This window comes from Rhea pennata, chromosome 9, assembly GCF_028389875.1.
Source record: "Rhea pennata isolate bPtePen1 chromosome 9, bPtePen1.pri, whole genome shotgun sequence".
In the NCBI taxonomy this organism is placed as follows: Eukaryota; Metazoa; Chordata; class Aves; order Rheiformes; family Rheidae; genus Rhea; species Rhea pennata.
Genome location: NC_084671.1, coordinates 17,108,496 through 17,169,443, shown reverse-complemented (window position 1 = coordinate 17,169,443; position 60,948 = coordinate 17,108,496). Strand labels below are relative to the sequence as shown.

The window sequence follows — 60,948 nt, the reverse complement described above, 5'->3', positions numbered from 1 at the left end:
GACTATTGGAACAGAAGCCTCAATTATATAGTCCTCCTGGAAAGGGTTTCATGGGAAGAAAACTTCATAGCTATTGACTTCAATTACAATAAAAAATCGTAAGTATTCATAATAAAGATATTGTCTGAAACTGAATTACTGGAAAATCTTTTAATTTTTTGAACACAACAAAACGGCATAGAACTGACTTATGTTATTATTTGTGCAGTAATTTTTCACTGAGCAAATTCACATTAAAGCTAAGGCTTTAGCTAATCTTCAACAATTGTAACATAACAAAATACTTAGTAGGATTCCTCTGCAAAGGGAAAGCAAACTTGCATATGATAAAATGAAAAAAGCCTCCACATTTCTGATAAATGGAGGTATAATAATAAATCAAATATTTTAAATAAATAAAAGATACTAATATAGTCCGAGATTGAGTCTCACCTTACAAATACTGATGCACATAATTTTATGCAATGAAAAATCCATTTGCAATTGGTGGGACTCCTTATGTAGGTATAGCAGAACTTATATATATGCAGCCTGCTAGATCTTGTTATGGAAACAGAACGTTGTTTATTTTGCTTCTTGTGTGTGAGTGTGTATATAAATATATATTAATTTACAACTCCAATAATATTTTATACACAAAATAAATTAACATGGGAGTATACCGCAGAATACTTGCTTGATTAGTTCTAGTCTGAATACAAAATAAAAATACAGGTTAGCTTTTAAAATTGTTAAGACTCAGAATATTAAGTATCTGTTACCTGATTTGTTTATAGATGTAATATTTTGAGTACTGCACAGATTCCAGTCATATTTTGAAGTAACCTAAACCATTAAAGAAAACTTTTGATGCGTTTCATTGAACTGTAGAATATGAAAGACTAGAGAAACTAGCCCACAGATTGACTTCATTTGATGTTGTGTAGCTTTTGAAATATTAACATCTTTTTTTTTTAGGTTAAATGCATTAAAATTAAAAGAGATATTGTGATCTTTAACGTGTATATGCAACAGCAATGAAAAGCAAGTAGCTGCTGTTGTGAACCATAGTTACCATAGTAATACATTCCCATAGTCACTTAAAGATCTTAGAGATTCATTTATATGAATAGCCGCTTTCGTTTAAATAAATAAATAAGTAAATGAAAGTTGCCAACAGCATTCATGTGGTTTCCTGTATTACAGACTTTCACTGTTTACAGTAGGATAACTTTTTATTAACAGATGGGCAGTAATCATTGCTTGGGACATGACAGTAAATTATAGAGTTGGTTCTCGGTACCTTTCTTACAATGCTGAATAATTACTTGTAAATAATCCTCTGAAATCAGTAACATCAGGCCCAGGACAACTCACTAGGATCCAAGCCAATGTACAAATTAAATAATCTTCTATTAATTTCAATCGACTATGATCATGTTTGTACTTACATAAAAGGATACACCAAAAAGGTTAACTTTCAGTACCCTATTTTACACCATGAAAATTCTGATTAATATAAAGGAAAACCTGCAGACTGATCACTGAGTGGTAGATAGGAATTAAAAATAATAAAATATAACTCCAAGCAGACACACCTGAAAACTCACATGTGAAGCAAAGCAAAGATATATTTAGATAAACAGAATTTATCAAGTACTGTAATATGTATATGTAAAACTATTTGTACACAATCAAGACAGATAAATGTAGAGTTTTTTTGTAATGAAAGAAAAGATCGTATGGCTGTTATGGGAACACTATTGTGTATGGTTCGAAGATGGAAGCAAATAATTATTTCCATTGAGACGTTTCAGAATGCCCCCCAGAAAACAATTAAATGGACTTCACACAACAACACAGCCATTGACATCTTACTGTTACACCAATACATAGAACATACTGCAGGAAATCGGAATAAAAATAGACATTGACTTTCAAGGACAAAAATAATGATCTTCCTTGAGCTACACTTGAAGATAGGAGGAAGGAAAAAGGACAACTTAAAAATGCTTTTGCAGATTTTTATATTCAAGCTCAGTACTATAATCAGCAAATGTGTGTATCATGATGATAAAGCACATTTGCTGGGATGTTGATTCAGCAAAATAACATAATATTATTCAGCTGTTCAAAGTGTATAATACTTGGACAGCAATTAACAAGAAAAAGAAATTGAGGGAAAACGCCAAATTGCTCAAGGCAAAAATTCTACAGAGCCAATATCTTATGTTTGCTGCTTCATGTACAATTTGTTGCACACACGAAATTCAACTCAATTAAAAATTTGGTGATTATTTATAGAAAAGATAACTTTGTTCCTTATTTTTCATTTAAGCTTGTTGTTTAAGCAGGAATTAATATCATACATAGGTGATGAAAACGTAAATTTATTGAATTGTTTATTGGTTAAAGGAGGACACTGCCTGACTTAACTATTTTCCATATGATAAATTAACTATGAACATCTTTTAGGTGATATTTTTCCAGAACCACATACTGATTTCACTTTGCATGGCAGTAAGTGGTACAATATAGTAAAATAGATTTTCAACCAACCAAAGGTAGAACACAGAACAGAAGCTGTGTTGACGACTACAGTGTCCCTTCCTCTTGTACTCTGAGCATTGAAGTTTGAATGGAACAGAGAACTAAGATGGATGGATGGACAGATACATGGACCACCCACCACGGATCCAGATTTCTTCAGATACGGCCTCTTTCTGTCAAAAGATCTATTTTCAAAGATGTTTGAGGATATGGACATTTGTCCCAATCCGTGCATATCTCCCAGTCTAATCAGGCACAATATTCAGAAACATCATGCATGCCCACTGCAGCCATGCTCATTCATATGATTCATGCTGAAGCATATGAACAGAAACATGTAAGCTCTGGTTATAGAGATCCAGAACTCACAACAGTTGCTCTTGTAGGCATTTTTTTCAGATAGAAACTTGCACATAAATTACTTCTAGTTAAAGTAACAATGATTCCTATTCTGAAAGTGGCAAGGTGACTATGTGGCTGAATGGGGGAATAAGTCTTTAGAGAACAATTTAAAATAAAGGACACTCCAGATTATATCCCATTATCTGCAAGGATTTGGGGATAGCTATGATTTTAGAAAGCTGCTTGTTCTGCATTTTGAAATAGAAGAGCTTGGGGTAAAGTACCATAGTGAGCTAACAAGTTTGTTATCGTATCTTTATGTAGAGTTGCTGAATATGTTTTCATTCTATAATCCTTAAATTAGAACAGAGGTAATTGTTTTCTCATTGAGGAGAGAAAAGGCTTGGATCTATCCAAGTCTTCTTTCAAATTAATACACAACATGACGTGATCTAGTATCTCTCTAGCCACAAGGTTTGTGATTTTCATGAGGCCTGTTGACATCTCTGAAAAGAGCGGGAATGTACATTTGCTTCCATCAAAGGTCCATGCATAACTTGACCACACAATTGTTAGAGGAAATGTAAAAAAATTCATGCTGTATGTTAGCATGACACTTCATAATGTATAGGAAACTCAGACCATAATGCTGAGCAAAGGGATACTTGTGTAACTAACCTGCTATGCATGAGAGAACTTCAAGTCTTTGCTATCCACTGATGGTCTGTATTTTCATTCCTGTCACTGCAATCTTTGATGAATTACATTGTCATACATAATGAAGTCTTCATAGGAAAACTACTGTAGTTTAGAAGAAAGAAGGCAACGCTAGAAAAACAAATTGGAAATGCAGATATTGTAGTACATTATCTAGCTTATTGTGCATTCTCTTGTACCTTGAATGGACTCCCCTTTCCCCATGAAACTGGTCACTCACAAATCATGCTGTTCAAAAGTGACAAGCTACATGTATTATTCTTGCAGTATTAAACTTTTTTTTTTTTTTTTTTTTTTTTTTTTTTTTTACTTTTCAGTCCTTCAAATGAAACCAGTTGCAACTCTCTTTTAGTCTCATTTACTTAAGGCCAAATCTGTAAATCTATGAAGCCATATTACAGCCACATTGTATAAAAAATTGCCCTTCTACCTCCCTTTATTTTATCCCTGAGAAACAAACCCCAGTCTCCTATGTATACTGATGAAACCAGCAACTTCTATATATCTCAGAACAAGTTTTCTGATTTGTTTAGAAATAGCAATTTATTCCCTTATTTATGGATTTGTAATATCATATGCCTCAAGAGCATATTTGTGTTGGAAAAGCTTATTAGTTAAACTATTTAAAATATTCTTTGTACTTTAAAATGCCCATTTGCATTTGGTAAGGATTAAAATATTCAGCTGATGTCCAGAAGGTTCAAGCTGTTTCCCTCTAACTGAGCAAATGAGGAAGCTAAAAGCTTGAGAAATAAGAATCGAGAGCAATGTAAAAAACAAATGTTAATTCAATACATTTATTTATATTTGGATTTGTTAGTGACTTAATAAACAAGTTAAGGAATAAATAGATTAAAAAACACTGCCAGCATGTAAAGAAGAAAGAGCATGTTTAGCTACTGGCTACTATGCCCTGAAGAATCAGTTCAGCTTTTCAAATCTATTACATGAATGTGGCTTCAAATGTGTCCACTGTGAAGACTTCAGATAGTGTAGACAGTAGCTATACAGGTAACTGCTATGTAGAGATAATTATTTCCTAATAAAAGCAGTGGTTCATAGAAGAGAACTTGCTGACTGGATGATCTGACCCTACACAGAGCATTTAACATGGCATGTTGAGTGAGATTTGGTCACGCCGGAGATGCAAGTTCGCTGTGCACGTTCAACAGAACGGTCATCTCTGTTTGATGGATACTCGGGAAGCTGTTTTTATATACATAAATGGCAAAAACATACTATATTGGGGTTTAAGTACAAGCTAATGTAAAAACACAAAGGTCTTTCAAATTTCCTAGATACTAAGTACTTAAATCTATGGTGGAAACGACATAACCTGAAATTATTCACTTTGCTACGCTTCTCCCACCGTCCTGTCCCTGCTGGAATTCAGGGGTGAACAGGGCGTTATGCTGGGGCTCCTGCAACTTGGCAGAACGCAGGCTCGCTTTACGACAATCCGTATTGAAGATTTTTACCTTTTTGCCTTCTCAACCTCTTTTCCTCTGTTTTGTGTTACTTTCCGGGAGCGGCTCTTAACCCGCCGCCGGCGTCGCTCCGGGAGGAGGCCGCGCAGGCGGCCAGCCCCCGCCGCGCCCGGCCGCGGGCTGCGCCCCCGGCTCTTCCCCCGCCGCCGGGCCGGGCCGGGCCGGGCCGCGCGGGGCCCCGGGCGCGCTGCCCCCGCCGCCGCGCCAGGACGCGCCCCCCGCGCTGGACTTTGAAGCGGGGAAGCCTGCCCCGCGGCCCGCGCTGCGGAGCACGGCGCTGCGCAGGTACGTGGCGCGGGCCGCGGCGCGGGGCCTGGCGAGGGGCGCCCGCAGCTGGGCGCGCGGGGCTCGGCTCCGGGTCCCGGGGCGGCCGCTCAGCGGCAGCGCTGAGCCGCCCCCGCCGGGCCCGGGGACGGCGGCAGCGCGCCCAGGGCGGGCAGCCGCGGGCCCCGCTGGAGCGTGAGGGACGGCCGCGGGCGCGGGATGGAAACCGCTCTGGTGGCAGCATGGGCGGGCGGCGATCGGGCCCGGGGCGGCCACGGGCGGACTCCTTCCCCCCGGGGCGCTGGGGAGGGAGGCACGGAGACAACATGGCGGCGGCGCCCGCCGACCCCTCCGCCCTGTCGGCGGCGGCGGGGGGGGGGGGGGGGGGGGCGCGGCGGGGGCGGACCGCCCCGCCCCCTCCCGCTGCCAGCCCCCGCCGCCGCGCGCGCGCGCACGCACGGGCCTCCCTGAGCCCCGCCCCTCCGCTTCCAGGGCGCGCGTGGCCGCGCCCCCTCCCGCGCACACACCGCGCGCCGGCGCCTCGCGTCACGTGCCGCGCGCGCGGCGGGCTCCTCCCAGCGCCCGGTGGGCGGGGCAGCGGCGGGCGGAGGGGATCCCTCCGGGGCGGTGGCGGCGGCGGCGGCGGCGGGGCCCCTCCCCGGGGGCGGGGCCCCTCCCCGGGGGCGTGGCTCCCCCGCAGGGGGGCGGGGCTCCTCCCGGGGGCGGGGCTCCTCCCGGGGGCGGGGCCGCCCGAGCCGGCGGGCCGTTGGCGCCTCCCCCGGCCCCGTCCCCTCCCCCTCCCCGCCGTCCCCTCAGTAACTTGGCCGCCTTTTATCGGGCGAGCGGCGAGGCGGGGAGTTTACTGGTGCCGGAGCTGCGGCGCGGCCGGGGCGGGGAGCGAGCGCGGCGGCGGCGGGAGGGGGCCGCGGCGCGGCGCGGGACGATGCTGCGGCTGGTGTCGCTGAAGTTGGGGCGGCTGTACCGCTACGTGAAGCTGGCGGTGCTGGGCAGCCTGGCGGCGGCGCTGGTGCTGAACACGCACTCGCTGCTCGCCTCGCTGCAGCGCAACGAGCTGTCGGAGCGGCGCTTCCTGCAGCTCAATAAGTGCCCGGCCTGCTGGGGCACCAGCTGGTGCCGCAAGTTCCTCAACGGGCAGCTGCGGCTGGAGAGCTGGGGCCGCCTGCGCCTCCTGGACTTCTTCAACGTGAAGAACGTGTACTTCGCCCGCTACGGGGAGCCCCGCGAGGGCAGCCGCCGCGTCGTGCTCAAGCGCCTCGGCTCCGCGCAGGAGCTCGCCGACATCGACACCAAGATCTGCCGCCGCGCCACCGGCAGGGGCCGCTGCGACCTCCTGCAGGCCCTGCACGCCACCGAGTTCGCCAGCCTCAACGGCGACGTGCGGCTCCTCACCCCCGACGCCGTGGAGGGCTGGTCCGACCTGGTGCACTGCCCCTCGCAGCGCCTGCTCGACCGCCTCGTGCGCCGCTACGCCGAGACCAAGGACTCGGGCAGCTTCCTGCTGCGCAACCTCAAGGACTCGGAGCGCATGCAGCTCCTCATCACGCTCGCCTTCAACCCGGAGCCGCTGGTGCTGCAGGTACGGCGCGGGCGCGGCGGGCTGCGCGGGCGCGCCGCCCTCCGCTGCCGCCTCGCCCGCGAGGCTCCTCTGCGTGCGCTCCTCGCTCGCCTTCCGCGCCGCTGCCCGCCCCTCGCGGCCTGGGGGCGGCCCCGTCCCCCCCGCGGGGGCGCGGGGCGGCGGCAGGGCGCGGGCCGCCCCCCGAGGCGGAGGGCGCTTCCGCGGGCCCGGCGCCCTCGGCGCGGCCCGCAGCGCCGCCGCGCCGCGCCCGGCGCGCCCGCTCCTGGGCTGCGGGGCGCCCGGTGCCGCTGCCGTAGGGCCGGGGCAGGGGGCGGCAGCGCCGTGCGACGGTGCTGTGCCCTCCTCCCCCAGAACCAGTTTGTTCTCGGCAGCGTTGTAGCCTTCGAGGGAACTTAAAACTCTTACCCCTCTCGAAGGTAAGAAATCGGAAGCGGGCACTCTGCAGCCTAGGAAGGAGTGACAAATAAATGACCAGTATCCTCTTCCAGCTGGCGAGCTGGTTTACGTGTTGTTGCAGTTTAGCAGACAAGAATATGTGCTTTAATGTGTATTGTAAAACTTGGATTTTAGTCAGATATTTACACAGAAGAAATTGTAGGAAACCACTGTACTGTGGCACCATTCAGTTTCATCTCTTCCGTATATATACATATATATATATGTGTGTGTGTGTATGTATACACACACATACATATACATGTATGTATACACGTGCTTGGATTGGCTAGTGCCTCCCCTTCCTTAACATTTCAGCTCATAAGGCTATTGAGGGAATTCCAGGCATGCCATTAGTGTATAAGTTTGGAGCCAGAATTGTTTTGTCTAACTACTGAACGATAGTGGTTGGCTTTCTAATGTATGCCAAAAAGAGTATTTGCAAACACACTTGAGAACATCGCTACATTGTTACTGTTATAAACAGCTTGTGTTTCTCTAATGAGTCAAGAAATATGACCCCCAAAGCAATGGTGCAGCATTTATCCTCCAGCAAATTCACCTAGTAAGTATATTTTCTAGAAAATGCACTTAATATGAAGAGGTGTGCCATTACTCAACTTAAAACGTATTCTTTAGGTCGCATGTCGTCTGTCCTTCAGCCTCCCTGTATACTACTTTTGGGTTTTGTTTTCAGTTTGCTGCTCAAACTAGCTTGGAGTAGACTATATCTCCTCCATTTTGCAGTGAAGTTACTCCTAAGCACAGTGAAAAGGGAAACTCCACTTAAAGAAGAGCATTTATTTGCTTTGACTTTATCTGGGAATTGCCTGAGCATAGATTTGTTTTGACTGTTCTTCATACAACTTAGTTTTTTATTTGAATACAGGCTGCAACATACAGAGCATAGATGTAGCTGTCTTGAAAACAGTATTATTTGTTTCTTTGTAGCTCTTGGGGTGATGTATCCTTTACAGAGAAAGGATGTGGGATAGTAGCAGCGTTTAGTATTGCCTGTTAGATCAAAAGGCATTGGGCAGCACTGGTTGATTTTAAAAGCCTTGATTGCTGTCAGCTTCTTGATAAGCTGTAGATTAGCCCTCAGGCTGTCAGACAAATCTTTAGAAGATGTGAAAATCTCTGGACAGGGTGCTTGCAGGCGCTTGCTTGCCCAGGATGCTGCTGAGGAGCAGAGCTGGGCAAATTGGTGGGAAGCAAGGCAGCCTATTGTCTGGAATCTGTTAAAATTCTCTGTCACTTTTTGTCAAAATCAAAGGTGTTTTACTGAGACTTGTCAACCTGGATATGTAGGCATACTCTGGAAAAAAATTAGGGGAACTTCAGACCGGCTTTGTGTTTTCTAAGAGCACCTCAAGTTAATGTATTCTGACTTTTTTTTTTCCAGAATAGTATTCATAAACTTTGGAAATGGGTACTGAAGGTTTGTATGTTTCTTCTCAGTTGAGAACGAAATTGTATCTTAAATGATTCGTATGAATCTGTATTAACTCTTCTCATGTAACACACTATTCCATTTCTTTTCATTTCCATTTCTCTGGCAGACTAGAGACATGTAACAGATGGCTGGTTCTGGGTTGTGTGGCTATTACAACAAAAAGATATACTTTGAGAGGTGAAGTTACCTTCTTATCAGGGACGATAACTGACTCCTGAGAATTTTGTTTGTATTTATACAGAAGATATCTTAGAGTGTAATGCCTCTGCAGTATTGGGTAGGGCAGATATTGGTATGGGAATGAGGCCTGGAGGGTGGTTCTAAAAATCACCTACCTCCAAGAAAGAAAACCTGCATGAAATCATGTGAAGAATCAAATTTTAACATTTCCTCTTTGATGTATTTCACTGACAGTATTTACTTGTAACCAGAGGATACAAGAAAATACTAACTTTTTGCCTTGAGCTTTTCATAGTACTTGTCAATGTGAATTTTTAAAATTGTCATGCATGGTCTTGTTTTTGTTTTAGAAGTGGAAATACTTGTAGGGTCTCATTATTGAGAATGCAGAAGTCTTGCATTGTCTTACAGAAGCAATCTAATGTAAATATTTTGGCACAGAATTTAAAGCTTGATCCATTTATAATGGAAAAAGTCTACTGTCATCTAATATAGCTAGTAACTAGCTGATAGGGTTTTTAAGTTTTTTTGTTTGTTTGTTTTTTAAATTTGAGATTGGGACTTTAGCTTGAAGCTTACTTGGATTATTCCTGAAGTTTCAGTGCTTATGAAATGCATACTATCTGAGCTGACTGAGAGCTCTTCCTGTGGTAAGTTTTGAGGTTGTACTTAAACCTATGCATGATGTATTTTTGTTACAAGGCTTTAAACAAGAGGCAAAAGGAGTTTTGTATAGATTAATTATTGTAATTCTAACAATATATACATTGTGATGATTTTCCTGTAAGATTCTTTATTTGCACTTGTATAAATTTACGTAGGTGCACTCACTGAAAAATTCAGCCCCTTCTGCCATTTTTCTTAATGCTTTTATTATTCTTTAAATCTCTTTCACAGAATCTTACTAAACTATTTGGTACTTAAATCCTTTTGCGTTTTACCTGAATTCACATTTGAATGAAACAACCTGTATGAGAGGACTAAGGAAAGAACTTTATAACTCAAAGTGTGAATGATTTAAGTTCTGATAGGAAAGGAAAAACCCAAACCTTAATTTATTTAAAAAATACTTGTCATTGTATTGCAGGAGAGCACTATTAGAAAAAATGAAGTTCTGATCTGTAATCAAAACCTGATATATCTAAAGCAGTATTTTAGGTAAACATGAAAAATCTGTGCAGATACTAGCAGCAACAAAACTTGCTGCTGTTCTGTTCAATTTATTTGATAGAAAATAGAGTACTTTAAGTGAGAATCACTGAAAGAGTAGGAGCTATTCATGGCGTCAGAGTCCTAATTGAATAGGATGACTGCAACATTTGCAAAGATAGGTTGGCCGAAGTTGCCTTGTGAAGAAATTATGAAGCTTAAAATGTAAGAGCTTTACAAACTGTGTAGCGTGATTCCTTATAGTGTCACTTCTTGAAGAATTCATAGAACCAGCACAGATGCTGTAAGTACAGTTTTATCCTTACCCTGTAACTTCCTGTAAACCATCCACCTTCTAGATTCTTTTTTTTTAGGAATAATTGCAGTGGAGAAACTTCCTTTCTCTTAATCATGACATGAACTCACATAATTAACTTAATATAGCTTAAGTTTATGAAGTAGCATGCCAAGTCTTGCATTTGTCATCATTGCAACTAGAAACATAAACATGTTCCTACAGAGCCAGAAATATTTACTACTTATTGTTAATTTCCATAGAGGCTAAGATCAATATTTGATCTCTTGCATAAATTCTTCATGTTTTTTTAATTACTTACAAGATTTTTCTGAAAAAATAAGGCTATTTAACAGAATGGTTTGGGAAATGATTAAACATTCTGTGAAAATACCTATTTTCCATAGAGCTCTTGTATTAGCCTATATCAGCCTGTAGTATTTCATAATTAGAGCCTCTGCAGATACGTCTTTTTGAGCTGCTGTTGTGCCACTGTGGCTGCTGTGATTGAGCCACTTATGCAGCCATGCATGGTTGCCCGTTCATTAGAGCAAAGCTGAGAACACCTTGTTCTGGGAGCTCAGAAACTAACTGCAGCGTAACTGGCAGAACACAGTACTGCTGAAGTAATAACCTGTTTCTGAAATAGAAAACTACATTTTCAGTAAAAATGGTTGTCTCCCGTCCCCCCTCCCACCACCCAGGATCTTCTTGTTAACTCTGAAAGACAGTTTATGTCTGTCCTAGTGATACTGAGCTGTATGTCTGTCCTAGCAATACTGAGCTATATGTTCTATTAAATTTTGTGACATAAATACAGATAAAGCTGATCTTGCAATACTTAGTCTTGCCTTTGCGCTGACTGCTGTATTGGTGTAAAATATCACCAGATGAACTTTTAAAATGACAGTGTATTTGTTTTGTTTTCTGAGTGTACTCCATCTACAAAAACCAGGTGTTTATGAAATAAAACACTTGTAAACAATATTTTTTCACCTACAGAAGGTGACTGTAAATTGTATCCAAAATGCACTAATGTTATGTTGTCTAGAATTGTAGCTTTTTACAAAACTGTGCTTTCCCTCCGTATCTGTCTAAAATGAAGAGCCTTTAAAGGTACTGTTGAGAGTAGCAACACATACTTTAAATGCAAGGTTTAAATTGTGTTTAACACTTCTATTTTTCTGACTCTAAGGAAAAATTCCAAGACCTGTATGGAAGATAATCTATATATTAAAAAAAAAATCTAGAAATATAACTGTGCAGTTCGTTGCTCTTCCCTCAGACGTGTTTAGCTTTCCAAATCCTTAGAGCTAATGCCTTCCTTCTTGCAACTTCTGATCATCCTTACTCCTTGCGTAAAGACCAGCTGCATAGTTACCCCGCATGAACGGTCTGTTGCTGCAGAACCTAAAAGTCCATTGCTTGTGTCAGCAGTGAGTTCTCTGCTTGTGTGTGTGTTTTTTTTTTCTTTTTTTTTTTTTTTTTTGTTGAAAAGGGTAATTGGTATCTGGTATACAAATATTAAAATATTAACTGTGATCTCTTTGAAACAATTTCTTGCTCTGAATTCACTCAAAGTAGCAATTTAGTCATTGTAGAAAATTATTTTGCTGATCTATATATAACTCAGAAGCGAGTAGGCAACTTCTCTTGATTGTTATTTATCTTCCATTTTTATCATGTAATTCAAATCTAGCTGTAGCTTATTTTCTGTAGTTCTGTGGTGTTCTAAACCAACTAGCAGAATGCCATCCAGTATGAATACCATTCCGCGTGCATTTGTGCAGACTTCAAAGAAGCAACTGAAAATTATGTCCAATTAAAATTGAGAATCTTGGTATTAGGAGTATTTCACCAATTTGTGATTAAAACTGGAATTATTTTCTGCAATGTCACATGAATATATTACGTCTGAAGTGGCTAGTACCTGTGATGTTATCACATTTAATATTTTTGATCAGTTAAGAAAAACAATTTTCATCCTTCTTTCTGGTGGAGCTTCTCCAAAGTAAAGGAGAGTAAGTAAAGTGAAAGGAATGTTTTAGAAAAGTGAAGCAATTCTTCAAGTTATTGGAGAATTAGCTTATGAAGAATGTCTGTCTTAATCTAGTGACTGCTAGGAAATCACTGTGTATATTTATCAAGTGGAAATCCTTCTGATAAATCATGAGTTTGGGCAGGTAACAAAAAAAAAAAAAGCCTGTTAGCCCCACATTATGAACCTTGAAATACCTATGTTGCCCACTTGCTTTTCTACGTGTGTTGTAGAGAGGGAGTAGTATCTTTTTTTTTTTTTTTTTTTTTTTCCCTGAATTAAATAATTGAGGCTTTGTTTTAGTCTCCTTCATTTTGAAAATTAACTTCTAGAAGTAGCTGTAGGCCATCTCTGCTATGATTTCTTTGTAGTGATATATCCCAAACCCCTAATCTATGAGAAGCAGGCAATGATCAGCAACATCTATTGCTGAAGTAACTAGTGTAACTAGGTAACAACCAATCACAGCATTCAGTTTTCCTCCCTACTCATTTAGTCATTATCCATTAACCTATATGAAGAAGTGACATACTTGAACTATAATTATAAAGTTTATGAGCAACTCAATTATTGAGCTTCTAAGTTGGATTATATTTAAAATTGTTTGCATGTTTTTATTCCATGGTATGTAAATTAAGCCTGATATTCACACCAACAAGTGGAAAATTATGCATTATGGTATGAAATGCAGTAACTGGTTGAAACCTTACCCTCCCCCCAAATTCAAATAGATTAAAGGAATGTAGTTTCAGTGGTGAACACTATATTTTGAATATTCAATAGAATCTCCTCATGTGTGCCTATGTGTGTGTTTACACACGTGTGCACATTTGTACATCTGCAGATGTATATTCTAAATTGCATTTCAGTTTCAATAAAATAAAGCATCTTGCTTTTATGTTTTTTTTAACCTCCTTTAAATCAGAAAGATATCTTTGTAAAGTCTGATCTTCAAGTCTGTGTGGCTGCAGAGTTATGCTTATTTGCCTTGGTGACTAAAATAAGTCTGCTGTTTATGCTGCAGGATCAACACTACTCTGGGAGAGAGAACTGAATTTTTTTCCTTTTGAGGAAAAGCATATTACTTAAATGCCTCTTGCCATTCCAGTTTTGTGCCTCAGCAAATGCTGTTTAATATGATGGTTTTAACAAAGCTGTCATGAAGGGTGTGATTTTGCCATTGGGGCCTTTAAGGTCATGATTAGCAGTAAGAAAAGTCCGCACTCTGCTTGTGGAATCTTCTTTCATTGAATTGTATGTAAGATGTAGCTCTCGGTACATGTGTGGGTGTTTCTTTTTCTTTCTTTCTTTCTTTCTTTTTCTTTTTTTTTTTTTTTGATGGAATCTATAGAAAAATCAGTAGTGATGTAGCAAATTCTAGAGTAGCATTTGTAATGGAAAGAGTTTTGTTTTTCAGTGCTACAGTGGAACAATGATATAAAAGTGTCAGTATTCACTTAATTTTTTTGTCTTCTCTTGGACTTTATTAAGATGAATTTCTGCTTTATGTTATTCTTTAGAGTTTGATTTGGAAGATTTTGTTGTTTTTGCAGGTTACAATAAGCTTTATCAACTTCAAGCTGCTGAGCCTTTACTATATAATGTAATTCACAGCTCTGAACATTCAAAGCCAGTGGCAGATTTGTATATAGTCCCATGTTTAGACAGATGAGAGTGAGGAAGACAAATGAACTATTAGTGTGTTTTATGCTTGAATGAAATGATAAATTCACCGTATTAATTCAGAATATTTCTTTTGAAACTACAGCATACTTTTTGTTTTTCTTTAAGACATAAGTGCAATATAATTCTTTCAGGAAGAAGTGTATTTTGTCCCTTTGACAGGATTTGCTTAGGTTTTTGAGTTTTGTTTAGAGATGTCATGTAGCTACTCTAAGGTATCAAATATTTTTTTGGACCATGTGTTAGTAGAAGTGAAGGTAGCTGGAGTTTTCTCATATTTACTTTTCCATCTTTTTAAATATTCATTATACATATTACTCTATGAATAGAGTGAAAGATAGCAACCTCTTTAATGAGGAAAAACTTACTAAGCTATCTGTTTGTAGTTTTTTGTGTCCACTGCTGTATTTTTGAACACTTTTAAAAGCCTGATTGTCTGTGGTTTCCAAGGCATTTGTGTGTATGTTCACAGATAAAATGTGAGTGGGTGTATAAGAATTGTAGACTTGTAACAAATAGCTGTTCCTGAGTTTTGAACAAAAACTTAATGTTTTTTTTTTAATCTGAATTGTCAAATGTACAGATTTTTTCTAAATAGTCTTCAGATAGTGTATTCAAGTACAAAACTATGTAATCAAATCTTTGTGCTGTTAGTAATTTGGGAGTTTAAATAAGAACTATGCCCTTCATTCCATACAACAGTCTGAGGCTTTTGGCAGCTACCTATTACGCTTTTTCTTCTAAGTGTAACTTGTTCATGGAAACCCTGTTTAATGGCCACACAAATATGTGTTCATGTCTTATGGCTTTTTAAAATGTTAATGTGTGTGTGTGTGGAGGGGGAAGATCTTCCTGTTAACTGAAATTCAATCTAAAAAAAAAATGCTTTCAAAATAGAATAGTACAAAAAGTTACAAATCTGTGCTTACAAAGATCACATATATACACTTCAGTTATTCTTGTCCAATTCACTGTGTGAATATAAAACTAGTGAATGGGGCACTTGTACATATTTTTATCCCCTTCTTTAGCTACTGACTTGGGTAATGAAGTGTAGATGTGGTTGTTACATGCCAGTTGGAAAGGAGCCAAAACAGAGATGTTGTTTGTACATGTGCAGATGTTGGCAGCATTCCCTGAACTCCTGTTGTCAAAAGATCTTTTCATTGCCACAGACTTATAAATATATCTGTGTTACGTTATGGCATGCCGATATTCTGCTGCTACCGAGGTTCCCTTCTAAATAAACTAAACTGCTCCTAGAATTTCATATGCGAAATGAAATTCGGTGTTCACGACAGGAAACAACACGTGCGTGCTGAAGATCAGTGTACAGTTGTGGCTAACGCTATACTTGCACAATCGGTTTAATCCACTTTACAAATCCATGCTGCTGCTGGAAGGGAATGCCCCCTTATCCCTTTTCTCTCCCCTGCGCTGGCTCGGCAGGCCTGCTCCCTTCCTTTTGTCAGTACTAGTGTTAGGTGGGGATGTGACAACTGGATCTGGATACTGATCCGACTGAACCCTGGCTCAGCAAATAGGGATTTCCAGCTGTGCCGCCGCCTTCATGACATGAAGGAGGGGATTGAAATGAAGGTGTGTGCCGGGTTGGGAGGGATGGCCACCTTCCCTTCCAATGGTAGCATGGCATTTGCCAGATTCAAGTGGTTGTGACTCAGTTTGTGCCTTTGTCTCTCTCCCAGAGTATGAACAGAACAGGACTGGAATATGGGAAAGGAACAGGATGGGGTTATTGCTTTTGTGAAAGACACTAACCAAGCTGTTACTAGAATAGCTTTGTTTTTCCTTTAGAAATTGGTAGATGATTTTACTCATTCAGATCTGTGTTGTCACTTAGATAACTTTCTTGCTTCTTTTTGAGCGAAATGGCATGTTCCTTTGTAAATAACTAATTTCAGTTGATGGACAACATCCTTATGATCTTTACTCATTTGCATGTTTGCATGTTTAAATCCAAGACTGAACACGGATGATAAAAGTGCATGAAGTCACATAGTGGTGGTGTTTATTGATGCCACTGGCCTGTTTCTAGAAAAAAGAAATAATGGTGTTAGCGCACACTTGATTTGTTTGTTGAAAAACTTTGTATGAAAAAAGCAAATAAAGAACTTAACTGGATATTTGGCCCTAATTACCAGCTTCATAAACTGACCTGAAGTCTATAGATGAAAAGCTGAAGAGTGGATAAATATCATGCTCATTGCATAGCAGATTTGGGTAGTGAGAGAGGTTAAAATTTCCTCAGTTATACTGAATCACAGCTTGAAAAATATCCTGTTAGTCTCAAATATCAAGTGAGTTCTGCATCTTTCTCAGGATTTTTCATGACCAGATATTGGTTGATAGATGATTAAAATAGAAGTCCAGATACTTATAAATATATTAGGGTTATAAGTAAGGCACCATAAAAACTTTAAAGCCATTCTGTAATTACTGTTGGTCTGGTCTCCTCTTGACCAACACAAGAGGATACTGACTTAAAATGTTCACTTTTTGTATCGAGAATTTATGATAAGTGTTACAGGCAGGATGGAAGTGGCTCTTTGCAATGGTAAATACATCCCCCCCCCACCACCAAAAATAAAAATTTGTCTTCTGCTCTTGTTACGGCAATATTAGAGATTTGGTTTAATGGCTGTTTTCATGAAGATGGCAGAGTCAACAATGTATCTTAATTATGATTTTAATTTCTTCAAACGTAGCAGGTATACAAAACTTGGCTATATAGCACTGAACAGGCTCCATAGTGCTCTATCTTGAGCCAGAGTAGTCTGGGACAGATGCTAAGCTTCTGTAGGATCCAGCTGTTGATTAGTGTTAACAGATGAACAAATGAGTATTTATACATGCTCAATATTCATCTTTAAATATTAAACAATTTTAAAAGCATAGATGAACAAATTGCAATGTTTCTAAGTTTGTTTGTTTGTTTATTTATTTATTTATTTTTAAGGCAAGGAATCCTAGAAGCTAAATAAAATTTAACTTGATATCGAGTCTTAACTCTAGTTATGGTCTCAACCAAGGCCTCCATAACGTTTCATTGAATGCCTTTATTATATCAAAAGAAAAGTATTTTAATGACTAAGTTATTCCTCATTAATAAAATCCACTTAAATGTGGAAGTGAGCTTTTTTCATTTGTGCAAACTACAACTCTGTGAACAACTTGATGAGAGTGGCTAAATAGTATAAACAGTGTGCTCCTACCTCATGAGAAGTTCAAAATTAACGTCTTGAAATGGTCGTTTTATATGCTATGATACTAGCTTCTGTTAAGTATTCTATGGCTTCGGGATAGTACTTGTTTTAAGCTTTGGTGCTAACTTTATTAGAGGAAAAATCCAGTGATGCTGGAAGATACGGGGGTTTAGAGCCAAGGCTGCCCTTACGCGTGGGGACGGTTGGGAGCTTCGGCCTCTTCCCTGCCACGTGACCAGAAGTACATCGGGGAAGAGGCTGAAGTTCCCAGTCGTTTGGAATTTGATTAAATAATTCTTCCGTGCATTTTGATCATGTGAATACAAAGAAGGGCTCTGAGTTGCTTAGAGCAGAGGTTAGCAAGGAATGTGCTCCAGAGCAGAAATGTCTATCCTGAAGCATCTCTCCCTGTCTTAAGGATCGCTAGAAAAAGGACAGAAATGAATATACTGTATGTTAGGTGAACTAATTTGCTGATCTGGAGTTTCTCCTGTTCTGTGCTGGAGACTGAGAGCCATATGGAGTGTTCCAGTGAACTTCTGCACTATCTATGCCATAAAAATGGAAAGGAATGCCCCAGTTCGTTCGTTCGTTCTTTTCTTTTTCTTTTTTTTTTTTTGGGGGGGGGATGGGGACAGGATGGGACTTCTTACTGCCAGTAAGAACTCTATTCACTATTTCATTGTCACTTCTGTATAATTTGGAACTTCTTCAGATGATGAATCAGAATGGATAAGGAAGGAACAGTATCTGTCTGTGAATTTCTGGTAGAAGTTGTACCACAGAACCAATTGTGCTGATGATCCAAAAGAGAGGTGGTAATGCGCTTCAGTAAATCTTTTCATTAGTAGTAATCTGTGTAACTTTCTGGAGCTAATTCTTTTTTTGTAATAAATTGTTAGATGGAGAGAATCTCTGTGAAGGATTTTGGTTTTTGCTTCTTGAAATCTGCAACTGTTGTGAAATCCTAGAAATTAGATTCAACCAAGAGCTGCTATTGCAAATCCCAGCAGGTGTTGTTATTTTGCTTTTTCTTCCTATGTGTTTACCAGCAGATGTCTTCTCTACCTTTTAAAATTCACTGTAAGGAGTGTCATCTTGAGTAATGCTAACGGATTCATTGATCCAATAAACTTCTAGGTAAGAAGCCAAATTAGTAGTCTTAATCACACTTGTTTCCTGTCATGGGAAACTTACACGGAAAACTAGCGAAATAAAGCGCGTTTTGTGAGTAGTGATTGGAATGCATATTTTTAACTTATTATATGGCCTATTGCGATCTAAACAAATTAGCGCTTTTTTTTTTTGTGAGGAGGGCTTCTTGATATTAAATTTGTCATTTTAGTGTTTGTGTCAAATGTAGCTTTAACTTCACTGTTTACATTTCCAGAGGAAGTATTCTTGGGGATGGATGTGGCATATAGTTCTTAGTGTTTTGCAGAACTTCTAGTGTTTCTGGCCATCTTCAGTAGTCTAACTTTGGTGTAGAGGTATCTGATGTCTAGTCGTTAGAATAAAATGATCGAAGCTTTGTTGTCAAAAGAAGCACAGACAAATAAAATTAAAATTTGTTGTAAGAGAGATGTGAATTGTGGGGTTATGCTGATTGGGTAGTTAAGCACTCATCAATTATTTTTATTATTAATTTTTTTTTCATTTGATGGGATACCCAGAGAAATGTATGGTGGGCTGCTCTTCCCTTACTGTGTGTTGTAGTTCAGATCTGTTCTGCTACTTGATGCATTTCCCTCCAGTGTCTCTGTATTTACTACAACTGTTCTGCTGTCGTATGTTTTACTAGGTCTAAAGCTCCCATTCGAGCTGAAACTCTTCTGCAATTCAACCCATCTGATGAAACTTTTGCTACATTATCATTACAAAGTTGATTGGGTTGTCATCTAATGATATGGTAGTGGGGTAGTGCTGGAGGAAGGATAGCATGTGCAAACAGTGATATTTTCTAATAGCTAAAATTAGCATACTTTATGTCCTTAAGGAGAACTAAATACCACAACATAATTTGAGATTTTTTAAGATGCATAATATGGAGGATTTTAAATGCTTGTGTTTGTTCTCGTTGAAGGTTTTTGGGCACATTCAGCACAACTGAAATATGAAAGTATGCTTTCTTTTATTGCTTGTAATATGCTCTTAATATTCAGTATGTGTTAATTTCCAAGAAAACTGCTAATGGAGACAGCTTTTACTATTGTTATAATTTTATGTGTTTTTTATATAATGCCTATGCATGCAGATGCATGCATACATGCACACAAAGTACATCTGTGACAATTCATCAAGTTGCATTGTTAAGGAGGAGAAGAGGCATAGAAAACCCTAAACTACTACTTATACCTCAATCTGTTCTGCATTCCTTTCCGTGGGATCTTCATGTGAGAGGATCCTCAGTGAGGATCCAGTCAACTCAAGGGGTTGGGGGGGGGGGAACAGGAAGAGTTACGATTTTTTTTTTCTTTTTTTGGATTATAATTAAAAAAAAACCCAAAACAATTGGTTTTTATTACAAACATGAGACTGAAAAATCATCTTTAGAGAAAATACACTTGCATTAATACAAATATACATAAAGCACCAATAGAAAAAAGACAGTTAATGAAATTGAAAAATATATAATATAGGAAAAGCTAGGTATTTTATAATTATATATTACCTTAGGTCTAGCTCACTCTCTTTAGATTAGTAGTTCACTAGGACATCAAGCTTGCATGAATATATTTTGTGTTGTTCTTTCTTGTCTCTCAAATCTGAGAAGTATATCCAAATGTATTTATCACTAGTATTGGTAGATATTTACATGTCTCTCAATTTATTGCACAGCCTTTTAAAATATAAGCTGTTTTGCATTAATGAAAATTATTATTTTTTTTTAATACAGAGTTTTCCATCTGATGAGGGTTGGCCGTTTGCAAAGTACTTAGGAGCATGCGGAAGAATGGTGGCTGTCAACTACGTTGGAGAAGAGCTGTGGAGTTACTTTAATGCACCGTGGGAGAAACGAGTGGATCTGGCCTGGCAATTAATGGAAATAGCTGAGCAGCTGACAAATAATGACTTTGAATTTGCACTCTACCTCCTTGATGTCAGCTTTGACAATTTTGCAGTTGGACCAAGAGATGGGAAAGTTATCATTGTAGATGCAGAAAACGTTCTGGTAGCAGACAAAAGATTAATCAGACAGAGTAAGTCTCTTCTTCCCTGCCTCCCTCCCTCCCCCCACCCCATTTCTCTTGTTTCTTTCTCTGTAAGCACAATTTCTTTTTAAAGTATATGTAGTTACTGAAACCTATTTTGTGATAGTGGCTTTATTCTACAACTAATTAGCATTATGTGGCAAATAGACTGCTAATTAGATTGACTAATTTGTCAGTTTTACTAACTGTTGAAGTTACCTGAATTTGGTTTACATATACTTTTAATCTTTGTATTCCTGTTTAAATGGGGGTGGGGAGGTGAGGAGAAGGATTTGGACATATGGATGGACAAGCAGACACATGGCAGACTGCTCTACCTTAACAAAAATAGAGAGAGCGCTTTTGTGTTTTTCCAGACATCTGAGTAGAGAAGACTTATTGTTCCTTTTTCTGTGAATGACATCTTATTGCTGTCTTTCTCATAGTTACGCAGCCTGTCTCTGGTTCAGTTGTTCAAGTGTTTTTTCTGCAGTAATGGAACTGAAGGAACGGGTGATTTTAGTGCTGTTTCCAAATTGGAATAGTGAAAATCCGTTCATCTATCTTCGGCAACTGTAAAAAGCTCAAAGCAGCAGCAACAGGAGGGATGTTTGTCAAAGTGGCATTACATGGGCTTATTTCTATTGAGCTCATATGGAAAAATTTACAAACTTAAAAACTAGAAATACTGAATGTGAAACCTTAGATTCTGAAGGAGTTCATGGCCATAGGCCAAGTGATTCCAGTTTGCTTTGGGTTAATGGATTTTATAAAGCTTTGTAAATAGACTTCAAATACTACGTTGCAGAACTAATTTTAAGACCATGTTCTCTCTTCATGCACTCTTCTACAAGGAAGTAAGTGGGTGTGTTTTTTATAATTAGACTTGCGCATTCTCATGGAACTTTAAAGCTATCAGCACACCAAGAAACCTTTTTAATGTACTGATGATCTAGTATATTTGCTTTAGTACTTATAGCCACACACTTTCACCTTTTTTTTTTTTCCTTCCATCCTCTTAAGAGATAATATTACTTAAGGCTTTGACTTTTGGAGCGTATCTAAATTGCTGAGTTACAAAGATATTTAAATGAACTGTGAAAGCACTGATGTGTACAAAGATATTTAAATGAACTGTGAAAGCACTGATGTGTAGTGGAATAGGAGCAATTAGTGTCTGTGGAAGCTGGATCTTGATAGTTTCACACTTGCATCTGTTGTATGTGAGGTAAACCAAGTTGGATCTAATTTGAATTTTGATGCACCATTTATAATTTAATTATTAACTGAGAAAACAGAGTAATAGTACTGAAAAGTTCTTAGTATAATCTTAATATTTAATACTAATTTTCTTAATCTACTAGAAAGTTTTGTTACCAGTCTGTCTAGAATTTAGCATGCCTGTTGAGATATTTGAATGTGTTCATGTCATTCAATGACCCTGTAATGAAATACACAACACAAGTAGGACTGGGTATCATATTTGAGTTTGCATAAGTCACTTTTTCTGATGTTAACTTTCTTCCATTTTGAATTTGCCATTCATTGTACAAATTTTACATGATATTTTTATAATTTTAGCAGTTATCACACGAGCTTTTTTCTAGCATTGCTTTGTGTACCATAAATGAAAAGACTGGTAATCAGACCAAAGACTACCAAAAACTTGTAAGTTTTTCTGTGTACATCAGTCTCAAGAGACTTGCTAAACTATGAGATGCCCTGAAAAGGACAGCTTCTCAAACCTGGCAGGAATCCAGAAATTTAGGAAGAAAGCTTTTGTTTACGTTTTTCAGTCAGAAAGTCGTAACAATTCAGGAGCTCTCATGCTTAGTTACTCATTATTGTCAAGGTATTTTCTGTAGAAAAAGGTTTTCAGTTAAAGATGACCTTGTGGCAAGAAAACTACTTTTACTTCTAGACGTTTTGGTGTGTGTGTATATATAGCAACAAACAGTGGAAGCTTTGGTTGTACGTGCTAACGTAATTGTTCTAACTCTACAAGGTTTAGAGCTTCTTAAGAGCTTTAAAAAGAAATTGAAGCTGATATTCCAGCCTTCTGGGAGTGTTCAGATCACTCAGTCTTCAGATATGTTGAAGGTGGAGGATAAAACCAAGACACTGTCACAGTAAAATATGAGTTCAGTTTTTCTTCAGTTTTGTGTTTGTGTTCGTTAGTATCTTAGTGGTTACAGCTTAAAACTTTTTTTTTTTTTAATGTGAAGTAGTCTTTTATATGTGTTGATAAACGTAATTTGTTTTTGCTCAGATATTGTATTTTTCATATATTATATGTAATGCATCTGTTTATTAATATACATTTAGTAACTACATCTCTAAAGTGAGAAGCTGGGAGATAATGTTTCGGAAGTTTATGGTAGTTACTTTTTAATGAGATTTTTGTTCTTTGTAGACCACTTGCCAGTATTAGTTCCCAGGGCAACTGGAGCAACCAAATCTAGCTGTTGCTAAAATAGGTCAAGTTGTTTGTTTGTTTTTTCTCTTGACTCCAGCTGTGAATCGCTCTCTTGGCCTTGTTTGTGCTTCATTTTTCCCTCTGGCTATGTGTGCGAATGTGGATTTCTTGTGTTTTCCGTATTGTGTTTTTTTTTTTTTTTTTTTCTTCTCTCTTTAGCTATCTATTTTATCCTTTCTTTCAGTCTTTCCCTTATTTTTATATTGTCAGGACCATTTCAGCTAAAAGGCATATCAATCAGGTGAAATCTTGAAAACTAGAACATTTCGGATCGTATCTAAGCAAAGTTGGTTCATATGTTAAATATTATCAGTTTGCTTTGTATAGAGCTTCTAATTGTATACAGCTGTGCCTATGTTCCTTACTCCTCTCACACAATTTTTTCTACTGTTATCTTATATTTAACAGATAAACCTGAAAACTGGGATGTATGGTATGAAAGCAAATTTGATGACTGCGATAAAGAAGCTTGCCTGTCCTTCTCAAAAGAGATTCTTTGTGCTCGTGTCACTGTGGACCACAATTATTATGCTATTTGTCAGAACCTTTTATCAAGACATGCCACGTGGCGTGGTACTTCTGGAGGACTACTTCATGACCCCCCTGCTGAAATTGCCAAAGACGGCCGACTTGAGGCCCTGCTGGATGAGTGTGCCAATCCAAAGAAGCGATATGGTAGATTCCAAGCCGCAAAAGAACTGCGTGAATACCTTGCACAATTGAGTAATAACGTGAGGTAGTCCACAGTGGAAATTTTTTTTCTGACACTGGCTAGAACATTATTATAAAGACACATAGAAAATAGTCTTGAATTACGTATTCAAAAGAGAAAATAAATACAACACTAGTTTATCAGTTTTATAAATACCATAAAAAGATAATTTTATGGTGTTATAATGTTCCTTTGCAAACAGACAAGGTACTTATTGAGCTAAATCTTGAGCTACTATTGACTCTTCTCCCTAACTATTTAAAAGGGAGTAGGTCAAAAAAAGACTGTGATACAAGCTGTCAGTAGAGCTGTGTCAAAGGGTACTTTACATAAAACTGCATTAGTATCACAGTTTTGTGAAGCTGGTGTTCTTACTTGGAAAGTCAAGTTAGACTGGCCTGTTTTAAAGGCCTTTTTCCTGACATCATTGTCTCATTTTTGTGTTTGTTTAAACACCTTGAAGTGGCATTTCCATAGAGGTAAATCTAGCTGTCTGTATTGTTTTGAATTTAACAGGCTTTCATATTAATGCTGTGCAGTATGTTTCTACTGTGAGTGCAGGATTCCCATGTTTACTGTCCAATCTTATGGGGTTTTTTTACACTGTGTTTTACTATGCTTAGACATTGTGTATTTTTTTAAGATCATCATAAACTCGAATGTCATTTGAGCATTCATTTGATTTCTTTTGTTTTTTCTGCCTTTGGAGATATCACTTAATGTAGTTATTGTACAAAATTTTTACCCTTCATGCCAGTATATACACATAATTGTTTAACAGGGAACCATGTTATGAGCAAACTCACTTTTAACAAAGATAATTTGAGAATTGGGGAGAGACTATGCTAAAAATCTTATTCATAAAAGTTGAAGATAGAAGTTTGGCTAAAAATAAAAACTCACTAGTCCCATGTAGCTGAGCATAAACCAAAGAAAATGGTGTTGTTTGTTAGTCCCTAATGTAATCTTGAAGAAAAAATGATATAGTATAGTGAGGTTAATTCTCAAAATTCAAATTTCTATGATCCTTGTCTGGCTTTTTCTTTCCTTTTTTTTTTTTTTTTTTTTTTTTTTTTTTTTTTTTTTTTTTTTTTTTTAAAAACCCTTTAAAACTACTTGCTGATACTAGGAAAAAAAATGATTTGAGTAAGAATGTCTAGCAGGTTAGCAACTTGTTTTACACCTTTCCCTGTTCTGTTAAATTCATGTTTAGTGAAACTTACTGAATATATCTTTTTGGTTTAACAAAATAGATTAAGCTGTGGTTTCTCTGGACACCATTTCTTAAATTAGGTCTGACTATTCCCAGTGCAGGTAAAATTGACTTGTTGAGGTTTGTGTAAATCTGAAATTGTTCCCCTAAATTACAATTCTTGTAAAAACCTCAATTACTGCTACAAGAACCAACTTCAAAACTTTTTTTTTAATAACTTCTGTAATGCTACATTTTCCTGAAGTCAGTCATAAAAAAAGTACTCCTAGGAAATGTATGCATATTTCTTCTTGCAACAGTAATGAAGAAAACTAACATTCTTGTGTGCTTGTATAAAACAATACTTTGTACAAGATAAAAATTCTGAGCAAGTTGGCATTTCCTGCTTTGAAGGGTAGAGTTGATATGCCTCTTAAATACATCATGAGAGTGGTAGAAACTGCTGCCTTACCAAAATATTATTGCAAGGGCAAGGTAAGAAAATGGTGAACTCATTGCCCCTTTTTCTCAAAGTTGAAAAGGTGCAGCCATGTAAAGATTCAGTGTGTTTCTTGCTTTTTTTTATTTATTTATTTTTAATGATTGTATTAAGGATATCTTAGAATTCTAAATTCTTACTTTGGAATTTCTTTGCATATGTAGTCATAACTTGCTTCTATTCCCTTGCCTTGCTTGTTTTCAGAAGTTAGAATGACCAATGCAGCTTTTAGTTCTCATTTCTCCCCTCCCTTCATTTGAAACCTACTTTACATACTTGCTCTGAGAGAGTTCACTTCAAAATTTTTTTAATCACATAATCCACTTATTTGAAGAAAGTAGAACAACCCTGAGACTAGGTAATACTAGCCTATCACAAAAACCTTGACTTACCACTTTTATTTTAAACATCCACCACACTTCTGATGAATGAGCGTAGTATGATGTTAAAAGGTTTAACACAAACACTGCCAATTCTGGTTACTACTTGAGGCAGTTCTGTAACTGCAAGGTTGTCCTAATAGATTTGTTTTGGGGTTTAGCTTGCTCTGGAATATGTTAGTAAAGCTAATTATAAAAGGAATTTGGAACTTAAAAAAATACTACAGGGAAAACATTGTGGAAAGCAATAAATCTTGTTCAGTTTGCACCTATCAGATATGTATTGTACAATAATTTATATTTTTAGTCATTGCCCATTATTGTTGATGAACACTTGGTGAAATATTTTTGAATGAGATGTTTGGGGTTTGTATGTGCATTAAAATTGTCTTTTTTGTACTGTAAGTTACTGTTTGATTGGAATATTTTATCAAAACTGTTTCCCTGTGCCTTTATACTACAAGAAAGTTGTTTCTACAACTTCTAATGATATTAATAAAGAATACTTTAAGAACCTCATTTCACTGATACTCCTTCTCGGATCAGTATGTATTTAAAGTGTTTGACTTTATCTAGGATGCATTAAAATATACATAGAACTAGTGTTGTAGAATGCACCATAGTCAAAGGTGACAGAGGGGAAACCAACTCTCCCATGTGTTGCAGAGCGTAAATGATCTGTCAGGAGTCTTTACCTTTTAGAAATCATCATTTGAATTAGCACTCTTTTCCTAAAGACAGCTCAAGCCATACCTTCCTGTTTGATAAACTGAAAGACTGAATAGCTTCACATTAAGCAGATTGATATCTTCTCCCTTTCTTTGAGGGACTTGTTTTTCCTTGTAGTGAGAGCAATTTATATTAGTAGTAGTACCGTCTTTCATTTTAATGGCGTAGTAGTTAATATAAATTCATACTGATTTTTTCACTGATTGTTTTCTTCTGAATTTTCAGTCAGTACTCCTGTGACCACAACTTACAACCTCAGGAATGGTAAACTTGCAAACTGAAACTCGTAAAATTCTCTGGTTAGCTTCGGATAGTCAAGATCATTGTGGATCAGATGTAGCTTAATCTCTGCCGCCTTGAACTTCAAGACATCCTTCTCTCTCTCTCTCTCTCTCTCTCTCTCTCTCTCTCTCTTTTTTTTAACCAAGTGCACCCATACTTTTTCATCCTGAGATGCTTTCTTGTGTACAACTTCAAATATGTTTAACTTCATATGCTAATGTGGTTTACCATAAACGTTGGCTTAAATGCAATTTTCTTCACGTTTATTGGGGTAGAGACCTTCCCAACCTTTAAGAAGCACTTAAGAGGTGTCTTTTTTTTCTCTACAGTCTGTCTACTGTCTTCTGTGTTTTCACAGAATTCTGTTCTTTCCATCTGACATGTCTAGATTCAGTATTAACTCTTAAGTTCTTATTTCGTTAGTTATCTATGTTGTATGGAGCTTGCACTTTGTAAATTAGGATACCATATGTCTTTGTAGAGTTCGTGTGCGTGTGTTAGGACAGAAAAGAATCTCTTTATTTTTAGCAGCAGATTAGTCTGTTGTTGCCACACTCGATGTTTGGGAAAATGCCAGTCTTGCCTGCTTTAAAAGTTAGACAAACCTATTAAGCCTTAGTAATGAACACTTTCCACAAATGAACACTTTCTACAAATGCTGACTTGCATATTGGTTCAGGTCAGAAAAAGTCAAAGTGCTGATTTCTTTTAAAAGAAAAGAATATTTAAAGCTGTTTTCTCTATTGGGTGGGTTAACTCCAGTGTTTCAAGAAGAGAGAGGTGTAAAAGCGGTGTACTTCAAAGCAAAATACACTTTAACATGCAGCTTGTGTTCAGATAAAAATGTTCCTTTTTTTCTGTAGGTCAGCATTCCAAATAGCTAGTCTGCTAGTCAAAGAATTGTAATGAATATCTCTATGTTGAGCATGATGATTTTGTGTATCCTTAACTTTTACTATTGTATCTAGTTTTTGATATTATCAATGGAAACTTAATGTATCCCTTTAATGTGTCCTTGGTATAACCCTAGATTACCCAGATAGAAGCCCTGTTTCTTTTTAAAGGAACAGGGTTTTCAAAGTCTGCTGCATGTGTTTTTTCTTTTTTTTCCCCTTCCCCTCCTCTCTCTCTAATAATTAGCAAACTCTCCAAAACAGGGGGGCAGCACATTTCATTACTGTCACATATTAATGCAGCTTAGTTTTGAGTTGATGGTTCTCATCTTTTTCAGTTTTTCAGATTGGGATGGATCAGTCTGGTTTCCTGTAAATCTGGCAGTTCTCAGTGTGCAAATGTCACTTGTACCTTAACAGATATTTTTTTCCTCTTGGTCAATTTATTACTTACAGGTTTTTGTGGGCTCTGTGGAAGTTTTATAAACATCATATAAAAGATTTTTCTGTTGTGGCAAATTAACTTGCAGTTTCCATACAGGAAGAGGGCCTCTCTTCTGGACAGCACATGGGTAAGTCCTTGTGTTGGTGCAGTGGTCAGGATTCTGAGGGGAAAACAGTATCCTATTGGGGAAGTATTTTGAATTTATTCACTTCTGTTTCACACAGTGAGAAAATATATTGCCAGTGACAAGCTTGGTTCTTTCACTTCTAGAATATTGACAGAGATTCCAGTTGCTTAATTAGATGCTTTAATTTTAAGCCTTTATTTTTAAGCTCTTTCCATCAATAACCAGCACTCTCAGTGAATTAGAGGAGAATCTTCATTAACAGTGAATGCACAAAATTGTGCGAATGTGGCAAAGCACACTTTGGCTTTTAGGTTCTCAAAACTCCTCTCCCAGTGGTTACAAAGTTTGAATTTAGAGCATTCATTAATACACTTTAGGAAAAAATAGTTTTTTCTCTTTTTAGTAGTTAGCTGGCACTTATCCCTTCATTTGTTCTAAAGGAAGCTTAGACTTGACAAGAAAGGAAATAACGTAGTGGTTTTTTTTGTTTTGTTTTACTTTTCAGACTACAGCTTTAAGTCCTTTGATTTACATGTTGGTGGTTGTTTTTTGTTGTTTTGTTTAAAAACTTCCTGGTTACAAAGTGTACTTTACTGAGGGGAACTTGACAGGGAAGATAAACAGTTTAACAGATATTTGTCCCTTTAGTTGTTTACCTTGCAGTCTTCCTCAGCTGCATATGGTAACAATTCTCCCCAGTCTTTTTTGCAGGTGTTGTCACTATGCCTTTTTTTTCTAATGCCACAATTTTTCTAATCATTTTTCTAATAACTTGGAATATTTTGCTTTTTTTCCTAAAGGCATTATTCAAAACTGCATCAGAATTTTTGTTAAAACCTATGCTAGAAGAGATGGTATTTTGTTATTTCCTAGTAGTGAAATTATTTATATGTATTAAACTATATTTATTCTCTTTTATATTCTAATTTTATTTTCAGGATAATCATTAAGCAGAAACATATACATTCGGTAAGTATAAATAGACTTTGTACTATTGCCCCTTTTTTCCCTGAATAGTTGGCAATCGAAACAAAGGATTCAGATCTTGTCATTCCCTGCTGCCTTCAGGAAAGGAGCAATTAGGTAAAAAGAATCTGGTGAATGGAAGCATGATATTGTACACAGTTTAAAACATATTTTTAAATTTAAAAACAAATTGTGTTATACTACAAATTATAGATCTATATCTGGTTTTTATAGGGCATTTACTCACTAAGATATACAGCTACCCCATCACCAAATAAATACATTCTTAGAAAACTTTTGCATATGTTTTATAAAAATTCTTTGCTTTTTGAAACTGTTGTCACTTATAAAATGCTTATAAAATGTTGTGTGACTATTATTCGTATACTTTAAAAATAAGTATAATTGGAGGGGAAAAAAAAAATCTTACAATGTCCTTGTCCTCTAATTGCAGGCTAGCTGTGGTACTATCTCTGTTAGTGCCTAGATTGTGTCTTTTGTAACAAGTAGTTCGATGCAATAGGAGCAAATCAGCAGGGTGAAGAATTGGTGCCAAAGGCTCTATATTGCCACTGTATGCGTATCTGAGGTTTTTTGTCAGGCTAGATTGAGTCTTGTACCCTTGACTTCAGTATGTGTATATTTGTCTTTCCTGTCAAGTTTTCCTTAGCAAAGTGTACTTTGTAAACCAGGATGTTGTTAAACAGCATGACGTCTTCCACATGTACATGTGCTCAGTTATTACCTTGAACCTGTATGCATCTCTTGGGCCTGAAAGACATTGCACGTGGATAGGAATTCTTGACTTAGCTTCCTTAGCTTAAAGGGAACTAGTTCACATTCATCAACACTGCTCTGCAACCAAACCAAGACCTGGAAATGGAGGAGTGACTGAGATTTACTTTAAAACTTTTTACTTCAAACCAAAATGTTAATGTAAACCCCAGTCTCTAAAGGTGTTTTTCACTGGACAGAACAAGGAAACTGTGTTTTCTGAACTTATTCTGAGTTCTTAAAGTCTTACTTTTTTACAGTTTTCATGTGCAAATTGTATGCAGTTTAAATATTTTATATTTAAAAAGTCTAACCTCATTGCCCTGCTTTGTTGTCGCTATGCAAGTCACTGATCAGCAGATCCAATGTCTAAATAGCTAAAATCTGATCTGACACTGATGTTAATCTATAACTGGCTATTATTTGGAACCTAGTAATGATCTCCTTGTTCTTATCTTAAGTAATTCTTAAGCAAGATTTTTGATTTCAGTTGTGATAACTGAGATTACATGCTGCTGTTGTATTTATAGCTTAGTGCCTTACTGATAAGGAACTGTCATTCTTGATTGTTGTGGCAACTATGAAGGCATTTATGCTGCCTACCTTTAGGATACCTGTCTTTTAGACCCCAGGTGTGTCAATAATGAAAAAGGAGGATTGCAACTCTTAATTTAAAATGTCATTTGGTCCCTGACAAAGCCTGTCTGAAATACACACACACACACACACACACACACACACACACACACACAAAAGGACTGTGTCTATTTTTATTCACTGTAGAAGGAATCTAGGGACATTGTTTATTTTACCTCCAGAATTCTGGAGGTATCAGAATACTCCTATGTGATGGAACAACAGTAATCTACTTAAGGCCAATCCTTGTGAAAAGGAATTATGTTCCTGTAGACAGTTTTTTGCTGTATGTTTTTTTTTTGTTCTGCATTATTTCAGACTTGTCTGGAGTTTATCTGATTGTATTTCTTGACCTTTGTCCAATTATGCTGCCATTACAATGTTAAAAATCTTATACTCTGAGATATTTGAAGCTGGTACATTTTTTTTTTTACAGTAGAACTTCATAATTTCAATGTGACATATTTTCATAAATGAGTAGTAATTGCAAACACGAATGTTTTGTCAATATTTTAATACTATGATTATTCCTAAGCACTTTTTCCTCTTATTTGGACATATACATTGAAGTTTACTCACTAAAAATATCACCTGTATCAGACTTGGATTTATCCAGGAGGCCCTTTCTCTCCTGTCTGTTATTTCTAAGATTGATGTGTGGTATGGATACAATTGCATGGCTACCCTTGACCTCTCCTGACTGCATAGGACATGTACTTGGTCTCTGTCTAGTACTGCTCTGTAGTAGCATATCAGAACTCTTCCACTATGCAAACAAACAAAAAAAAGTTATTGCTTAGGAACCATTACGTTAGCCACAAGATGCAGTGTATTTGTATGGATTAAAAGTAACTGGGATGGATTGCAAGCTGTGGCTGCGCCAGAAGCTTTCACGGACTCATTGCTAACAGTATCACCTCTGCAAATCTTAAAATATTGCAGAGATTCATATACTATGTGATTTGGAGAAGTATCACTTCACCAGCTTTGATGTACAACCTAGCAGAAGTCAGAAATCAGAAATTAGTGGTCTGAAGCATTAAACAAAAGACAAAATAATCGCACAGAACAAGCAAGCACAGCTTTGGTATGTAAAATGTCATAATTACGTTGGGGTTTATGCCCTACCCAAGTTTTTCTCGTTGACCAAGTGTGATCAGGATTTCTGAGTGCCAGCTGAAAAGGAGCTTTCCAGAAGTTCAGAGCTCTGTACATCAGTGCTGTACCATTGCTTTGGCTCAAAAGCAGAGAAACCTTAATGACTAACATTCCTCTAGACTTCCTTGCTACTCTGAATTTATTGCTATTCCTGTGAGATGCCAAAGCCTCAGCCATGCTAAAGTCTGTATCTAAGCAATGGGCTGTTCTTTTGATTAATCCACTCTTGCGGAATAGCAAATTGTTGGGTTATGTTTTAGCAGTGACAGGTGGGTTTTTGTTAGTCTATGTTCATACAGCTCACACTAACATGCCATTAGTTAAGCCTGTGTTAGATACAGAATTGTGTTGAGCGGATGGCAGATAATGAGTTTCTTGTAGCTTGGACCGATCGGTCCAGATATGCTCTTCCAGTACTGCTTCTATAATAAATAATTCTCTTTTTTTTTAGCGTAAAATAGGGCTGTTTTGGATCCTGCTTAGCCTCAGCCAGAGCACACAACTGATAACCTAGTATGTACACAAGTGTCTCAAAGTCACTGATGTAAATGTAATGAGATTTCAGTACCTATAAAAATAATAGTTGAATTCTAATTTTTACCTCCAACTATATAAGCTACTGCAGACTAGAAACATCCTTCAAATTCAGTGGTCTCCACCCTAAACTAAGGAACTGAGTTAAAGTGCAGGGGAAAATGCATAGTAATGGGGTTGCAAAGATATATTTGGGTGACCTGATGGTTCCAAGTGAAGGCAATTGTTCTGGGTCAGGTGCATGGACACAGAAAGGCTAAGAAGCTGCAGATGCGTTTGAAATGATTGCTGGCGGTATTCCATGTACATAGTCTTAATAGCAGACTTCTGAGTCAAGGAAGATACTTTCAGTTTAAAAATATACTGTTTTGACTTGCAGACCATGCCTAACAAGCTTTCAGATTTGTCATGGTTGGAGACCTATTCCAGCAACAGACATAGACTTGCTGTTCTGGGGATTACTATGAATTCTTCTTAATTTTTAAGTTTGTTTTAAAAAATCTGCAAATTTGGTATCTGCAAAGAGATTTCAGATGATGGAAACAGCCTTATATTGCCATTTATGCTATGAATTTTAATGTAGTGTTAATTTTTTTAATAGATCATTAGAAACAATTTTTATGTATTTAAATAGCTCTAAATTTGTATGCTTTGGAATATCAACTGATGGACAAAAATGAGATGTTAAGAATGATTATTTGTTTTTAAAGAAACAGAAGGCAATCTCTTACTCTCCTACTTAATATTCTTAAGGAAACCTAAAAATATGTAAAGAGTACAGGATCTCATTAGGCATATTTTCATTTTTCTATCAAATTTTAAGAATGTATCAAAATTATAACCTTAGGAGATAGGGGAGATCTGATTAAAGTGAAAATATAGATGACTATAAATACAATTACGAAGAGAGTGAAGACGCTTAAGAGCAGCTGTGACTGGGACTGTAACAGTCTCTGAAGTGTGTAAGTCTAAAGCTTGATGTAATTTTAAAAGTTGCTGTGGTACTACTTGAAATCAGCTTCCTCGGGCTTGCAGGATGGAGCTGCCTTGCTGTGGGAGCTCTTTGGCTTTCTAATGATGTCCCTGCCAAAGGACAAGGAAAACAGCCACCCTCAGGAGCCATTTTGCATCTGGTTATATTTGCTCTTCCCAGATAGTTAATGTTTTTAGTTTCTCTTATGATATACCAGTTTCAAAGAAGGTAAAATCTTCAAAATAAATTTAGAATTGATTCAAGGCTGTTTTTTAGCCTAATACTGGCTTGGAAAGGTAAAAGAAGAAACCAGTGTTGTGTTTTAGATGCCATAGCAGTCTTGGAGTGGGCAAGAAAAACTGCAGCTAAATCAACTATCCACTACAATGTACTTATCCCTTTTTTGTACTTCAGAAATATTCATAATTTGTTGTTTTCCAGGTAGAGTTTCCTCCTATTATGCAAATGTTACTAAAATCAATATTAAGATTTAATATTCCTTGGCTGGTTTTATACATCTAGGATGAAGTGTCAAGTCATATAGGGAAATATACTCTGTGGGAATGGACCAGCTCATAGCTGGAGGAACTTTTACAACTTTGTGATGGATTTCCTAGAGATTAGTGGTGTGCACGGGGAAGAAGGTACTGCACGGTATCTTAAATCCATCCATTTCAGTGTGACAAACTTTGTCTCCCTAAAATACTGTGGATAAGCTGAAAATGGTATGAGTTGTATGGTATTCAAGTAATAAATTGTTTCTAAGTGTGTATATGATTTAGGAAGTATTTCAATAAGCTAGAAGTAGCTGTCTAGTTTGGAGACAGTTGCAAATGTACCACAGAAGTGGGTTTGTGAGTCAAACTTCTCTGCCTTTCGTGCGCATTGTAGGAGAGTGAGCCAAAAAAGAAACAAAACCAACCAGCCAAAACACAAACACAAGACTGCTCTCCCCTTATATCGCAGGAAAGTCAGCCTGAGAGAACCATTTACGTTTAGAAGTGCTTTTGTTCCAGGGAAGCTAAACATGTTCGTGTGCCTGTGGAATACAATGATACGAGCATATTGAATTGCAGGAAGAGCAAATATTGGGGGGTCAGGATCTGTTTTTAAGATTTATTTGTGCTCGATATTTAGCAGAGAGAAAAGTATAATTAGAAAACCATGAACCAGGGTAAGAGCTGTTTCTTCCAAGGAACAATGAGGGGAGGATGTGAGCTGAAATAGTCCCTCGCACCAGACAGCTGAGATGCTCAAGAAAAGAAATAGGTTCAGCGGCCTGTAATCACTGTGACTTCCAGGTAGATGTTTTCTATTTTGCAATCAAAATTTGAAATAAACTGGACTTATGCTTTTCCATATTCTTATCTAGTGATAAAGGAGTCCAAGGCCAAGTTTTGGTGGACACTGACTGCTCTTCAGGGATCAAAAAGTGTAATTGCAGTGACATGAAGGTAGAGACAGAGTGATTTACATCCAAAATGTTTTAGAGTTCTCAGGCTTAAGATATATTATTTTCTAGTTCAGTCTGATACAAAGTGGTGGCTTGCAAAAGAAAGCCTACAGTGGCATTTACTAGTCTGTGCGCTTTTGGGGTCTCAGCTGATGAGAAGACCGTGTTTAACTCGGAACTGTCATGTATTTTGCAGATTCCTTTCTAATTCCTGTGAATGGCCATGACTCCAGTTACTGTGGAACTCTTCCTCCACCAAAACCCGTTCGTTTCTAAATGGTTGTAATAAAAATGGATACCGAGTAGTAAATCACAATGAATAATGGCTGAACAGCATGGTTAGATTTCCCTTACAGGAAAACTATTTAATAGAGCGTTCAGATCGTGTGTTTGCAATTCAAAGATCTGATGTTTAATGATTTATTTAATTGAGGCTCATCTTTCTCTAGCTTTTTCTTTATCAGGCTTTGGGTTTCTTGCTACTTTTTTTAATAACTGGTATTAGATGGGTAAATGATGAATAGCAGACGACTAAGTAGCCCTTGGCATTTGTAGTGCTTTGACAAACCATGGAGGGAAATGGCACTGCCATCCACAAGTGCCTTATGACTTGTGTAACTTTGAAGAGATATCCATGTAATATTTTTTCATATGAATACATGTATTTAAGGGCATCAAACCCAAGTGAAATCTCTAGAACTTATATATTTTTATATATTGAAAATGATTTGGGGGTCAAAAGGCTCACAGATACCTCTTTTCTTTGGTCTGTTATATATCTATGCACATTTTAGATAACTACTTTCCAGGATGTCTGGGAATGTTTTTCATGCTTATAGAACACATTTTTTTAAGGGTGGGTGTTGAAAGTGGTAGGATTTAATCTTATATGCTGAATATGCTAAAACCCAGTAAGATTTAACTACTTTATTAATGTAAATTCTAGAACAGTGGACTATTCTACTTCAACTGCCAACTTCTTTCCTTAGAAGAAAAATTCTATCTTTTGGTGAGGTTTTGAGAGGAAGCTGCTGTTACAGGCAAAAATATATGAGGATAGTATTTTAACAGTTTTAATTCAACTACTTATTGCAACATTTTGTGTTTATTTTGAGTCCTCTAGATTTTGGGGAGAATTTTATCTTTTTGGGAGAGATGATAAACAGGTCTCAAAGGACCAGTAGTTTATTGAACAGGACATAATTCTAACAAGGAGACTAGGAAATGCTGTCAAGCATCTGTGTGAAGTTTTCAGAGCTTTGCCTAGGGTTGTTTTAAGTCAGCAACAGTGAGAGAAATGGGATCAACTGCCATCTCCATGTCTCTGAGAGTAAGAAAGGGTCTTCCTTAGAGGTTGCCTTATTATGGCAAAAATATTCATGCTTTGTACATGAGATGGTGATATCTAAGTGCTCAGGAGGAAATTCTCGATGAAAGATGCAAGAGATGCATTCCACTGAACCCTAATGTCAATGGTAGGTCAAACCATGTTTTTGGCAGCTTGTCCTCTTTGAAGTTGTTGAGAAACTCTACAGAAGAAATACATAGGTTTGCTTCTTTGTGCTGTGCAGTTTTGGATAGTGAGGAAGAGGAAATGTGTAAATTTAGGCAACTGGATGAAATGAAGATGCTAAGAAAATTGGGAGAGGTCCAGAAGGAGCGCAAGACACCCACATCCACATGTAGAACAGAAGCATCTTCTGTAAGGTTAAGAGATTTATTTAGGAGCAATTTCTTGATAATTGTAGGACAATGGTGCAACCTGAAAATAAACAGGTTTCACTAAAACTGTATCTGTTTCTTCATCACTGATTTATACTCTCAGTAGAAGCTGACATGCAAAGCAGGTTGCGCTCTCTAGGTAATAGAGCACAGTATTAAGTATAGAGCAAATATATCTCTAAAATTTTGGCTATCTTTGATTCCAGGGTTGTTCCCAACATCTCCCAACATGGTTTTACAGTGTTTCTCATTTCAGTTTTTATACTTGTCTAGCTACCTGAAAAGGCATCAACCAGTGAAGTGCAGGTATTCCTCAAGGACCACAGCAGTAAAAGGCCTTGCCGCATGCTGATGCCTTTTTCTCACAGGAACGTGAGCTGCACTTACTTCTGTAAGGCGCTGTACTGATGATGGACACCAAGTCTTCCAGTGGTCTGGTTTCCAAAATCTAGTGTAGCTCTGTCATCAAGGGGAGATAAAACTGATAAAAATGTGTAGAACAAGGGTGCTACCAAGAAAAACTTGTTGTTTTGGCTTAGCTGTTGTTCAGAGAGGTCGTGCCTCTGGACAAGAAGATATCACAGAAAAAATCCTGCTGGCTGGCATGTGTCTCCTGTTTCTTAGGGGCTTTTCCGACTACAGCTGTGTAGTGTAGAACACAGCCCGATTCTACGTGGGAGCAACCAGAGTGTTGTGCTTCACTAATATTTTGCAATAGGTAGTAAATTCATTATGTATCCCATTATAAGCTCACATTTTAATTACAATGAAAGCACAGGAAATATTTTTTACTACATGATCTCACAAATGAGGTCCGTTGCTGAAAAACGTGAAAAGAGAAGAGAGTAGTTCTGATTTCTGTGGGGATGCGGGAAGTGAGCACAATGTTCTTTCCTTCCAGCTATAAAGAATTTCTGAAATCCCACTGATCCAGACTTTTTTTTTTTTTTTTTTTTTTTTTTTTTTTTTTAATTTTGGTTTGCTTTTTGTGTGTCAGATTCTCTGTTGATCTGGCTAATGTTTTCTGTAGCAAAATATGGTTATTTGTGAATAAGTAGCTTTAGTCAATAGATTGATTTTGGTGTCTTGAAGTTTATTCAGTATTGCAAGACGCTGCAGAAGGGGAAAAGAATTAAGAGACCATTGCACATTTTGTATTTCAAGTTGGCATAATGATTTAGCAAACAATCTCGGGATCTCTAGGCTCGTTTTTTTGCTGACCATTCTTAATATTTTGAAAAATGGTCTGAAATATTTGGAAAACGAATGTGCAGTGTAAATTCTGAGAAAACTGTTTAATCTTTTGTGGCAAGTTTAAAGCACGTACAAACATTCGAATTGACTTACAGAACCTATTTTATTATCATATTGTGTTGTTATGTTCTGCTTGACTGCAGTGTTACAAAACTACTTCCAGCTGTTACTTGGGTAAGGTCCTGTTAAATTAAATGGTAATTTAAAAATTGATTCTGGTAACTTCAAATACAGGCAACAAAAGTTTTGGCTGAAAAATTCTAATGCTAAATTTTGAAAACATTCTTATTGACCAACAAAAGAGAATAATGTTTCATCTTTTTAATATTGCTTTATACATGGTATTCACAGATTGCAAAATATTTTCTTCTTTGACTATGAGAAAAAAGTTGTTTCTTGAGCAACGTAGTGAATGAACTGTGGAAAGTAGGGAATGAGACTTGGAAATTCGGGAATGAAACTTGGTTCCCAAGCGTTTTGTGTGGCGGAAGAGGCCAGCGCTCCTGCCTCCCGGCACGTTCGGGCCAGGGGCAGCCGTGCTGTGGCCCGGACAGCAGGGTGCGACTGGCCAAGGGATTGCTGACAAAAACTATAAGGGCTAAATTCAGTTACTTTCACCTCTTTGGAGAGATTTGGCTCTCTTCTCTACCAACACTAGTTTACAAGAAATAGCATAAGAAATATGATTAATTTTGAAGCCCCAGCTCCTTTCCAGGCTTGACTGAAATCACCCAGAGGGTTGAAGCATCTCGACGGACGGCTGACGGGCGCTGTGACCGCTTCAGCATTAGTTTCTTAGGAAAGCAAGCAAACCCCAACCCCTCCACAGGTGGTCATCTCCAAACTTCACCATTCCTTTAAACCACCCACCAATCAAAACCTGGTTCCCTCTGGCCTTTTTTTTTTTTTCCTTTTTTTTCCTCTCCTTGCACATCTTTTTTGCGTCTCTGAAAGTCCTGAAGCTGGGTAACAGCCGCTCACTTTTACAGGAAAAAAATTCGCTGCTCTGCCCCAGACTTCTTAAAACCTGATGGAGGATATGATCGCTTAGTAGTATGTTTGGTTGATAGTTTATATTCTGCTTGAGTTTTGGAACTCTTATGGCATCTGGAGAATGAAACGTGACATTACGTTATTTTAATGAAGTATCTTAATATATGCCCTTTCAGCCCTGAAGACAAAAATCTCAGTGTGTTTTCTATACTGTGGATACTATTTTTACACTAAAAGAATGAATATACAGTGAAAGTTTTGATATTTTAGTCAGCATTCCAATTTAATGTTTTAGTCTTTTCTTGCTTTGCTTTAAACTTTTCTTACCGTGGATCTGTAAATATTTTGTTCTGAGTGCAAAAGTTGCTTTTAGCAGTACGTTAAAATACAATTTACGAAACTGAGCTCTTCCTTATCTCATATTAGAAGTGTTACAACCTTCCCTTGTAAAAAGCACATTCTGTAAGAAGCTAAGAAGCGGATGTCAAATAACTTGACTGTACTTTTCAGTTATGAGTAATCTGCACTTTTTTCCTGATGCTTCTGACAAAAAAAGCCTTATTTAGTGTGTGTGTGTGTGTGTGTGTGTGTGTGTGTGTGTGTGTGTGCGGTTCAAACTGTAATATAGTGCTTCATTTCCCTCATAATTTCTAAAGCTGGGAGCTAAAATAATGGTTTTTTGGGCCTTAGCATGTTGCTTGATCTTGCAAAGTCTATTTCATCGTCTGCTAGATCCTAATGGAGATTGGTAATGAGATAACATTTATTTATATAAAAATAAATTTACTGGTAACTGTCTAAAACTTACAAGCAATTGAAATAATACGTTATTTTAAGATTTTAATTAATTTTATCAGTATGTAAGAAAATACATGGAGGTCAGAATTTCAACACCCTAAGGGCACAACAATACTATATGCTTGTATTTTGTTGACGTACAGTCTTTGCAACCATTTAAATGAGGCAATGCATCAATGTTTCTATTGGAGATGCATTTATCTTTGGACCTTCTGCTTTCCGGGCCTTTTAAATCAATTGGCAACAAATTTTACACCTCATTCAGTAAAATCAGATTTTCCCTATATCTGTTAATGTAATCAACCTTAAAGCTTAACCATAGGCAAGAAGATGGGAAACTTCTATAGGTGCTTTTGAAAGGCTTTAAGAATGACCTTGATATTGGATTTATTAATAGCATTTCTAACAGAGAATCTGCAGCAAGCTTTTTGCCTAGAGCTACCCTGTAAATTATTGCTGCATTGCAGATTACCGTTTAATTGTTTAAGGGAAGTGCATGTGGGGAAATTACGATTTTTAAATTCCCAAGAGATATCTGCAATACACTCATGAAGGCCAGACTTAAAAACTAGTGTAACAAAATCGATGCTGTGTAAACCAAAGGGAATCAAGAGATTGCTCTTCCCCCACAGAGTTTGTTGTATGTGTACATTTTCTAAGCTTTAACTTCTGGGATGTGTCCCTTTTGTACGCCCAAGGAGCTATATTTTAAAGTGGGCTTCGGATGCCCAGTTGTAGATGTTTTGAGGGTGTTTTTTCAGATGTTCTCAGTGTTTGGATGGTCAGTTGTTTCTGAAATAAGGTTTCTCACCTTGGGAAACCAGCAAATCAGATACTTTTTACAAAGATGAATCATTACAAACAGTTAGACATACATACATACATACATATATATATATATATGTTTTTTTTAAATCAGCTCATGTTTGCATTTACCCTGGTGGGGCAGAGAGGAAAGAATGATGGGAAAAACCTATCTGTTATTCACAAGTTTAACAATTGGATTATACATTGATTTTATGTTCAATTCTATGTATACAGCAGGGTGATAATTTAATGAGTCCAAGGGTTTCATGAGTTCAAGTATGAAATAGCGAAGCTGTAATTTGATTATATAGGTCATATTAAACCTGCGCACATCATGTGCATACAGACTGCTTTAAAGGAGTACATTAGAGATGTAGAGGACATATTAAAGAGGTTTATTAGCTCTGTTTTTCAAGTCCTTTGTATCCAGAACGCTAGAGACGATGACGGTTAATACTCCAACTGTGGAGGCCTCAGGCAAAGGGAACATTGTACCTAACTTTCAGAAGTCTTTCCAAGTAACCTAAAATAATAGATTTTTTACTTTTTTTCTTTTTTAAAGACTCAGGATCCTAGATTTTACAATATTATGAACCTGCCAGTCTTTACTCCACAAGAAAGTTTATTGACAGGTTTAATTCTACAGTCAAAACACACTAGATGGTATAAAATATGTGGGCTGCTTTTTCAGGTGAATTTATGCAGAGCACAAGCAATGTGGAAAATAGTGTTTTTAAAAGACTGCGAGAGAAAGCTTATGGAAATAAGACGATGGAGCAAAACACGGCAATGTTTCCCGACATTATAGGAGGTGTGATTTTAGATTTTTTTCAGTGGTATGCTTTATCGTCTTTTCTTACTCTTTGTAAATGGTGTTAGGTTGAAGTTATGGTTTTGTATTTTATTTCTAGAGAGAACATTTCTTGTTTTCACTTATACCAATATGAATCTGGAGCAATGATTCTACTTTCATTTGCAGTTAGCCCAGCATTAGACTGATAGAACAGAGGATCTAGCCACAGTATTCATTCATGGACGGGGCAGAGATGAGACTTTAAAGAAAGAGATTTTAATTCATGTCCAAATATTTCTATTAAATTTATGCTTTAGGGGAAGATTTAAAATACAATTTCAAGAAATAAAGGGGAAAATCCCTTTGCTTTGCATATATCCTGCCGGGGAAGATGACTGAAGGGTACCTTGTGCACCTGCTCAGCATTTGTTAGAAGACCCGACCACACTCTCAGTAAAGAGCAGTGGTGGAGCCTGCAGGTCCAGTGCAATTTCTGCACATCTAAAGCAGGATTACTGCACCCTAGCTCTGTATTTCTGTTGAACTGAAAACTGCAGAGAGGAAAACGTGCTTTCCAGCTCCTGGAGTTCTGGAACAGCTCATGAACCGCTCTGCAGCTGCAGCCCAGGTTGCTTCCTGCTGCTGGAGGAAAGGGCAGTAGGAGGTGGGTGGCAGCGGGGTAGGAGGGGTGCCTGAGGACGTGGAGCCACGTCCTGTACTCCTGTCTCAGAGCTTTTGCTAGAAGTTATGATTAGATATTGGCCAGTGGGTTTAGTGTTATCTGTGGTTGAGGAGATGCTGCTTGTTCCTCAGCTAGCGCTGTGCGCCTCTGCTCAGAGCGGCCGTCCGCCTGTCCTGGTGTGGCAGGCTGGGCCTTGAAACTTGTGCCTGTCTCGCTGCCTTTTCCCCAGTGTGGCTTCCTGCACTGAGAATAGGATTTTACCCTGGGTCAAGAGAAGTAGCATTAAAGCAGCAAATCAAAGTAGTTCACCTTTTTGGCATGTAGGTTAATGCTGGTGCAGATTTATTTTGTATTATTTTGCATTTTTCTTTTGAATTTGTAAAAGGACCAGAGCTATCTGTCTCCAGGCACTTCCATCAGCTAAGTTAAGACATAAACTGGTGGATAAAAATTATAATCAGTATAGAAAGCAAATAAATAGTAATCACCAGATACATAATTCAATAACTACACAGGCCAATGATTAATAATAATAGCACTGCATCTGTTGCATGCTTGCTCTTCAGCACTTTTAAAACACAAACCCAGAAAGCCTTGCAGCATTTCCTAAGGGTTAGAAAATTGGCTATTAGAAGTCAATGAGGTGAAGCATAGCAAAGATGCAAAAGTAGCTTCCTGTCATTTAATCAGAGCAGGGCTGTCTTCTAGGGCTTTAGCAGATTCCAGCTGCCAAATTGCATCTGGGGGCTGGAGGCAATCTCTCTGCTAGGCAGATAGCAGCTCTGATAGGGCTTCCTAAGTGTGTGTTTTTTATTACACCTACGCCTGCAGGTAGCTCATACATGCTGTGAAACACTCATTGAACGTGAATGTGTTCATGGTCACTTGCTCTGCTTTGGTCACTGCATAAGTTTCCTCTGAGTTTCCGCCTTGTCCTATTTCATTCCTAAGGTGAATGTATGCCCTGTGTTCTAGCAAGCTCACCAAATGTTAACCGCAGAGAATAACACAGGTAAAATTTAATATGTAAAATGAAGAGATGACTCTGGGCTTACCAAAAATGTATGTGACAGGCTAAGCATATGGGATCGGCATTAAAGGAAATACTATGCACCAAAAGGTGTAGCAGTATCACTGATATGAAATTATCTGTATACTATTTGCTGAGTTTAAGCCCAACCTGTGATAGTAACAGCTAAACTCTTATTCATGTTGGTTGTCTTTGGAATAATAAATGACTTCTCTCTTTTTTTTTTTTTTTTTTTTTTTTTTTTTTCCCCTCAGTAAAGCCACCAGCATAGTGATAGGCAACATTGCAAGTCAGCAACACGAGCCCATCTTACTAATATCAATAGAGAAAGAAAATCACAATTTCATATCCTTAAAGGCGAACACTTCCCAGATGTAGATTTGAGGCCTTTTTTGCTCTAAGGTCAGCCAGTGCCCCGGTGTGGATCTAGGGTACTACACTGACATTAAATTCCTGAATTTCCAACTTCAGCTGGACAAATTACTCTTTGCTTTCTGTGGAAGGTTGCTGTCTATTATTAAATGATTTCTGTGTTCAACATCTGAAGCACTGCTTTACAATAACAGGTAAACTAATGCCAGTGTGACTTATAAAACTCTTCTTAATTTTCCTGCATATAAGGCATTTTGGAAGTATAAATGATTATTTTTCAACATATCATTTCTCAGCAGAGCTCTACACTTGTTTTATATTTTAAGCAAATGCCTGAGTTATTTTTACTATCATATTAGGAGGACAGATCCTACTGAAATGTAGCACTATGAAACATTTCTAGAAACAAAGAAGTTGCTGCATTGTTTAAAATGTTGAAGGTATATTTCATATCTGACATTGCTGTTTTTCAAAGTTACAGAAGCTCATATCTTAATTGAAATGGGAGGAAAATTGTATCTGAAAAGAGTGTGTTCTGGGAACTGTAGTGCTTTACTCTGACCAGTGTATTTTTTACTGAAATGTTTTATAATTCAGGATCCTTAAGTTACTTGATTTTTGTAATGGTTTAATCAATTCAAGTTAACTTTTTGAGCTACAAAAAGTGTGTCATTGCTGAGAGGCAGACAGAATTACAGAGCTCTGTGAGAATAGATCTACTATGGTAAAATATCAACTAGAATGATTTCCATCTTCTATGCATCACCAAGGCTTGTTAGCTCGAGAGAGAGCTGTCTCAAAGCTGCGACGTAGCCCAAGTGGGGTCTGGGATGGAGACTGCTGACCAAAACTACGTACTGAGCAAAACCGAAAAGTAATTCTATAATGGTATTTCTGTGCGTGTGAAACCCAAACTGCAGGTAATGGATGAAATTCAGACCAACAAGTCTGGGGCTGTTGTAATTACTGGACTGAGCTGTTATTGTAAACACTTCTGTTTAGCCTCCCAGGATACCACGGATAGTGAGGTTTAGATAAGCTGCTCTTAATTAATTTGAGGCTGCATGTCTGTCCTGGCAATGTTGTGGAGGGGAATTAGCCACAGTCTGGTGGCATCTTAAAAGGGAGCAGGGCCCAGGAAGGTGAGGTGATACCTGTCAGTTACTTCAGCAAATCTTGATGGATTTAGTTTTGTGTGAGGTGTGGAAGCAAGGTAGTTTGACCACATATCTCATGTTTCACGAGGATGTGAATAGATGAAGTAACTGAGGTAGGTGCATATCTGGGGGTCATGTCTAGGTTTGAACGTACGTGTGTCTGTTTGCAGAACCTGACCACGTGGCGCCCAGGAAAGACGTCCCTCTGCTGCTGTTCGGATCTGTGCTCCACTGCAATTGCGGAAGGTACCTAGCATAGACTGAAGCATTTGATAAATTAGGAATATTAGTGTTTTTATGGTTCTTCTACTATTGAAACTTTATAGGCATTGGGTCAAACTCTGTTCACTTTCTCCAGTGCCGTAATATATTTTTGTTTTATGATTGCTAGATTTGCTAACTGATTTTGAGGCCTTATTGTACTAGGCTAAAGAATAAGGAAACACAAGTCTTTGCACTGAAGAGTTTAAGATGGCAAATCTATAGCAGGAGAAAGATGAAAGGCTTAGCCAGGATTGTTTAGGAGACTGTACTTTTGTCCAAATACACTGCAGCTTGCACTGTTGGGCTGTTTTTTAATGATGCAATAAATTCCAATTTAAGGCTCTCAGTACTGGAAAAATGCTATGTGCACATGGCAAAAATGCTGAACTGGTGCAAAAACTTTTGCGGGTTTTGATATGTTTTTAAATTATTGATGAGTTAACTTTGTACCAGCCAGTTTATGCTGACCAGGTGTTATCTGTCCTTTGTAGCCAGAATCAAGATCCATAGCAGCGTAAAGCCAGCATGAATTTCAGAATCTGTGCTTTGGCTAATTTGATAAATGCAACTCTGTGGGGCCAGGTTCAGATCCAATTTTTACTTCGTGCTATTAAAAAAAATTGCACGGATCTAATGTTAATCACTTTGGAGCCTCCAACTCAGTGTTGACTAAGGTGAGAAAAGCCTAGCAAAATATGTGGGCTGTGATGCATTAAAATCCACTTACACGCTCCTCATTAATTGGAATGATTACCAGCGAATGCTTTCAGTGCCTTGTGTGTCAGTGACTCTAAGCAATGGATGCACACTTAACTGATAATCAGTGTTGTCTGAAAGCCTCTTCACTGCAGTTTGTAGGTGTACCTTGATGCGTGGCAGTGTGCATTTCTCATTGCTTGTCACTTGTCTGAACCACACGAGACACTTATTCTTCTGAAGCTGAATCATACCTGTAAACTGCTGCAAATAGTTTTTGGACAAGACAGAAGGTGGCATTTAAATTATGCTAAATTTCTCCTCAGATCTGTTACGTGTAAGGACCCATCTGTCTCAACAATGTGGCTTTGTTAAGACATGTAGTGCTTTGTAAGATCATCTAGACTGCTGATTTACAAAAGACAGATGACATTAGCAAGCCTTCCATGACTGAATGGTCACCTGTAAACTGATTTTGTGTAGAAGCTGAAGTAGCTATACTGTAATTTTATGGAACTGTAACTTGCTTCTCAAGTAGCATGGGAGATGGCAGAATCAAATCTAATTGTGAAGCAAAACCAGCAAAATAGTGATGGGGATAAAAGCTGTTCAGGGAGAGATGGAAAAGGGGTTTGTGAAGAAGTCACTGATATTTTGAGGGTTAAAAATAACTCGCCCTTTTTCAGCACAAGGAGGAGGGAAGGTAATATGAATGCAGGATATGCATTCAAGTGAGTAAAGCAGTAGCTAATGGTTTGATTTCACCAGCTCTTTGAGGAACTCTGCAAGCTCTTGGAAGGTTCTGAAAGAGTATTTTAAGGTGTCTGAATCATGGATATGGAGTTGTGGTCAGTGCTTAAGTAAGATCTCAGTTTAGCTTTGAAAATTTTTTAGCTGTAATGGACTGGGAACTGGCTGAGGAAATGGTTACTTTGTGCATCTGTGTGCTTTTTAAAATAGGAAGGGAAACAATTTGGGCTGTTTGTCAGGCAATGTGGAATACTGATCCTGATGGCAGGCAGTAACTTCTAGGGACACTGCATTTTCTTTCGCTACTAATATACTTACCCTATAAAACTTATTACTTTGAAAAATCGGTCCTGTTTCATTTGGCCTTGTCACTCTTCCTTCCCTGATCTAAATTAGCTATGCGCCCAGTCTACGATAGCAGGGTTGCTGTTCCTCTCCTCTGATGGAAGAGGATGAAGTACATACTCCAAGATGCAACTGAGTGGGCTTCCCTGCAGAAATGATAAGGACCTGGTTGCATCCATGCTCTGTTTTGAGGAACAAGTCATCTTTGCAAGTAAAATAAGTCTTCTTGAAGTAAGATCTTAGACAAAAAGAGGAAATGAGCTCATTGTTAGAGCTCATGGTGCATCTCTGCAGGGTAGGGGAAGTTGAGATATTGCTGCCTTGGGTCCTCCTAACTGCTAAATTTCCTGTGTTTATCAAAATTTACTAGAAGTGAGAGGTTGCCAGTTTTGATAGCAATAGCCAGAAACCTGAAGTGAAGGGCGAGAAGACAGTAACACAGAGTTGTTATAATGACTAATAAAATCAAAGTGAAGGCTGAATGACATTGCCTGTACAATAAACACCAGTGGGTCAAAGCACTGAACACTATTAGACCCCGGGAAATTGTGTCTATATTTAGGAGAAAAAATAAACCCTGAAACTTGCCTGTCAAGTTGCATTTCTCTTACTTACGTTTACTTTTTCTGCATCATCTCTTCACTTTTTTATTTCTTTTCTCTGCATTTCCCCTTATATGAGCCTTGACAAGATAGACCGGTATCACTACATTGGTGCATTAGGTTGGAACAAGAAATTTAGAAAAGCATTTTGTGAAAATGGTGGTCAAAACTTTTTTGGTGTTTGTAAACCTTTATCCAAAACCTGGATACTGGTACCCTTCCCATCCTCTCTGATCTTAGCTCATAACGTTGTCTACCAGTTTTTCCTCTGGGCCACAGTATTTCTATCTGTTCTTCCTCTCCTTTCTTGTGCCTCTTTCATATTTACTCTTTCGTGAAAGAATAGCAAGCAGAGCCCTTCTGCCCATAGAGTTCATATTCCTGGGTCGACCTGCATGTGTCTCTGATGTGTATCATCCTTTCGTTATGGCAGTCCCTGTTGTTTCAGCCATCTTCTGGTTCTATAAAGGAACTCATGTTTGTTTTGATTTTCGTTTTTCTTTCTTTCTTTCTTTCTTTTTTTTTTTTTTTTTTTGATGGAATAAATTACTTAACTTGGATAAAGTAATGTATGTGAAAGGAAACCAAGGCACTGAACATGCAGTTTTGGTTGTATAAGTGGCAATTCTTTGATGCTTTGGGGGTTTAATTTTTTTACTAGACCAGTCTTGAATATAACAAACCAAATGCTGAAGTAAAAGAGGATACAATGCAGGGCTGCCAAATGAATAAGTGCATTTGCTGAAAGTTATTACTTCATGCCACTGCCTGCTTGTGTGCCCAGCATATTTTTAGGAAAACAGATCTGTTCACAGTGGCATTGAAGCACGTACTTCAGTGATCCGGTTTTTAAATTACACTAAATTATATAAAGTACACATGCTTTTGGAGCATAAGTCACCTTTTTGAGATTTTTAGCCTAAAATAAACAAAACTAAATCCCAGAGGGAAGAAAAGCCACATTCCTTTTCTACGTATTAGGCGCAGGATTCTACTACAGCCAAGTCTTGCTCTCCCAGTAAAAACCCCTGCGGTGAGTTGCAAATACTTTCTTCACCCTCCACCCCCTCTGCTAATATAATTTCAGTGATTCGGAGAAACCTGGAATTCACACTCCTCACTTCAATTTCAAGTTGATAAGAAATATTTCTTATTTGTGGTGGAATGGCGCAGGCCTGTGGCCTGGGAGATCTGTACATGTCTTTATTGCGTCTCATAGGCAAAATAAATTACTTTCATGTTAGACATTTTCTTTAGAAATGAATTGGATTTCAAGTCAAAATATTTTCAGAAATTTCTGTCCTTGAAACAAGCTTTTGAAACCATCTTTGTTTGTCTGAGTAATGAACCATGAGTTGTACCAGGGACTAAGTACAAACCTAAGTGTTTTGCTGAAGAGGTTTGGGGTTAATCACATGCTTGCAACTGAGCATGTGTTTGCTTTCTTTGCAGTGTTGTTGCTCGAGGATCATCTCATGCCAATACTTACATTTTACGAGAAAAGAAGTACACAATAGTCCTACCTCCTTTTTCTGGCTTTTCTCAGTTAGTCAATAACTATTTCAGATTCTTTATCAATTTAATGAATCTCCTTTTCATATAAAGCAGGCTTTTATTAGCAAGCTGTTGTCATACGTCTTTTCTTATTCAAGGATGATGATTCTGCAAGTGTAGACAAGATGAATCTGTGTCATTCTCCCGGGGATTCTTTGTGTCTCAGCTCCCCCATTTCTAGAATGGACACTCGTTTAATCAGAACAGTACTGCCAGCCACGTCTGGTCGTTCTTGGAGAGACAACCTTGGCTGCTAACTAATTATGCTCTGAATTTGTTAATGAAATCAGCTTCAGGACATCTTTATATATATTCCTTTCTTGTATCATATACCGTACCCATGCCCTAGTCAAACAGGAATGATCGTCTTTTATAGCCGGATATTCATGGCAGGCTTGAAAAGGAGGTTGCCGAGTTCTCTGAAGCTGTGATCCCGTACGGTAAGGACCCCTGTCAGCTTCTGGAGTTTGTGGCAAATTGTCTGACAGAACTTCTGAGAAGCTTGTAGCATCAGTGCTTTCTGTACTTTTTATCGTTGAATCTCTAAATATTGTGTAACAGAAATTTTTCTCCACAATTTTCACAAGAGCAGACTGAAGAATAGCTGTGTTGTAATTTGCAATAGAGTGTAGGGACTGGACTGGAGTAGCAACTTTCTGGCTGTCCCAAGCCAGGAATTCACGCTTCCGTCCTCATTCCCTCTGCATCCAGTGGAGGAACTCAGATGCAATGTCCAGAAGGAGGAAGTGCTTGTTGTGCTAACTGGTGCGGAGGAAGGAGCACTAAAGCTTTCTTCGTTTCCTGCCCATCATCTAAGTCAGGAAGAAGCAATTGAGCAGCAGCTCCTTTTCTTCTAACTACAAGCAGACAAGGCTTCACAAGAGGGTTAATACCTTTTTATTCTTCTTTGGGAGTTTATCTCAGGTTCCAGCTTATAAATATAAACATTAATTAGGAAAATGGAAGATTTTCTTATTGATAAGCCATGAAATTAAATGTTCCTTTGATCTCCTTTGGAAAGGATCATATATGTAGGCTTTTCTGTTCAGGGAAAATGGAGAACTAGTGGCATTAAACATCCAGAAAACAAAGCAATAGTCATGGCCGTTTTCCTAGGGAATAATGGTGTCACATTATGCTTTATCAGTATAATTTATCTGTGCACTGTGTGGAAAAATAAATCCTTTCAAAGGCTTTCAATTGTGAGAAATAATTAAATAGATGAATAGTATCATTACTAAAAGTAATCAACGGAGTTTTTAAGTTATGGCTGGATCCCAAACCTGCTTAAGTCAGTGAAGTGCCTCACACTGATTTCAGCTGGCTTTCAGTGAGGTTTTGCATTGTCTCTCCGTATAGTCCGGAGCATTCTGCATGAAGGCTGCTGTGTAGTTTTTCCTCTATCATATCGTGTAGCAGTTAAAATATTCAGAAGTAAGAATGATGAATCAAGAAAGTTTAAAATAAATTATTAAACATAACTTAGAGCCAGATGTTAAATGTATTTAGATGGCTAAAGATCAGGTAAAGTACCTACTGGGCTTTTCAAAATCATACAGTGATTTCCTGCCTTATCAAAAGGACTGCAGCTCTGTGCATTGAAATCTGGCTCCTAGGTATATGCCCTTCTGATTTAAAAGGGTTATTGAGTCATTAAGACACTGAGGTGCCTTTACAAGTTATTCAGAAAACCAACTTCTTCTAGAATCTTTTTTTAGATTATCAGTAACTACAGAAACTGTAGCCAAACTAGGACTCCAGTCTCAGCAATGTGGTCAGTGGTCAGCAATGATTCTAGGATATATAGCTCTAAAGTGATATGACTTATTTAAAACAGAAATTTTGTTCTATTTTGTTAAATACAGTTATGCTAGATGAATTGTATTTTAAGAAAATTGTAAACAAAACATTAAACATAGTCTTTGAAAAAGACTATAAAACATATTAATGGTAAAGATGTTAGAGCCACAATATGATGAAGACTTGGGTAGCTGATACATGAGCCAGAAGAAGTTATTTTTTTATTCCTTCACAGTAATTTTGACTCTGTGGAACTGATGGTAATGAAAAAAATATCTGTAAAGTAACTGAGAAGTTACTTAAATCTAAATTCTAAGTTGCTTAAGAAAATATCCCTGAAGAATCCATACTAACTTTAACAAGCAGGCAAAAAAGATAATTTTCTTATATGTAAGGGGTGGTGTTTGAAGGTTTCTTTAAGCACTTTATTGGCTGATTTGGAACCTGTGAAGCCTGAGTGGGTAATTGAACACTACCATTTGTGGAAGCTGTTTCTTTGTTATCAGATATTCCTAAAAGGCTCCAGGGTATAAAGCCTAAAGTTAAATAGTGAGTCAATATAAAAGTGATTTAATGCTTAAAACTATGGGGTGAAGAACAAAAGCTGTCAAATGGCCAAGACAAATACAGCTTTCTTTTGGTTGTCTTTTTAGGCACACTTTGGGGCTTTTGTACACTCTTCTACTCATCAGATGCAGACTTTATCTTCCATTGCTGACCTATGCAACTAAAAGATCTTTGCTTTCAGACAGTGCTTGGAATTTACTATAGTCAAAATTGATGACTTAGCCAATATTAAAGACACTATAGTATCAAAATACTTTGTACATGAACAGTGTTAGTTTGTACAGCTTGTATTTAAGATTTCTGAACTGACTTTATTCTCAGAAGAAATGGTCTTACAATGGAAACCTGATTTTCAGGAACCAGGCATACCTTTGTGTATCTAGCAAACCTAGTATACTTAATGCAACATAATATACAAAGCAGCTAAGGATGGATGCACACATGCAATGCTAGGGATATGAAGTTACATACATCTATCCTGTCTCTGAAAGTACAGTCGCTCACTGCAAAAGCCTGGTCGGTGAAATGAAGAGGCCCTTTGGCACCATCTCTTGCTTTAAGTGTATTCATTTTGTATGTATAATCTTAAGGAGAAGTTGGGGGGGGGAAGGCAAGAGCTAGGAAGCAGCATGGTACCCACAGCTACCCACAAATGGCAGCTGGTAAAGTGGAAAAAGGTAGTTAAAGGGGTTGAATTCTGTTTTGATGTTACCTGTTCATTGCCAATAACTGTGGATAAACAGCAAAGCTGTTGAAGTGAGTACAAACCACCTTCACTACAAAATACTAGACATTAGACCTCAGAGGTAAGGAATTTTATGCTGACCTCTATCTGTCTTTGTCTCTCTCTTGTTTTTTTTTTTTCTTTCATTTTTGGAAAAGAAGGTGAGAGAAGACCCATTCAGTAAATGTGGAACTAAGTTTGTAGCAACTATTAGCAAACTATTAGTAAAAAGGCAACTAGCTTGAGTCCCAATCTGGCAAATCTGTTGTATATTTTATTTTAGTCAGTATAAACTAGCTAGTCAAGTTCATTAAAAATAGGTCTAAAAATAGGTACCTCACATAAATCTACTTTTCAGAGGTAGAATCTTAAAAGTATAAAGAATCCTGCTGAAATCTTGATCATCCATTTTTAGCAGCTGAACAACTGTTGACTGATGGATGCTGAAAGCTCTATGATGAATAGCAAATCGCTTAGATTAAGAACTGGCTAAAAAATTAAGAGGTATGAGGAAAAATAAATGGTCAAATCTTCATTAAGGCCTAGAGAAACAATGCAGAGTGCCAGAGGTAGCTGTGCAAGTTTCCGGAGTTCAATATAGCTATCAGTAATGTTTGCAGGCTTTTCAGCTGGAGGATAGAAAAGGTGGTGAAAATTACCACCTTTGGAGGTAAGTGATGGAGCATTTTGGCTGAACAGATCTGAGACTTTGCTCTTATAAAATCTGAGTACTAACAACCACACCCGATTTTCATCCACAATCAAGCAACGGAAATATAAATGCCTCTTGTCTTTTCTATATCCATTGCGTATGAGGAAACGAAGAAAGGCCAGTCTTGGGTAAGTCACCAGGCAAACGATGGAGATGGACTTGTAATTAAAACACAGTAATCTCTACGCTTTCTTAATCAGCCCAGGCCAGGTGATGTAAATTTTGTAATGCACCTCTTAACTGGGGCACAAAAAGACTATAACATTTTATTTTAACAGAAGTTGATAGTACTGATGCTTGTGCAGTTTTCAGAATTTGTAGCGGAAATGAGCAACCTAATTTCCCAGGCATCCTTTCCTTAAGGCTAGGTAGACCTAGATGTTTCTGAAATAAAATAATCATGTATGTTATCTAATTCCGCAGGTGGCTGAAATGAGGAAGGGTACAAAATTTCTGCCTCACGATGTAGTCTCCTTTATTTAGATTGAACTATGTCCACAGGAACAACAGCTACAGTGCGATGCAGCTATTCTGCTATATGAAGCAACATTACATAATATTTGGATCTGCAAGTGAAATATCTAGTTAAAATTTTAGAGGAGAAGCTTACCTCAAATATAGCTTACTTACAGACTTAACTAAACTTTGATTTTCATTGGAAAAAAGGTGCTCTAAAATTTTAATGATCTCAGGGGTTGAGGACCTAGGTTTTACAGCAGCAAGATGCTGACTGAGCCTTTCCTCAGGACCAGTTCAAAGGCAAAAGCACAACTGCTTTGATCAGAGACATTTGCCTAATTACATCTTGGTTCTAGAAAAGTCTGTATGGTCTTGATAACTGCAATAGGCCAGTCTTACCCTTTTGTTCCCCCATCATACTTTACTGCAGCAAAAAATATGAAATAATCACTTTCCATGTTTTAATCTTATACTAAACGATCCCTTACATTGCACGACCTTGCTTGTGATCTCTGATTAGATGAATAAGACTGTTAGTATATTGGTGGAAAGCCTTCCATTCCTAGGTATTCTGGCAGAAAAATGAGGAAAGGAAAATCAAGCCTTCCTAGATAGTGCATACCTGGGTCAGTCACTGCATATTTTTGAAACTTGTAAATTGTGGAACATATTTTTATTTCACTTAATAATCAAAAACTATACTCAGGTCTTGTAGGTCATAGTCATACTTGCCAAAACTGTGTATTTGAACACACAGACAATTAATTACAAATACATTGATATGCTAGGAAGGAGAAGCTGAAACAGCCTGTCTGAACGGGTGACAAAAGGCTGTTACTGTAATTTAGTGCTCCATACTGGAACTAAAAGCCTGCCAAGGGGCTGCTTGCTTTTATAATCCTTACAAAAACCCACAAAATACACCACCGTTTGGGACTGTGCATTAGGTCGAAGGAGAGGCTGTATAACACACAGTTCAACTGCTCGTGTCCTCCTTGGTAGTGGTCTCTTGCAGATTAGACCACTCCCAATAAAACACTTGAGAGAAATTGGGCTGGACCCAAACCCTGCCAACTACACCAGAGTAGAAAGGACAGATGCACCACAGATCCTCTTGAAATAAGGAGGATCTACTAATGGGCATGCAGGTACTTGCTGGTGTGTCTGTCCAGGATGTCATCTGTTCTGGTGACTGTTGCCTGGACAGACACAGGACCTTGTCTTTACTGCTCTACTGCCCCACCTTGTTACTGCTCTACTTGTTTTATCACCAGTTCCTTCTTTTCCTTATTTTTCTTTCCTTCCCCTTTTAATTCTATTCTAATCTTCTATTTTCTTCAGTCTTTACACTATCTGCTCCCTATCACTGTGAGGTCTTTCTAACTTGTCACTTTTCCCAATCCTTCCCAACTCTTCTCTTCTGAATTACACAGCTCTTTCCTCAGTGCTAAAGCTCTGGAAAACATAGGAGGAGCATTTCTCGTGCATGGTATTAAATTACTCAAGGTAATCGTGCAATTGTAGAAGAAGCTGCTTTAGTCAGAGCTGGAAACTCATATTCAAAACATTTTGCTGTCAGGCTGTACCAAAAGCCTCTACTATTCACAAGGGAACTGAATTTTGGAGAGTTGTAGCCTAGCCAAATTTGGGAGGTTTTTCACACTCTGACACTCAGTGATACCTTCAGTCTCCCAAATTTCAACTTTCTGCTTCGTAACCTGAAAATGTTAATTTTTAAATGAAAGTCTTCCTATTTTTTCCCTCTGGAATGCTAAAACATGATTCTCTTGTATCCATTGTTCTTGAAACCGGCTCATCTGTTTAAGCCAATACCAGAATCTTTCAGCCTGAGGCAGGCATCCAGCATACAAAAGTTCAAGGAGTGGTCAATGCTGACAAAGTTACAAGCAATTAAAAATAGATATTATCATGGAAAGCTTTGAATATGCTTACTGTAGGAGGTACTATCTGCTCCATGTGTATGAGACAGGACAGAGAGCCTGGCTTTCTTCAGAGGCACATTAGCAAAGACCTGTTCATCTCCTTGGCAGTTCACATGTATACTGTTCCTGGGCACATTTCCAAATAGAGTGGAGTAAATTCTACTCCACAAGCCATGACAGGATTGGAAAACTTGCTCTGTAGCCACTGTGCTCTCCAAGCAATGTGCAAAATGGGTAGGCAGAGACAGTGGCTTATAGCCTCTTTCCATATCCCAGAGGTTACCATCTCCAGGTGCTCATTACCACCTCTCTGTTGGAACTTATCACTGGAGTTGGTTTGCCAATGGCAGATACGAATGGTTGGGTTACATCAGTTAGATTACTGGTATAACAAAAGTAAAGGCAAAAGAAAAGAAAATGGAGAAAGTTAGGACACCAGCATAGCTACTGCACCTTGATGTAAAGTTTAACTTTTTACTGCTTTGTCTTACTGAATTTCTACTCAAGGAAATGTTAGTGTTACTCAGTTCATCCACAGGTGCTGGTGGATTAGGTACTGCAGTGTTAACATCAGATGGCCAACACTAAGTTAATAGGAGCTGGTGGTTTTCTGATTAGCCTGATATCCATCTGCTTTCACCTAAGTGTAGTGTTTCTCCCTAGTAACAGTGTTTCTTCAGGTATGTGGCATGGCTACAGTTGGCCACAGTTACTTTTTTGTGGCATGTTTGCAGTTTACAAGCGGTGTACAAGCTGTTCCCCCAGGAAGAATAGAAACTCTCTTTGCTTTGAACTTAGTGACATCATCTTTAAGATACTTAGTTCACTGTTTTGACTTTTTATGTGGATAAGTGTAATTTCTACTTTTGTGGTATGAACAATTTTCAGGCTTTTAATATCCCTAATCTGAGTAGAAACAGTTTCTAGAAAGTGATTAGTATGGTATGTCATCCTGGACTTAAGATGACTATATGCTAGAATATTTTTACTTTCTAGAGTAAAAGAGTGAGTCTCTTGAGAGGAAACTCCCAGGCTCAAATGAGCTTTGCTTATGCTACCTCTATAAACGGTGATGTTAACAATGACTGTATGGGATTCTCATTTATTTTGTGATGGAATTTTATCAAGTGTGCTCAGCTTAAATAAAGACATCTTTTCCTGCTCCCTGTTAGCCCTGTAAACTTCACGTAACATCTGAAAGTCAAGCTGAATGCTTTCCTTTTTAACCCTGTCACTATTAATAAGAACACCATAGGCTAAATTATGCCTTGATTTTTTTTATATATTATATTTTTTTAATACCTAAAAGGCAACTTTGGGCAAACTTGTTCAAATCTATTAGCTTTCAGCAGGATTTGCACAGCTGTAACTAAGGATAGTCTAGCCCAAAGCAGTTTGTACTACTACTACTATACTATGAGAAAACATGCATAACAAACATGTGACTTGAACACCTCTGTATTTTGTTCTTTACTGAGGAGTTCATTTTCCAGTATCACAAAATGATATCCTTGTCACAATGCTTCAGTTGAAGTAAAAGTAGTAATACAAACAAATGTTCAGAAGATTCTCCTCTTCTAAATCAATCCTCTGCCAGTAGAAGATTGCTATGTACTAGCTTCGGGGTTTCGGCTAGTCCAGCGTTAAACGCTGCACGTGGAAGAGCATCCATTGTCGCTATTTACCGATTATTTCATGCTAATAGCTTCCACCTTTGGGGAATTTGCAGCTTCTCTATTCTTTAACTTTGCACTCGCTAAACTTGCCATATGTCACAGGGTGTAATGAACTAAAGGAACTTCATTCGCTGTTCTCGGCTCAGATTACAGTGAACAGCACAGTGCTTTGGTGTCCCTGGGTGCTTACAAGAATCAGACTCCTTTAAAAGGTATGGAACCCCTGCTAGCTATATTTGCCTATGTTTTATTCTCTTTAATCCCATTTAGTGCATTCACTTAAAATACGTCTTGCTGAGAAAATGACTTTTGATCCAAGACTGGCTTAGCAGCTTTTGGGACTGCCTAACCAGGCAGCTTGAGACGTGTTTTGAGTTAAATCCAAGTGATGAAATAATGCTATGGGTGCCTGAATTCATACCTGAGAAACAGTGACTATTTCAAACACAATTACCATTCAAGGGCTGGTTTCTCACTTGCAGATTGCGATGGGAGAAGGGGAAGTGGGTGGCAGATCCTGCGGTGGGATCAGCTGTGCTGGGGGTTAGTGCCGGTGTGACTGACGCAGCTGCGTGGCTGATTTCTGCTAAAAGCACCTTGGGAGAGGAGGTCCTAATTCTGTCTGATGCGTGAGTGACCCTGCTGGGGGGCTGTCTGGAGAGAGGCTGCCTCCTGTCTTATCCTGGCTCTGCTTCTCTTTAGCTGGATAAGCGTAATAAATCAGGTATGGTGGAGTTGCAAGGTGAGATACTGAGATCGATTTTGCTTTTTGCCATTTCCAGATGTGCCCTCTGCATATTTAATGTTTTGGGGTGAAGTCCCTGGAGGTATTATCAGCTAGCACAAAGCACCGGCAGCACGCTGGCCTTGCCCTCCCCAGCTCAGGGTCTGCCTACGCCTATTCCCCGCTTGTCCAAAGTTTGCTGCAGAGGTAGGCAAGTGCATTTTTGACTGCTGCCTCTCCTTTCCCCCTTCTCCCCCAGCTAAACGGTTGTGATAGTAATGTAAAGATGCCTCAGCAGAGACTGAACCTGATGGGGACACCCAAGGAGCCAGCCAGTCCTATCTGGAGCGTGTGCCCCTCCTGGCTCATGCAAGCTTCGGCGCAGGGAAGCATCGCAGGTGCCCTCTAGTCTAGAGGGAGGATCCCTGCTAGAGCATAACCCGAGAGCTGAAGTGAGCCTTAGTGATAAGGTCTACATTAATCTCCACAAAAAGTGTGTGGTATACCTCAGTGCATTTCTACCGGGTCCAGGTGAATTATTTTTTCCTATGGACAGTAATCTGCTTTAAGTTTAGCAAGCACCTACGCAGCACATGAAGAGACAAGCAGCGACTTATGCCAGCATGCTTCAGCTATATATTAGAGCTTTTACAAAAGAGCCAGCTCAGCAAATAAAAAAGAAATGATGTTTTGTCAATCCTGCACTGGATCTGACTACACTTATTATATATATGAAGTTGCCTAAGTAATAAATCAGAAGCAAGTAAATTGTACGATGGCACAGAGTCAGTTGGTCATTTCTAATAATCACATTATAGTGGACAAAATCTTTAGAAACCACCTCTGCTAGGAAGGCGTGAAGGGAAGCTTCCCTAGCACAGTATCTACCAGCTGCTCTGCTTTTAGAGGTCTGATAAGTTCATACAGTGTTTGAAAGATAAAGATCCATTTATTTATTTATTTTAAAGTGAACAAGTAAATCTGCCCAACATAGCAGTTGGTTAAAGAGTGATTTGGAAACAAAGCATGTGTTAGAAAGCCATTAGTTAGGCTTCACAAAAGCAGAAAATCAATTTGTTTGCCTCCTACAAGGCTGGTTGCTGCTATCTGTGGTTTGCGCACTTAGTGCCTGTGTCACTCTGTCATGTGGCTTTTTCTATGGTCTCTTGGTTAAAGGTATTCTGTTCTTTAATGAAATTTGGGATCATTTGCCAAAATGATCCCAAAGTCACCTATTATTTAAAATACATGCTAAATCAAATTCTGTTTTATGTTAAACTAGATTGATTTCATTCCACCAGTGTAAAGGGACTACCAGTGAGCCTGCTTTACAGACTCTGTAACTCTATAGTCCATAAATTACTAAATCCAAATGGCATATATTCTTTTTCTTTTTTTTTTTTTCTTTTTTACCTCTGCTTCTTTCATCGTCTCCTTTCTCACAGTGTCCCAGAGTATTCCTAGTTTGGAATATTATCCTAATTAATATATTTCAATTCTTTTCTTTTTCCTTCAAAAACAACTGGAAGTGTTTGCAGAGCAGATAGATTTCCAGATCATAATAGTGACAAACCCTTTCTAAAATCATTGTCTCGTAAGATTTTTAGCTCCTTTTTGTAAGGATATATATATATATATGTTTTTTACCTCTGTTAAAATGCTGTAAAATTTTATTAAATTGTGTGAAGAAAGAATAATTTCCCTTCCCACTGAAATAGGGAAAATTCAAGGAACAAACTGCAACAATTATTTAATAGAGCTCAGCAATAGTGAAAATCCGTTCAGCTCAGATCAACATTAAACAAGGAAAGAGGCTTAAACAGATATAGCAAAATTGTAAAAGTTTGCTTTTGACTATAATATGGGGTGAACTTTCCAATTATTAAATTCAATTTCATTGGAATTTAACCAAATAGGCTTAAATGTAAAGACAGGTGAAATCCCAGTGTTTTTGAGGCTAATTGCTCTTAATGGCTTTGTCAGGATCACCTGCAGCTCTCGAATAGCACTATGCTTAGGGATTTGTTTCTTGTATTAAATGAAAAAATTATGACCGTTGATGTGGAGTTTGCAGACACAGTGGAACCGGCCGCAGGACCGGAGCCGGTGCGACCCGGACGAGTTCTCCAGTGCCAAGCTCCCGCTTGGAGGTTTCCTTCCCAGGGCTGGACCCGGCGTCACTAACGCCTCACCTGTGACGCTGGGGCCTTGCTTGGGAGTAACTAGATGGTTCAAATAGACTAGTTCATTGAGTCTGGAGGAATTCGGAAGTTAGACTATGAGATACAAGGAAAACACAGTCTGAATAAAGAGCTGTACCGTACCACTCACCGCACCGCTACAGGAGACTGAGTTAGAACAAACTGTAATGCTGTATGGATACAGAATTTTTAATAAGAAAGTGAAAGAAAGCAAATTCATTGCGACAAAGTTACCAGAATATGCATCAATACTGAGTTAGGGAAACCAGATAACTATATTCTGCCTTGCTTTTGCTTATTGATCTTACTGAAACGAGCTGCCCATTTTCATACTAATCCCCCTCCTCTTCAAGAATATCCCTAATGAAACCTGCAGGAATCTTCAGGGAAGGCTTATTGGAGAATACAAGACTCCTACTTTGTTTCAGGCAAACATAAAATTGGAGCAGAAAAGGAGAAAATTCTGCGTATGAAGCTGATTTTAAGAAATAAAACCTCAAGGTAGATATGTATTTTTGGTGATTAATCCTCCATACGATCTTACAAGCTTATTCTGCAGTGTGTGCTGGTGTCTAGATTGGTAAATATAACGTAAGCATGTATTATTTTTCAACTTTGCATTAAAAGCTGAATCATCATCATCAGCAGCAGCACGGCTGGAAAGGCAGAGTGAACGCTATAGCATATTTTGTCAGCACCGACGAGCTGGTTGCAAAGCCACCGTGATCACCCGGGAATGACTTATCTGTCCAACTCGTTGAGCCGCCTCCGCCCGGCCGCGTCCCGCGTGGCGGCGGCGGTGAACGGCACCGTGCCCTCGCTCCGTGCTCGTGCCGTGGTCGGCGTGGGGGCCGCGCACCGCGCGGGTGCTCATCCGTGCCGGCCCGCTGGAAATCCCGGGGAGCCGTATCGGCGAGCAGGTTCTGTAGCTTGCTTGTGAATTTTACAGAGCTGCTTCTGGCTTTTCGGAGTTTGGTAACTCATTAGCTGAGGAAGAAAATATTGTGAGAAACCCTTGGTTAAGTGTATGTTTATGCAAAACGGTGTGGATTACAGGTCCACGTCCGTGTCAGTCAGCTCTAAAAGCCAAGTATTTATAACTCAAGCTGGCTAATGATTTATACAGGTTTGTCTATTTTCAGCCTTTTTGCTCTACCCCCAAATCCCTACAGAATATAGCCTGTTTTCTCTGCTCCTCTATCCGTACTACGTCGTGGCCAGCATTTACTAATGGAGCACTCTTTAAAAACGGCGTGGGCATGTTTTCTCACTGTTCTCATTTGTCCAAAGCTTCCTTCTCGCAGCCCTTCCCGTTCCAGGTCTGGCTGCAGCTGCGTAGTGCCCCCGGGCTGCTGCAGGACGCCCCCGGCCTCGCCGCGCAGCGCCGGGAGCTGTGATCCTGCTTTAGCGTTGCTCTTCCTGTAGAAAATGCCATTTCCAGGTGTGCGGATGCTGCGGTGAAGAGCGTTGTGTAACGACTCAGTAAACAGCAATAACAAATGGCCTA

At 38.6% G+C, this 60,948-nt stretch overlaps 1 protein-coding gene and 1 long non-coding RNA gene across 3 annotated transcripts; both read left to right on the top strand.

Moving 5' to 3' along the window:
* The first annotated feature begins 6,238 nt into the window (after positions 1-6,238).
* DIPK2A (divergent protein kinase domain 2A) lies at positions 6,239-24,807 on the top strand. 2 transcript variants are annotated; one of them, XM_062582740.1, is made up of 3 exons: positions 6,239-6,936; positions 20,293-20,596; positions 23,472-24,807. In XM_062582740.1, exons 1-3 carry the CDS (start codon positions 6,283-6,285, stop codon positions 23,801-23,803), a joined length of 1,290 nt encoding a protein of 429 aa, XP_062438724.1. In that variant the 5' UTR covers positions 6,239-6,282; the 3' UTR covers positions 23,804-24,807. The 2 variants fall into 2 exon arrangements, with proteins under 2 accessions (XP_062438724.1, XP_062438725.1); XM_062582741.1 differs by lacking the exon at positions 6,239-6,936 and adding an exon at positions 7,235-7,352.
* Positions 24,808-56,585: 31,778 nt separating this feature from the next.
* On the top strand, positions 56,586-57,573 carry LOC134144145 (uncharacterized). The gene is made up of 3 exons (XR_009959300.1): positions 56,586-56,728; positions 57,299-57,447; positions 57,539-57,573. It is a non-coding gene; the product is annotated as an uncharacterized LOC134144145 (long non-coding RNA).
* Positions 57,574-60,948: the final 3,375 nt, after the last annotated feature.

Bases quoted from the DNA above. Each gene is read 5' to 3' on its own strand.
- DIPK2A (XM_062582740.1), top strand. From the start codon at position 6,283: ATGCTGCGGCTGGTGTCGCTGAAGTTGGGGCGGCTGTACCGCTACGTG. The intron at 6,937-20,292 runs GTACGGCGCGGG...TTTTTAATACAG, and splicing joins CGGAGCCGCTGGTGCTGCAG to AGTTTTCCATCTGATGAGGG. The intron at 20,597-23,471 runs GTAAGTCTCTTC...TATATTTAACAG, and splicing joins CAAAAGATTAATCAGACAGA to ATAAACCTGAAAACTGGGAT.